The following is a 67,500-nucleotide window of genomic DNA, read 5'->3' as shown; positions in this document are numbered from 1 at the left end:
AATGTTAAATAAGTATGCAGCGCTAATGTAAAAAATATAGAATCAGATAGATGAAAAAATATATAGAATCAGATAGATCAGAAATTGCACAATATCATATTCCAGCGACTTAGTCCATATATAGTGGTACAGCAAAGTGATTATGTGCAAATGTTCATAAATCCGCAATAGAGGGATAACCATGACTCTTGAGAGTGTACAAACATTGCACTAACCAGATAGCACATTAGCTGCACGTGGAGCAATTAAGACGCTCCTGGTGCTCTGGACTTGTAATACCAGGAAGGTGTCATCGGCGTGTAGGCCACTAGGTGTCATCAATCTAGGGGTGCTCTTTAAACTTCCACCATGCCAGTCACCAGGGGGGGAGGGAGAGGTCACACACCAATCCAGGTCATCAGGAACCTTCAAAAGCGGGGGCTCCCATGGAAATGATGAGCCCAGAGAAAGCGTCCAATAGTGCAGGAGGTCTTTAATTCACAAAATTCCTTCATGTACAGATTACAAAACAAACTTACATCCGGATCCGATATGGCCACCGGGTGTCAATCAGGATGGCCTTGCGGTATATGTACAACGGTCAGGGGCACCTCCCTAACGCGTTTCGTGTGCTTACACTTCCTCAGAGGGAGTGTGCCCATGATGAATGAAAGCTATAAATAGCAGATTTGTAATTGGCTTGCACCTCGTCACCTATCGCGGTTTGCGAATGCGCAGCCATCTTCCAGAAGGTTTAGTCTAGACAAAAGAGAAAGGGCAATCGCGCATGCGCAATGAGCGCTCACAGCCATTTTTTAGAGGATTAGTCTATAGAGAAGGGCAATCGCGCATGCGCAATGAGCGCTCACGGCCATTTTTTAGAGGATTAGTCTATAGAGAAGGGCATTCGCACATGCGCAATGAGCGCTCGCGGTTGCCATTTTGTTGGTGCCTCAATGTACATATACCGGCATGTATCCTTATCACAGGTTAAGAGGAACGGTAGGTAAAAGATAAAACAATCCTTTCTTTTCCTCAAAGACAATGTCCTTCTTCATTGGCAGCTCATGATACACTTTGATGGGAATGAGCTCCAATAAATATGAATAAATGATGAATAAATAATAACAGTATGAAGGAAATAGTCCTCTAGGCTTATAGATAGTGCCATCTAGTGGTGAATCCTGGGATTGTTCTGACATTCCAATCCCTCTGTATAGATTCATCTACACTCATTGTATTATTAGTTCGTAAAAATCATATATAGCGTGTGATAGACTTATATCACCAATGGAATGGAATGAACATAACACGGATATAAAATCCATCAGTAATCATCTCCAGGCACTAGAAGTGCATATTGTAAATAAATCATCTTGACCTACTTTATTCAGAATAAAATGGATGGATAGCTCATCCATCAATCATATGAGGTAATGTTTGCCCCTAAAATCGGTCTTCAATAAAACACCCCATGAAATCAGTATTTCATCAATCCCCCATAAACTCCTAAAAATAGGTTCAATAAAAATGAATGTAATTCAGGTTAAAACTGAAAAAACCTTAAAATCAAACAAAAATGAGATAAAAACAGCGCAATTAAAACAATAGGAATAAAAAAATATAAAAATAAAATAGTAAATAAAATACTCCTATCATTCGGAATTCTGATGAAAGTGCCTCACACACTCCATAACCTCACTTCATAAAACAATAGAACCATAAGCCGGGGTGGTGTGTACTTCAGCTGGTATCTATAAAGCAATTGATATCTCGCTCGACATTCAATCCTTGTGGTGGTTGGGTGTGTAACTGGTAGATCCATTTGGTTTCTAACATTGAAACAGCTCTCTTTTTATGCGTACCTCTCCAGTTTTTGTTAATGATGTGGATACCTGTGAACTTCAATGTATGTGGATCCCTGTTATGACGTTGGCGAACGCGCATGGAAAGCGAATGCTCCTTAAAACCTTTTTTAATGTTTGATAGGTGCTCCCGCAACCTACCTCTAAGTCTCCTCGTCGTTCTCCCCACATATTGTTTTCCACATGTACATTCCAAGAGGTATACCACATGGGAGCTGTAACAGGTGATGGCCGATTGAATATCATAGATTTACCAGTCACATTAGAACTAAAGGTCTTCATAGGTTACACACATTATGGGACATCTCTTTCCTAGAGAAATATATGACAGAAGGGATGGTCCCCAGGTCACTCAGATGGGATGTACCACCTGGAACCGAAGATGTAAACAGTGAATCAGAGTGGTACCTCTTTTTCAACAACATGGGTTTAGACTTATTGAAGTTCCTCATTCTTAGAAAAAAGAAAAAATTGGCCCATTTAGATAAGGAGATCAATAAAACGCGGGAATTATTGGTTCCTTATATGGACAATGAGGATTACAAATCAGAGTCTGGAAAACTGAGACTCCTTTTGGAGAAAACAGATAAAGAACAAAAAATGAAGAAAAGGAAAAAGTACGTAAGAGACTATTATGATTACAAAGAAAAATCTGTATTGAAATGGGAAGCAAGTAATGATGAATTTGACACCCTGAGTAAGCCAGACTCTACGCCTACACAGGCTCATAATAATAACGGGACTAAGAATCCTCATCCAGGGAAGGTGTACCAAACCCAGAGACTCCCAGCAATAGACAAATGTCTCGTATAACACACCGAAATATGACTTCAATATAGCTACCGACAACAGATTTGAGGCATTAGAATATGATGAGGACCCCCGTATAGGGACTAGAGATATGAGAACACATCAACAATACTCCAACCAAGGACCCACCAACAGGCCTCAACAATATCAACCTAAAGGGGGTTTCCAACCTAAACCAAAGTTTAGGAATGAAGTATAGAACAATCAGACAAAAGGAGGGGATTTCTATAATACAAGACCCCATGAGGAACCGTGTGACAGACCCTATTTTAGGACTCCTTTAACTAGTTGCCGACCGCAGATAGCCGAATGACAGCTGCACTGCGGCCGGCCAGTTCTGAGTGGACGTCATATGACGGCCTCCCAGAACGCGCTCTCCTGCACGCCCCAGGGGGAGCGCACCCGGCGATCTCCATGATTGCTGTGTCCTATGGACACAGCTGATCACGTGATGTGGTAAAAGGCCGATCACAGCGGCCTTTTACCACGTGATCAGCGGTGTCCAATGACACGCTAATCAGAGGTAAATGCAAGTGCCGCTTCTCGGCTGCACTTTCCTCACACTGTCAGATCGTGAGGAAAGTACTGCCGAGAACCGGCAGTTGTCAGAGCGGGGATCGGCACCGATCATCAGGACACTGATGATCAGTGCCCTGATGATCGGTGCCCAGCAGTGCCACCCACAAGTTCCGCCCAGCAGTGCGACCACTAGCTCCGCCCACATGTGCCAGCAGATCACCCACCTGTGCCCAGCAGTGCACCCACCTGTGCCACTCTGCAGTGTCACACACCTGTGCCCACCCACCAGTGCTGCCCACCAGTGCCACCCACCAGTGCAGCCCAGCAGTGCTGCCAGTCAGTGCCACCAGTCAGTGCCCAGCAGTGATGCCAGTCAGTGCCGTCTATCAGTACCCATCATCAGTGTCACCTATCAGTGCCGCCTATCAGTGCTGCATATCAGTGCCGCCTATCCGTGCCACCTCATTAGTACTGCCTATCAGTGCCCTTTAGTGCTGCCCATCAGTGCCCATCAGTGCCGCCTATCAGTGCCCATCAGTGCTGCCTCATCAACGCACATCAGTGAAGGAGAAAAAATACCTGTTTGAAAAATTTTATAATAGAAACAAAGAAACGTTTTGTTTTTTTTTTCAAATTTTTTGCACTTTTTTAATTTATAGCGCAAAAAGTAAAGTGCCCAGCGGGGAGTAAATACCACCAAAAGAAAGCTCTATTTGTGAGAAAAAAATGATCAAAATTTCATATGGGTACAATGTTGCATGACCGCGCAATTGTCAATCAAAGTGCGGCAGCGCTGAAAGCTGAAAATTGGCCTGGTAAGGAAGGGGGTATAAGTGCCGGGTAGGTGAGGGGTTAAGAAACAGACAAAAAGATTTTGAGTATCAGACTTCTAATGGTACCTATTCAGACTCCGACATAACCAGCCGTCATCTTACTCCTATCATAATCCTGACTATAGAACTCCGAAAGGACAACCATACCACAACCATCAAAGCAGACCCAACCAGTATACTGCCCCCAACATCATCATTTTTAGGGAACGGCTCCGGCAGAAAAAGAAGGCTAAGACAAGAGGAAAGCGAGGAGGAATCAGGATTAATAGACAAAAGGAGAAAAATGTAACAAACTCAATCATTTGTAACCTCAGCGGTCAAACCCTTACTGATAAAGAATTAGAACTTCTTAAATTCGCTCCCCCTGCAAAACTAAGCAAATTTAATACATTTATTGATATCCAGAAATTTACAAGAAAATTATCTCTGAAAAGATACTTTCTGACCAATCCAATAATCAGAGCACCTCCTAAGACAGACGCTACAGTTTTTAAAACTACAAATGTAAGGAATGCGTCACTTTTTAATCCACAGGCCCACTCTCAGCTAAATATTTTTACAAATATGGTCATCAAAGGACCTAGAAAAATTGAAAGTAAAAAAAATGGAACAATAAACCATACGATCGTAAGCAGATTGACCCCATGACTAAAGATCTGTTGGAAAATAAAAATCTGGTTATCCGACCTGCCGATAAGGGGGCGGCGTAGTTGTGATGAATAAAGTGGATTATCTGGCGCAAGTACAGAACATCCTTGATGATAAAGACACATATATAGAACTACAAAGAAACCCCCTTTTATCATACAAAAACATTCTGAAGACTCTAATTAAAAAAGGATCAGATTTGGGTATTCTAAAGAAAAAAGAAAAAGATTACCTATGCCCTACGGCCCCCAGGCTTCCCATACTCTACTGTTTACGTAAGACCCATAAGGACCCCATTAACCCTCCCGGCCGCCCGATAGTAAGTGGAATAGGTTCTCTGTGTTCCCGTATTGGGGAATATCTAGACCTTCGGTTTGTAAAACACCATCTTTCCTCAAAGATTCGAAGCCGGTATTGATGGACAGAGATCCACCTGAGTAAACACACCTTCCTAGTCACAGCGGATGTGTCCGCATTGTACAGTAATATAAAGCATGAGGATGGTTTGAGTGCTGCGGAGTTTTATCTTAACCCCTCACCTACAGGGCACTTCTACCCCCTTCCTGCCTACAGGGCACTTCTACCCCCTTCCTTACCAGGCCAATTTTCAGCTTTCAGCGCTGCCGCACTTTGATTGACAATTGCGCGGTCATGCAACATTGTACCCATATGAAATTTTGATCATTTTTTTCTCACAAATAGAGCTTTCCTTTGGTGGTATTTAATCGCCACGGGGCACTTTACTTTTTGCGCTATAAATTAAAAAAGAGCAAAAAATTTGAAAAAAAAAAAAAAAAAGTTTTTGTTTCTATTATAAAATTTTTCAAACAGGTATTTTTTCTCCTTCACTGATGTGCATTGATGAGGCAGCACTGATGGGCACTGATAGGCAGCACTAAAGGGCACTGATAGGCAGTACTAATGAGGTGTCACGGATAGGCGGCACTAATATGCAGCACTGATAGGCGGCACTGATAGGTGACACTGATTATGGGTACTGATAGATGGCACTGACTGGCATCACTGCTGGGCACTGACTGGTGGCACTGACTGGCAGCACTGCTGGGCTGCACTGGTGGGTGGCACTGGTGGGCAGCACTGGTGGGTGGGCACAGGTGGGTGGCACTGGTGGGCACAGGTGGGTGGGCACAGGTGGGTGGCACTGCTGGGCACAGGTAGGTGGCACTTCTGGGCATAGGTGTGTGACACTGCAGAGTGGCACAGGTGGGTGCACTGCTGGGCACAGGTGGGTGCACTGCTGGGCACAGGTGGGTGCACTGCTGGACACTGGTGGGCACATGTAGGTGGCACTTCTGGGCACAGGTAGGTGGCACTGCAGAGTGGCACAGGTGGGGGCACTGCTGGGCACAGGTGGGTGCACTGCTGGGCACTGGTGGGCGGAGCTAGTGGGCGCACTGCTGGGCACAGGTGGGCGGAACTTGTGGGTGGCACTGCTGGGCACCGATCATCAGGGCACTGATCATCAGTGCCCTGATGATCGGTGCCGATCCCCGCTCTGACAACTGCCGGTTCTCGGCAGTACTTTCCTCACGATCTGACAGCGTGAGGAAAGTGCAGCCGAGAACCGGCACTTGCATTTCCCTCTGATCAGCGTGTCATTGGACACCGCTGATCATGTGGTAAAAGGCCGCTGTGATCGGCCTTTTACCACATCTCGTGATCAGCTGTGTCCGTAGGACAGCGATCACGGAGATCGCCGGGTGCACACCCCCTGGGGCGCGCAGGAGAGTGCGTTCTGGGGGGACGTCATATGACGTCCACCCAGAACTGGCCGGCCGCAGTGAAGCTGTCATTCGGCTATCTGCGGTCGGCAACTAGTTAATGAAGCCATCAACATACCACACTCCCAGAAACTATATTTACTAAAATGATTGGAATTTGCCATGAAGCACAACTACTTCTGGTTTCATGATAGATATTACTTGCAGTTGACCGGAGTTGCCATGGGCGCCAAGTTTAGAACCTCTTTATGTCAAGATGGGGAGAGGATATAATATATTCGAGAGATTGGCCCCATCTACTTTTTTATCGAAGGTTCATAGACGACATCCTACTACTTTGGGAGGGCGATGAATTCACGTTAAATAATTCTTTCACCACCCTGAATTATAATAGCCGGAATATTAAACTTACTCTTCAGCATAGTAACCGGGAGATCAATTTCTTAGATTTGACTTTATGTAATAATGGGACATACATCTCTACCAAAACATTCTATAAATGACCGATAGGAACAGCTACATTCCTAAAGATAGCTGCCACCTACCGAGATGGCTAGAAAACATACCGAGGGGCCGATTTCTCCGCATTCTGAGAAGCTGTACGGAATTAGAGGAGTATAGAACTCAAAGGAAGATTCATTGACAAGGGCTTTGATACAAATGTTCTGGAAAGAGAAATCAATAAAGTGCTAATATACTAAATAACACTGATAGATAAATAAATAAATACTATTGTCCAAAAATTATATTGTCCACAATAAAAAATAAAATCAAATAAAATCAACAGGATAAACAAAAATCCTCCAGAAAGACAGTCCGCAAAAAGGCTTCCAGCCGAATGAAGATCCAGTGATTATGGAGATCGAACCTCAAAAAGAGAGAACTCACATAGTGTGATACCATAAACACGCATCAGGTAATATCAACATCACTGCAAACGCATGTGAATCCCACTAAACCACACGTGGTGACCCATGCAGGTGAGTATAATGTGCGCTGTGCCAACCGCTATAAACACTCTCATGCCGTGTGCAAACCGTGTAAACACGTGTCCACTTCTAAGTGTAGGGATAAAACACGCTTACCAGAACATGGATAGAACACGCATGTAAGTCCCAATCCAAAAACGGCTTTTCAAACTTAGCAAGTGGGAAATTCCTCCTCCATTACCATACAGATTCCCTCCGAAGCTGAGCAGATTATACTGATAAAGTTCATGTAAAGCCTCATCCGGTCACGTCCTCAATGACTCCGGATAATGCCGCCACAAACAGCAATAGGAAGCTCTTCAATACCACATACATTTTATTGCATAAATGTCACATCATATTAAAACTACGAACAGACCCTCCATAGATCCTCAGGAACACTCCTCCTGTGTCTCTGAATGGAATTTCCAGGATCCAAGATGGCCGACCGGCAACTTCCTGTTGTTCAATACGTCTTGGCGTCACTTCCCTTTGACATGTTTCGTCACCTGACTTATTCACTTATATATATTTGGATGATACACTTCTTGGGGTGAAAAGTGTTTAGGTGCAATTGGGGAAATATTTAAAGGGTACACCGTTCATTATTTGTTAAATCAATAAAGTGGCCAATGTAGACAGAACGAACCTCCTGACTTCCAAAAACAAAGTTCAAACAGGGAGGAGCTGTCCCTTCATTACCAACTTCTCGACACAACATAAACAAGTAGCCAAGATTACACTGTACAACAAATTTTTATTTTTTGCCAGTTTTGGAAACAAAAGGATCCATTTCTTAATGAATTTCACATTCTGAGTTCAAATATAACAATGAAATTTGTCAATTGGCTCTAGTTTTTCTGTAAACGGAAAGTTTTCTACTATAGGCGTAATGACTACATAATGCACAATAATTATATAGATAGATGTCTTTCCACAAATATACAGCAAGTGATATGACTACATAACAAAGCCTAAATGACATAATATATTGCATAGGATTACCAAGAACAATGATAGCCATAAGCTAAGTTGAATCATTTTAATACTTAGGATTCTCACTAGTTTTGTCTTCAGTTTGTGTCGGTTTTGCTTCTCTTGGCTTTTCTCTTGTATTCGAGGAAAGGGCTATCTCTTACAACTGTCCAGCAATAGTCAGCAAGCATTGATGGGCTCCATTTACCTTGATATCTTCTTTCCATAGCTGCAATGTCTTGATGGAAGCGCTCTCCGTGTTCATCACTCACTGCTCCACAGTTTGGTGGGAAAAAATCCAGATGCGAATGTAGAAAATGAATTTTTAGAAACATGTTGCAACCCAGATTTCTGTAAGTCTGGATGAGTTTTTCTACCACTTTCTTGTAGTCTGGTGTTTTATTGTTTCCAAGAAAATTTGATGTCACTGATACAAATGCTGTCCAGGCAGCCTTTTCCTTTCCACGCAACAGAGAAAGAAACTCATCATCATGAATACGTTTACGAATCTGTGGCCCTACAAAGACTCCTTTATTTATTTTTGCAGCACTAAGTGCTGGAAATTTGCTAATCAGGTACTTGAAACCTGCTTTATTCTTGTCCATTGCCTTAACAAAGTTCTTCATTAATCCCAACTTGATGTGTAATGGAGGTAATAAGATCTTATTGCTGTCTACAAGTGCTGGATAGTTAACATTTTTTTCTCCAGGCTGCAATGACTGGCGTAATGGCCAGTCTCTTTTGGCATAGTGCATTTCTCTCGCACGACTGTCCCACTCACAGAGGAAGCAGCAGTACTTAGTATATCCACCTTGAAGTCCAAGTAGGATAGCAATCACCTTCAGGTCACCACAAATACACCATTGATGTTCATCATAGTTGATGCACCTTAAAAGCTCTTTCAAGTTTTCATACGTTTCTTTCATTGAAACTGCGTAAGCAACTGGAACTGACGGCAGCTGATTGCCATTATGGAGTAAAACAGCTTTAAGACTCGCCTTTGAAGCATCAATGAACAGCCTCCACTCATCGGGATCATAGCATACGCCGATGGCTGAGATTAAACCATGAACATTGTTACATACAGCAATATCACCTTCCTGGACGAAGAATGGGATCAGATCTTTCCGACGATGACGGTAGAAAGACGTACGAACATCACTTGCTAGGAGATTCCACTGTTGTAGTCTTGACCCCAAAAGCTCTGCCTTGTTCTTGGGAAGATCCAGGTCTCTGATAAGATCGCTCAATTCCACTTGTGTAATGAGGTGTGGTTCAGTGGGTGTGGATGGAAGAAAGTCTGGGTCATGTGAGGTTGACGGTTGATGACTACACGCTTCAGGTTCTTCCTCACTTGACTCAACCACGAAGGATTCTGGTGCTTTAGGAATTGGTAGCCCCTCTCCATGAGGAACTGGACGTATTGCCGATGGAATATTTGGATAGTGCACAGATAACTTTTTCTTCTTATTTAGCCCTTTTGTTGGAGGCACCATACAAAAGTAACAATTACTAACATGATCTGTTGGCTCTCTCCAAATCATTGGCACAGCGAAAGGCATAGATGCCTTTTTTCCCATTCAACCATTGCTCCAGTGCCGTCCCACAAGAATTGCAGCATATATGTGGTGCCCAGCTCTTGTCCTGGTCTCCTATCTTGCAGCCAAAATACAAGTTGTAGGCTTTCTTAATCATTCCTGTTATCCTCCTTTTTTGTGAGATAAAAGTTATTTCACCGCAGATATAGCAGAAATTATCTGCTTTATTCACACAAGTTCGAGGCATTACTGAGTAGCCTATATAAGCAGAAAACGAAATGTAAAGACGAACTCCAATCAGCTACAGATACTGCAGCTTTTATGCAGTGAAGTGATGCAATTAAAGGCTAATATTGCATCATCTCAGTATACATGACATTTTCTATTGGTCACCAGTATCAATTGCACAATATGCAGCTGAAGTTGCATCATAATTTTGAATGGCTTACGTCATTAGATGGGTGAATATATCATGGAAACTAGAGCCAATCAACATTTTTTAGGGTCATTTTCGTTTTCAGCACCCCAAAATTATGTAAGATTAGCTAATTTTATGCCCAAAACTTTTTACCTGTTGAACAGTGTTATTAGAAAGAATTGGAACATTCTAAAAACTGACCCAGTATTGGGTGACACCTTACCGGATTTACCGGAAATGACTTACCGCAGAGCGCTAACACTAAGAAACAGGTTGGCTCCTAATATAGTTACCCCTCCTAAACACCGAACGTTCAGTTTCCTCAACACCAACACCAAAGGTTTCTTTCCATGCAATAGATGTATGTTATGCGTCTTTAACGGCAAACATAAAAACCTATAAAGACCTTTAGTTCTAATGTGACTGGTAAATCTTCTGATATTCAATCGGCCATCACCTGTTACAGCTCCCATGTGGTATACCTCTTGGAATGTACATGTGGAAAACAATATGTGGGGAGAACGACGAGGAGACTTAGAGGTAGGTTGCGGGAGCACCTATCAAACATTAAAAGAGGTGTTAAGGAGCATTTGCTTTCCATGCGCGTTCGCCAACGTCATAACAGGGATCCACATACATTGAAGTTCACAGGTATCCACATCATTAACAAAAACTGGAGAGGTACGCATAAAAAGAGAGCTGTTTCAATGTTAGAAACCAAATGGATCTACCAGTTACACACCCAACCACCACAAGGATTGAATGTCGAGCGAGATATCAATTGCTTTATAGATACCAGCTGAAGTACACACCACCCCGGCTTATGGTTCTATTGTTTTATGAAGTGAGGTCATGGAGTGTGTGAGGCACTTTCATTAGAATTCCGAATGATAGGAGTATTTTATTTACTATTTTATTTTTATATTTTTTTATTCCTATTGTTTTAATTGCGCTGTTTTTATCTCATTTTTGTTTGATTTTAAGTTTTTTCAGTTTTAACCTGAATGACATTCATTTTTATTGAACCTATTTTTAGGAGTTTATGGGGGATTGACGAAATACTGATTTCATGGGGTGTTTTATTGAAGACCGATTTTAGGGGCAAACATTACCTCATATGATTGATGGATGAGCTATCCATCCATTTTATTCTGAATAAAGTAGGTCACGATGATTTATTTACAATATGCACTTCTAGTGCCTGGAGATGATTACTGATGGATTTTATATCCGTGTTCATTCCATTCCATTGTTGATATAAGTCTATCACACGCTATATATGATTTTTACGAACTAATAATACAATGAGTGTAGATGAATCTATACAGAGGGATTGGAATGTCAGAACAATCCCAGGATTCACCACTAGATGGCACTATCTATAAGCCTAGAGGACTATTTCCTTCATACTGTTATTATTTATTCATCATTTATTCATATTTATTGGAGCTCATTCCCATCAAAGTGTATCATGAGCTGCCAATGAAGAAGGACATTGTCTTTGAGGAAAAGAAAGGATTGTTTTATCTTTTACCTACCGTTCCTTTTAACCTGTGATAAGGATACCTGCCGGTATATGTACATTGAGGCACCAACAAAATGGCAACCGCGAGCGCTCAATGGGCATGTGCGATTGCCCTTCTCTATAGACTAATCCTCTAAAAAATGGCCGCAAGCGCTCATTGCGCATGCGCGATTGCCCTTCTCTATAGACTAATCCTCTAAAAAATGGCTGTGAGCGCTCATTGCGCATGCGCGATTGCCCTTTCTCTTTTGTCTAGACTAAACCTTCTGGAAGATGGCCAAGCATTCGTGACTGCGCATGCGCGAACCGCGATCGGTGACGCTGTCACGCACGAATGCGCGCCAATTACATATCTGCTATTTATAGCTTTCATTCATCATGGGCACACTCCCTCTGAGGAAGTGTAAGCACACGAAACGCGTTAGGGAGGTGCCCCTGACCGTTGTACATATACCGCAAGGCCATCCTGATTGACACCCGGTGGCCATATCAGATCCGGATGTAAGTTTGTTTTGTAATCTGTACATGCTGGAATTTTGTGAATTAAAGACCTCCTGCACTATTGGACGCTTTCTCTGGGCTCATCATTTCCATGGGAGCCCCCGCTTTTGAAGGTTCCTGATGACCTGGATTGGTGTGTGACCTCTCCCTCCCCCCCGGTGATTGGCATGGTGGAAGTTTAAAGAGCACCCCTAGATTGATGACACCTAGTGGCCTACACGCCGATGACACCTTCCTGGTATTACAAGTCCAGAGCACCAGGAGCGTCTTAATTGCTCCACGTGCAGCTAATGTGCTATCTGGTCAGTGCAATGTTTGTACACTCTCAAGAGTCATGGTTATCCCTCTATTGCGGATTTATGAACATTTGCACATAATCACTTTGCTGTACCACTATATATGGACTAAGTCGCTGGAATATGATATTGTGCAATTTCTGATCTATCTGATTCTATATTTTACATTAGCGCTGCATACTTATTTTATATTTCTTGTACTGGGTTTTAGAGGTTGCCTTTTATGCTAGCAGCTTTATATTATTGTTCCCAGCGCTCAATTACCGCTTTTATATACTAGGAGCGGAATGTGACCAAAACCCCAATTCTGCCCATTTGCTGGAATTGTCAGACCAATAAGATGGCGGCTAAAATGGACCAAAGCACAAAAATACAAACATTTGGTGAGGCTGGGAGCAGTGATTTCAGTAATATTTATAGAGAAACATTAAAAAGTCAAAACTCCATTACATAACATGTCTGGGGGACGCCCATGACATCATGGACTAAATATTTGTTCAGTGATGTCATACATGAGACCCCGCCCCCTTGTATATATGGTCTTTCACCTGTCAGTCAGTGGGAGAGAATAGATAGGACCAGACGTGGATCGGTAAGCAGAGGTTTCGTCTTTGGCCCAGTTGGCCGGCATTGGACATCATGATTGAAGTGGATCTACATGACGGGACCATGTGATCGATGATGAATGTACATCAATGGGACTTCTGTTGATGAGTAAAGGACTTGGTAATACCTGTGTACATGTTTTCTTTGTGAATGAGTACTATGTACAGCCACCAGGCCCAGGTTGTGGGGAAGAAGCCCTTGTCCTGATCAACATGGGAAATGGTGTGTGATGAACCATCCCTGTGTGATAACATTTTGCCCTTTCTGTTCCGGTTTCCTCCCCTTTGTAAAGCTGTTTATGTTTCACAGACATTCTTCTCTGTTTAGGGAAATGTGACCTTGTAGTCCTTCCCTTCTATAGAGTTCATACTGTATTGTTGGTTGTAGGGTTTGTTGTGGGCGGGGAAAACCCGGTGCCAGGCTGTCTGGTGGGGGTGACGCTGTATATACTGAGCTGTGTTCAATAAAGATTGATTCATTTCACCCTACACGAAGTTCCGACTCGTGGTTTGGGAGAGCAGGGAAGGGAGTGTTTTGAGCTCTAATACCCGCCTTGACAGAGTGCTGGAAGACTTACAGGACAAGGGGACCATTGGCCGAGACACATCGCTCCGCATGAGGAAGCCCAGGTGGAACGGTTCCACCACAACTGGTTGGCAGCGGTGGGATCTTTCCTCATTGCGGAGAAAGTCCAAACCACCAACCGGGACCCCATCTTTTTCACGGAGACGTCCCTGCTCAGCCAGGTGGATATACGGGACCTCCGGAAGCCAGCCCTCCAAAGCCTGCTTGTCGCTCGGGGAGGTATCGCTGGCTCCAAGACCAGAGAGGAACTGTTGGATGAGATTATGGCCCTGGACCAAGCAGATGCGCACCCCACTTCACCTGATGCACACCCCACTTCAACTGATGCGCATCCCGCTACGCTTACAGCGAATACTGCTCCACCAGAAGTGAACTCCGCTTCACAGGAGGAGTTGGAGGAACAGAGCAGCTCATCGGCCCCTGAAACGCCAGGCCCGCTTAGCACCGTACAGAGACCCCGATACCATTCGGATTTATGACAAGAGGTGGAGTGGCGTTTGGCTCTGTTTGGCAGCGCTCCCACCCCCGAAAAGATTTCCAAGGCCCTGGATGATGCCACCCGACTGCGGCTTAGTCACTCCCAGTCATCCACCGAGGACTCGGTCTGGGAGGGGATTACCTCCCGCCTTCTCCAGACTGCAACCGGACCAAAGAAAATTCCCTACGCTGCTTTTAAAACTTTCTCAGAGGAGGATGGGGACATTGACAGCTTTCTTCAGGACTTTGAACGGTTGTGCACCATCCATGGTGTGGCAGCCCAAGACCGGGTCCCCATTTTGAGCAGCAAGCTAACCGGTCGGGCTGCAGACACATTCAGGACTGTACCCGACAGCTACTGCTTGGATTATGATTTTGTTAAGGAACACTTGCTGGCCCGCTACACTCTCACCCCAGAGGCGTACGGCTTAAAGTTCCAGACACTCAAGAATAACCCCAGGACACCTTCACTGAATGGGGACATCAGTTACAACACGCTGCCCGCAGCTGGGTCCAAGGGCGTCAGATCACCAAGCTGGAGGAACTGTTACAACTGTTACTGGAGCAGTTTTACAATGGACTTCCAGGGGATGTTAGACATTGGGTCCGGGACAAACACCCCCTAATCTTAGCCGATGGTAGTCGCTGGGCAGATGAGTACCTGGACAACAGAAGGCTAACAGAGCCCGCCATTCCCCCTGCACCTCGTCCACAACCTGTGGTGCCCACTCCGGTCACCCGAGAATGCCTCAGACCCCCCACACCTTCTGACCCAAAGTGGTCTGGCCCACGCTGTTATGGCTGCAACCAAACAGGACACCTCCGCATTCATTGCCCCCGGAATCCGCCAAGGCTCCAGAGCAGCCAACCCCCTCGGGGCACTTCCATCCGACCCACCACTCCCTATGGCCGAGCCTCTGCCTACTCCCTACAGGACCACCCAAGTGACACCGCCTCTTCATGGAGGAATTTTACCACCGAGGATGAGGACATCGGGGTCTTTCATCAAGCTAACCCTCTCCAGGCTGCCACCCCAGACAATCACCAACAGGCTATCCATGGAAACAGCCATCGGGCCCAAGGATTACGGGACACTGGGGCCACATTCACCCTAGTCCAACCCCAACTGGTACCAGACTGGGCCAAGACCGGGCAGTCTGTGGCCGTACGGGTAGCGGGAGGCCATGTCTATCGGATTCCTCCCGCAAGGGTTCATCTGGACTGGGGGGCCGGGCCAGGGACGTTGAAATTGGAGTAATACAGAACTTGCCAGCTGAGGTTCTCCTTGGAAATGATCTGGGAGTCCTGGTCTCCACTTTTGGCACTGAGACCCCTGCTGAAGCTCATCAAGTCACCACTCACCGCCAAGCTAGACAGCATGCTGCAGCTCCACCTGCCAAGGTTCCGGTAAGAGTCGAATACCCACCCCCTGGTGAGCTTGTCCCTGCCCTGACCTGAGATTCCCCCGCTGAATTCGCTAAAGAAACAGCCAGTGACCGGACCTTAGACCCCTATAGAGACGGAGGGCTGGGAGTGATCCTGGGGGATTGGGAGATGTGAGGTATGAGTGGGACCAGGGCAAGTTGTACAGGGTCCATGGGGGAGCAGGGGTGGGCGCTGCCCAAATACCTCGCCGGCAGATGGTAGTACCGAGGAAGTATCAGCGTGATCTCCTCCAGATTGCGCATGATATTCCCCTTGCTGGGCATTTGGGCAAGCGACGGACCCTGCATCGCTTAACCCAGAGTTTCTTCTGGCCAGGAGTATCGGGGGACATTCGGGACTACTGTCGGTCTTGTGAGGTCTGCCAGAAGGTAGGGAATCAGGGAGACAGACCCAGGGCCACTCTGAGGCCCCTACCCATAGTCGGGGAACCTTTCAGTTATATCGCCGAGGACCTAGTGGGGCCCCTGAAACAGCCTAGTCCCACAGGCAAGAAGTATATCTTGACCATTGTCGACTACGCCACCCGGTACCCGGAGGCCGTAGCGCTGAGATGTGCAGGCAGAAACAGTTGCTCCAGCCCTGCTGCAGATCTTTACTCGGGTAGGATTTCCTCGTGAGATCCAGACCGACCAAGGCACGCAGTTCAGGGCGGAGCTTACCCAACAACTTTGGAAGTTGTGTGGGATCAGACCGCTGTACAGCTCTCCCTACCACCCCCAGACCAATGGGCTCTGCGAACGGTTTAATGGTACGCTGAAACAGCTCCTCTGAACGTTCACCATGTCCCATAAGGACTGGGAGCGGCATCTTCCCCACCTCCTGTTCACCTACCGAGAGGTACCGCAGGAGTCCACTGGGTTCTCTCCCTTCGAGCTGCTGTATGGCCGGAGGGTTCAGGGACCCCTGGATCTCCTACGCGAACACTGGGAGGGAGCAGTGGCCGAGGAGGGGACCTTGATGGTGGCCTATGTGCTGGAGCTCAGGGAGAGACTACAACAGTTGACGACCCTAGTACAGGACAACCTTGAGACCACCCAGAGCCGACAGAAACGATGGTACGACCCGTCTGCCCGAGACAAAATGCTTCACTTAGAACAGAAAGTGTTGGTCTTGAAACCAGTCAGGCTGCCTGGCAGGGCCCGTACCAAGTAGTGGAACAACTCTGTGATACCACATACATTGTAGCTCGCTGTTCAGATGGAAGGATCCGGCGAACCTTCCATGTGAATATGCTGAAACCGTTCAAACGACAGGAGGAGAGTGTAGCTGCTATTTGTGCTCCGGCTACCGATGACTCAGAAACGCTTCTTCTGCCGGGGCTGCCGGGGGACGGACAGTCCCAGCTGAGTGTAGTGGATGTAGATATCAGCACACGGCTGCCTCCCAAGGTGCAAGAACAGGCCCGCCAACTGCTCCAAGAGCGCCGAGGGCTGTTGTCGTCTCTACCCGGTTACACCACAACTGCCCACCGGGTAGACACGCAGGGTCAGGCCCCCCTGAAGCAGGCGGCCTACCGAGTGCCCGAGTCCATCAGAGAAGGGATGAGAAGAAAAATTAAGGAAATGTTAGATTTAGGTGTGATAGAACCCTCTGACAGTTCCTGGGCCTCCCCAGTAGTCCTGGTACCCAAGAAGGACGGAACCGTCCAGTTCTGTGTGGACTACCGGAGGCTCAATGACCGGACCGTTACGGATGCATACCCCATGCCCCGGATAGACGAACTGCTGGACCGGATGGCCAGAGGTAATTTCCGTAAATATATATACAGTATATATATTTATATTGAATGCGGCCAAAATTGTAGTATTCCAAATATATGTCAATATATTTGAGAATATTTTTACAATATATTTTTCTTCCGTGTGGCATGGAACCCCGCTTGGTGTTTGCAAAAATAAAAGAAAGACATGAAGGATTCCCGGACACAAGGTTTTCTGGACCGATGAAACCAAGATTGAACGGTTTGGACTCAATTCTAAATGTTATCCCTGGAAGAATCCGGCTCCGCTCATCACCTTTCCAATGCCATCCCAACAGTGAAGCATGGTGGTGGCAGCATCACACTGTAGCGGTGGGACTGAAAGACTGGCCAGGGTTGAGGGAAAGCTGAATGGAGCAAAGTACAGAGACATCCTCAATGAAAATCTGCTCCACAGAGCTCAGGACCCCAGACTGGGCCGAAGGTTCACCTGACAACCATGACAACCATCCTAAGCACACAGCCAAGACACCACAGGAGGGGCTGAGGGACAACTCTGCGAATGTCCTGGAGGGGCCCAGCCAGAGCCTTGACTTCAACCCTACTGAACATCTCTGGAGAGACCTGAAAATGGACATCCACGGAAGACCCTCATCCAACCTGAGCAAAGAATGGCAGAAAATCCTCCAATCCGGGGCTGCAAAGCCTGTGGTGTCATCCCCAAAAAGACTCCAGGCTGGAATTGGGCCAGAGGGGCTTCAACAAAGTCCAGAGTAAAGGGTCTGAATACTTCTGCTAATGTGAGATCTCAGCTTTTTTTGTCATAAATTTACAGACATTTCTAAAATCCTGTTGTCACTATTAGGTGGTGAATGCAGATAAATATCAGCCTGAAACAGAACTACAGAGAAAAGTCAAGGGGTCTGAATACTTTAGGAATGTTCTGTATTTCTAGAGATGCACGTACAAGGACTTGCAGCAGCCAGTGGACGGGCCTGGCGTGTGTCGTCCTCAGGGGCCGGTTGCCTGAACCCAGAACAAGAAGACGGGCCCCTGGTGACGTCACAGGGAGAGATGAATGGCAGGACAACCCTGGACTAGTTGGTGTACAGGATGCTGAGGATGGTCCCTGGACTGGCGCTGTGTTTTGCCCATATTTAGGTTGAGGTCCCTTTAAGGGGGAGGATTGGTCTGCCGTTGGTGTTCTCACCCAGGTAGGGTTAGGGGTTCCGGGATAGCCCCACCAGAGACTGACAGTCCTCGCTGCATTAGTGCATTAATGTATTTGGGACCTGGAATTTGGGGGTACAGAGAGATATTTGGTTGGGAGAGAACCTTCACCCCGATTACGGGGACTCAGCTGTGGAGCAGTAAGGAGCTTGGAGAGGTGACACCTGTGTGCAGTTCTGCCTGTTCGCTGGAAGCTGCCAAGAAGGCTCAGTCTGGCCTTTACTGTCTTCAGGTAAAACACCCATGTGGCTCTTACACCGGTATGGTTACTTTTTGCTGAAGATGTCGGCTTTTGATTTCTCATTAGCCGGCGTTCAGCTGATTTGCCCGCGTTCAGCCGGTTTGCCGGAGTTCAGCCGACTTGCCCGCGTTCAGCCGGTTTGCCGGAGTTCAGCCGGTTTGCCAGCATTCAGCCGGTTTGCCGGAGTTCAGCCGGTTTGCCGGAGTTCAGCCGGTTTGCCGGCGTTCAGCTGGTTTGTTGGCGTTCAGCTGATTTGCTGGCGTTCAGCTGGTTTGCCGGAGTTCAGCCGGTTTGCCAGCATTCAGCCGGTTTGCCGGAGTTCAGCCGGTTTGCCGGAGTTCAGCCGGTTTGCCAGCATTCAGCCGGTTTGCCGGAGTTCAGCCGGTTTGCCGGAGTTCAGCCGGTTTGCCGGAGTTCAGCCAGTTTGCCGGAGTTCAGCCAGTTTGCCGGCGTTCAGCTGGTTTGTTGGCGTTCAGCTGATTTGCTGGCGTTCAGCTGGTTTGCCGGAGTTCAGCCGGTTTGCCAGCATTCAGCCGGTTTGCCGGAGTTCAGCCGGTTTGCCGGAGTTCAGCCGGTTTGCCAGCATTCAGCCGGTTTGCCGGAGTTCAGCCGGTTTGCCGGCGTTCAGCTGGTTTGTTGGCGTTCAGCTGATTTGCTGGCGTTCAGCTGGTTTGCCTGAGTTCAGCCGGTTTGCCAGCATTCAGCCGGTTTGCCGGAGTTCAGCCGGTTTGCCAGCATTCAGCCGGTTTGCCAGAGTTCAGAGTTCAGCCGGTTTGCCAGCATTCAGCCGGTTTGCCGGAGTTCAGCCGGTTTGCCGGCGTTCAGCTGGTTTGTTGGCGTTCAGCTGATTTGCTGGCGTTCAGCTGGTTTGCCGGAGTTCAGCCGGTTTGCCAGCATTCAGCCGGTTTGCCGGAGTTCAGCCGGTTTGCCGGAGTTCAGCCGGTTTGCCGGCGTTCAGCTGGTTTGTTGGCGTTCAGCTGATTTGCTGGCGTTCAGCCGGTTTGCCAGCATTCAGCCGGTTTGCCAGCATTCAGCCGGTTTGCCGGAGTTCAGCCGGTTTGTCAGCGTTCAGCTGGTTTGTTGGCGTTCAGCTGGTTTGTTGGCGTTCAGCTGGTTTGCAGGAGTTCAGCCGGTTTGTTGGCGTTCAGCTGGTTTTCCGGAGTTCAGCCGGTTTGTTGGCATTCAGCTGGTTTGCCGGAGTTCAGCCGGTTTGCCGGAGTTCAGCCGGTTTGTTGGCGTTCAGCTGGTTTGCCGGAGTTCAGCCGGTTTGCCGCAGAAAGTGTTGCTTTGTGCACCTCATGGAAGAATAAAGACTTTCCTGTTTGTTGGAAACGTCTTTGCAGGTGATTCTGGAGCACCACCACAGTAGCTATGACCCCTGAACTTCACACTGGGCCTGGAGGTATCTGAATGAAAAGTGACTGTGAAGTCCCTGACCCCCCAATGGCCAGAGAGAGCCGATACTACCGAAGACCTCATAGATACAACTCTACACAAAATGTCCTCAGAGATACGGAAAGTGACACCTGGAGGGAGATATGAAGCTCAGACATTGGTGGACAGGATGGAAGACGGTCCTCAAACTGCTCTGATGGCCAAGAACTGGAACTTAACTCTTGAACGGCACAAATGAAGCTACAGAAAGAGTTGAAGGCGACCTGAAGGAAGTGGAGGACCTCATTTATTCTCTGGACAAGTATGAAGAGATAGAAATGGATGCCAGGAACCAAAACCACAAAGTAGCCCTACAGGCCAGCCTGGTGATTTTCTGTGTATTGTGGTTCCTGTGTATGAGGCACCAACCAAACCCAAAAGTCTAAGTCCAGCCCCGCCTCTACCTGAGGAAACTATGACCATGACGAAGAAAGGAGAGAACCTGAGGTTGGGAGAGAACAAATAGCTGGAGCCATCACACCGAGTTCTCTAGGATATAGAATGAAGATTGTATGGTGGAGTCCTTTCATTGGAATACGAACGATCTGTTCAATCTGTGGCTGGCGGGTCTCTGATTCTGGCAGGTCTCTGTGGCCGGCGGGTCTCTGTGGCCGCCGGGTCTCTGTGGCCGGCGGGTCTCTGTGGCCGGCGGGTCTCTGTGGCCGGCGGGTCTCTGTGGCCGGCGGGTCTCTGTGGCCGGCGGGTCTCTGTGGCTGGCCAGCTTATTGTAGACTTCTATATGGAGGATTCCATGAGGATGTTCAGGTCATTTGAGGACCAGCAGATATTCTGGCGCACCAATGTTGGCTCAACCTCCCTCTCGGATATATCGCCTTCCACTGAACAATTATATTTGTACTGCAATAGGAAATCTATACAATGACCACAAAATCCCAGAACACCTCTGACAACCGAGACTCATTTTATTTACACAATATATATAGTGGTGTCATCACCGGGGATGAGATCACACATCCAGGACATCATCTGGATCCTCATCATCCAGGTCATCACCGGGGTCGGGATCAAGCGTCCAGGTCATCACCGGGGTCGGGTCACACATCCAGATCATCATCTGGATCCTCATCATCCAGGTCATCATCAGGGTCGGGATCGTAGAAGATTTTGGCGGAGCTGCTGGAACTTTGCAGAAGAGATGACTTCCTGTAACAGAGAATATAAGAAGATTCCTGGAGGGGGAGGGGGAGGGGGAGGGAGGGAGGGAGGGGGAGGGGAGGGGGAGGGAGGGAGGGAGGGATCGGGTGGTACGGGCAGGAAATTTACATCCCATTGGAAGAAGAGAGGTGGAGGCGGACCATACCTGTGTATTGTAGAAGTTATAGAGATCTAATGACAGAGCGGAGGGATCCATATCAGGACCACTTTATGACCCTAAACTCCTCCGGGATCTAGTGCCGGGTCTTCTCCAACACTTCTGGATTCCACCCAGAGCACAGACACATGGCTGGAAGTCCATCGCTGGGCTTCGGATGATCCCCCTCCTACCACAGTGTTCACCAGTGTCCTCTGTGCCAGACTTCAGCCCCCGAGAAGCCAGCGTCACCCAGTGACCCCAGAGCACCCCGAGAAACAGGTGACCCCAGAGCACCCCGAGAAACAGGTGACCCCAGAGCACCCGAGAAGCCAGTGTTACCCAGTGACCCCAGAGCACCCCGAGAAACAGGTGACCCCAGAGCACCCGAGAAGCCAGTGTTACCCAGTGACCCCAGAGCACCCAAGAAGCCAGTGTCACCCAGTGACTCCAGAGCACCCCAAGAAACAGGTGACCCCAGAGCACCCCGAGAAGCCAGTGTCACCCAGTGACTCCAGAGCACCCCAAGAAACAGGTGACCCAAGAGATCCCTGAGAATCCAGTGTCACCCAGTGACTCAAGACCACCCCAACAGGTCACCCCAGAGTACCCCGAGAAGCCAGTGTCACCTAGTGACTCCAGAGCACCCCGAGAAACAGGTGACTCCAGAGCACCCCGAGAATCCAGTGTCACCCAGTGACTCCAGAGCACTCCAAGAATGCAGTCACCCAGTGACCCCAAAGCACCCGAGAAGCCAGTGTCACCCAGTGACTCCAGAGCACCCCAAGAAACAGGTGACCCAAGAGATCCCTGAGAATCCAGTCACCCAGTGACCCCAGAGCACCCCGAGAATCCAGTGTCACCCAGTGACCCCAGAGCACCCAAGAATCCAGTGTCACCCAGTGACTCCAGAGCACCCCGAGAAACAGGTGACCCCAGAGCACCCCGAGGAGCCAGTGTCACCCAGTGACTCCAGAGCACCCCGAGAAACAGGTGACCCCAGAGCACCCCGAGAAGCCAGTGTCACCCAGTGACTCCAGAGCACCCCGAGAAACAGGTGACCCCAGAGCACCCCAAGAATCCAGTCACCCAGTGACCCCAGAGCACCCCGAGAATCCAGTCACCCAGTGATCCCGGAGCACCCCGAGAATCCAGTCACCCAGTGACCCCGGAGCACCCCGAGAATTCAATCACCCGGTGACCCCAGAGCACCCCGAGAATTCAGTCACCCGGTGACCGCAGAGCACCCCGAAAATCCAGTCACCCAGTGACCCCGGAGCACCCCGAGAATCCAGTCACCCAGTGACCCCGGAGCACCCCGAGAATCCAGTCACCCGGTGACCCCGGAGCACCCCGAGAATCCAGTCACCCGGTGACCCCGGAGCACCCTGCAGATGCCTCCAGGGGTATAGTGGATTACCAGCGTTGATGGTCAGAGTCCTCTTTGAGGAACATTTGCTGAGTCCACGCCACGAGGAATACCAAGACAAGGGGGGATGGGGGGTCTCGTGTCGGATCGGCACATACACTGATATGAGGGAAGACGGGCCCCACAATCCTCCTTACTTGCTCTCACTGAAGGTGTATGGGAGGGTCGCAGATTCCTTCTGCTCTCTATCAGTCTCAGAAAGATGAAGATTAAATGTCAGATTCACCGAAGGATCCACCTAGAAGGGAGAGAAACCAAATGATGAGCAACCAGAGAGATGGCTATCCTGGGGCTGGGGAAGGGCCACAATGAACGAGGAGGAACCAACCAGAGGGAGGAGCTAGTGGGCTATTATAGAGGAAGAAGAGGGACGGGTGGGGTTTTATGGGGGAGGATGGCGGAGGATGAGGAGTCATGGTGGAGGATGGGGGGGTCATGGGGGAAGATGAGGGGTCATGGGGGAGGATGAGGGGTGATGGCGGAGGATGAGGGGTCATGGCGGAGGATGAGGGGTGATGGCGGAGGATGAGGGGTCATGGGGGAGGATGAGGGGTCATGGGGGAGGATGAGGAGTCATGGGGGAGGATGGCGGAGGATGAGGGGTCATGGGGGAGGATGTGGTGTCACGGGGGAGGACGAGGGGTCATGGCGAAGGATGAGAAGTGATGGGGGAGGATGTGGGGTCATGGCGGAGGATGAGAAGTCACGGCGGAGGATGAGGGGTCACGGCGGAGGATGAGGGGTGATGGGGGAGGATGTGGGGTCATAGGGGAGGATGAGGGGTCATGGGGGAGGATGAGGGGTGATGGGGGAGGATGAGAGGTCATGGGGGAGGATGAGGGGTGATGGGGGAGGATGAGCGGTCATGGGGGAGGATGAGGGGTGATGGGGGAGGATGAGCGGTCATGGGGGAGGATGAGGGGTGATGGGGGAGGATGAGCGGTCATGGGGGAGGATGTGGGGTGATGGGGGAGGATGAGCGGTCATGGGGGAGGATGAGGGGTGATGGGGGAGGATGTGGGGTCACGGCGGAGGACGGTGAAGGATGAGGGGTGATGGGGGAAGATGAGGGGTGATGGGGGAGGATGAGGGGTCATGGGGGAGGATGGCGGAGGATGAAGGTTAATGGGGGAGGATGAGGGGCCATGGGGGAGGATGGCGGAGGATGAGGGGTCATGGGGGAGGATGAGGGGTCATGGGGGAGGATGAGGAGTCATGGTGGAGGATGGGGGGGTCATGGGGGAAGATGAGGGGTCATGGGGGAGGATGAGGGGTCATAGAGGAGGATGAGGGGTCATAGAGGAGGATGAGGGGTCATGGCGGAGGATGAGGGGTCATAGGGGAGGATGAGGGGTCATGGGGGAGGATGAGGGGTCATGGGGGAGGATGGCGGAGGATGAAGGTTAATGGGGGAGGATGAGGGGCCATGGGGGAGGATGGCGGAGGATGAGGGGTCATGGGGGAGGATGAGGAGTCATGGTGGAGGATGGGGGGTCATGGTGGAGGATGGGGGGTCATGGCGGAGGATGAGGGGTCATAGAGGAGGATGAGGGGTCATGGATGAGGATGAGGGGTCATTGGGGAGGATGAGGGGTCACGGGGGAGGATGAGGGGTCATGGGGGAGGATGGCGAAGGATGAGGGGTCACGGGGGAGGATGAGGGGTCACGGGGGAGGATGGCGGAGGGTGAGGGGTCATGGGGGAGGATGGCGGAGGATGAGGGGTCATGGGGGAGGATGGCGGAGGATGAGGGGTCATGGGGGAGGATGGCGGAGGATGAGGGGTCACGGCGGAGGACGAGGGGTCACGGCGGAGGACGAGGGGTCATGGGGGAGGACGAGGAGTCATGGGGGAGGATGAGGAGTCATGGGGGAGGACGAGGAGTCATGGGGGAGGACAATGAAGGATGAGGGGTGATGGGGGAGGATGAGGGGTCATGGGGGAGGATGGCGGAGGATGAGGGGTCATGGGGGAGGACGGTGAAGGATGAGGGGTGATGGGGGGAGGATGTGGGGTCATGGCGGAGGATGAGGGGTGATGGGGGAGAATGAGGGGTCACGGGGGAGGATGTGGGGTCACGGGGGAGGATGAGGAGTCACGGGGGAGGACGAGGGGTCATGGCGGAGGATGTGGGGTCATGGGGGAGGATAGCGGAGGATGAGGGGTCATGGGGGAGGATGTGGTGTCACGGGGGAGGACGAGGGGTCATGGCGGAGGATGAGGGGTGATGGGGGAGGATGTGGGGTCATGGCGGAGGATGAGGGGTCACGGCGGAGGATGAGGGGTCACGGCGGAGGATGAGGGGTGATGGGGGAGGATGTGGGGTCATGGGGGAGGATGAGGGGTGATGGGGGAGGATGAGGGGTGATGGGGGAGGATGTGGGGTCATAGGGGAGGATGAGGGGTCATGGGGGAGGATGAGGGGTCATGGGGGAGGATGAGCGGTCATGGGGGAGGATGAGGGGTGATGGGGGAGGATGAGGGGTCATGGGGGAGGATGTGGGGTCACGGCGGAGGACGGTGAAGGATGAGGGGTGATGGGGGAAGATGAGGGGTGATGGGGGAGGATGAGGGGTCATGGGGGAGGATGGCGGAGGATGAAGGTTAATGGGGGAGGATGAGGGGCCATGGGAGAGGATGGCGGAGGATGAGGGGTCATGGCGGAGGATGAGGGGTCATGGGGGAGGATGAGGGGTCATGGGGGAGGATGGCGGAGGATGAAGGTTAATGGGGGAGGATGAGGGGCCATGGGGGAGGATGGCGGAGGATGAGGGGTCATGGGGGAGGATGAGGGGTCATGGGGGAGGATGAGGAGTCATGGTGGAGGATGGGGGGGTCATGGGGGAAGATGAGGAGTCATGGGGGAGGATGAGGGGTCATAGAGGAGGATGAGGGGTCATAGAGGAGGATGAGGGGTCATGGCGGAGGATGAGGGGTCATGGGGGAGGATGGCGGAGGATGAAGGTTAATGGGGGAGGATGAGGGGCCATGGGGGAGGATGGCGGAGGATGAGGGGTCATGGGGGAGGATGAGGGGTCATGGGGGAGGATGAGGGGTCATGGGGGAGGATGAGGAGTCATGGTGGAGGATGGGGGGTCATGGTGGAGGATGGGGGGTCATGGCGGAGGATGAGGGGTCATGGCGGAGGATGAGGGGTCATGGGTGAGGATGAGGGGTCACGGGGGAGGATGAGGGGTCATGGGGGAGGATGGCGGAGGATGAGGGGTCATGGGGGAGGACGAGGAGTCATGGGGGAGGACGAGGAGTCATGGGGGAGGACAATGAAGGATGAGGGGTGATGGGGGAGGATGAGGGGTCATGGGGGAGGATGGCGGAGGATGAGGGGTCATGGGGGAGGACGGTGAAGGATGAGGGGTGATGGGGGGAGGATGTGGGGTCATGGCGGAGGATGAGGGGTGATGGGGGAGAATGAGGGGTCACGGGGGAGGATGTGGGGTCACGGCGGAGGATGAGGAGTCACGGGGGAGGACGAGGGGTCATGGCGGAGGATGTGGGGTCATGGGGGAGGATGGCGGAGGATGAGGGGTCATGGGGGAGGATGTGGTGTCACGGGGGAGGACGAGGGGTCATGGCGGAGGATGAGGGGTGATGGGGGAGGATGTGGGGTCATGGCGGAGGATGAGGGGTCACGGCGGAGGATGAGGGGTGATGGGGGAGGATGTGGGGTGATGGGGGAGGATGAGGGGTGATGGGGGAGGATGAGGGGTGACGGGGGAGGATGAGGGGTCACGGCGGAGGATGAGGGGTCACGGCGGAGGATGAGGGGTGACGGGGGAGGATGTGGGGTGATGGGGGAGGATGAGGGGTGATGGGGGAGGATGAGGGGTGATGGGGGAGGATGAGGGGTCACGGCGGAGGATGAGGGGTGATGGGGGAGGATGTGGGGTCACGGCGGAGGATGAGGGGTCACGGCGGAGGATGAGGGGTCACGGCGGAGGATGAGGGGTCACGGATGGATTGTGGGGTAGATCCTCTCACCTCGGTTCTGCTCTGTGGCTCGGATTCTGTCTCTATGGAGAAGTCCTGGAGGACCCGGAAGACTTCCTTCTGTAACACAGACATCGGGGGACACTGATCAGGACCATCACATGATGTTGCCTTGCCCAGCACAGTCCTGACACAGCCATCTGCATTCAGTGTCATGGTGGTCCCCATATGCAGCCAGTCTCTACACTGAGGGTCCCATCTGCCCCAAAGCCTACACATGGTGGCCTGAAATCACTGGAAGCAGAGAATGTACACCGAGGACACCAGCATATGAGGAACTCCAACTCAGCACCCTTGGGACTCACTACAGGGGCGGTAATACCACACGTGTCCAGCAGGGGGAGGAGCGGTAATACCACACGTCTCCAGCGGGGGGAGGAGCGGTAATACCACACGTGTCCAGCAGGGGGAGGAGCGGTGATACCACACGTGTCCAGCAGGGGGAGGAGCGGTGATACCAAACGCGTCCAGCGGGGGGAGGAGCGGTAATACCACACGCGTCCAGCGGGGGGAGGAGCGGTGATACCACACGCGTCCAGCAGGGGGAGGAGCGGTAATACCACACGTGTCCAGCAGGGGGAGGAGCGGTGATACCAAACGCGTCCAGCGGGGGGAGGAGCGGTAATACCACACGTGTCCAGCAGGGGGAGGAGCGGTAATACCACACGTCTCCAGCAGGGGGAGGAGCGGTAATACCACACGTGTCCAGCAGGGGGAGGAGCGGTAATACCACACGTCTCCAGCAGGGGGAGGAGCGGTAATACCACACGTGTCCAGCAGGGGGAGGAGCAGTAATACCATACGTCTCCAGCAGGGGGAGGAGCGGTAATACCACACGTGTCCAGCGGGGGGAGGAGCGGTAATACCACACGTCTCCAGCGGGGGGAGGAGCGGTAATACCACACGTCTCCAGCAGGGGGAGGAGCGGTAATACCACACGTCTCCAGCAGGGGGAGGAGCGGTAATACCACACGTGTCCAGCAGGGGGAGGAGCGGTAATACCACACGTGTCCAGCGGGGGGAGGAGCGGTAATACCACACGTGTCCAGCGGGGGGAGGAGCGGTAATACCACACGTGTCCAGCGGGGGGAGGAGCTGTAATACCACACGTGTCCAGCGGGGGGAGGAGCGGTAATACCACACGTATCCAGCGGGGGGAGGAGCGGTAATACCATACGTCTCCAGCGGGGGGAGGAGCGGTAATACCACACGTGTCCAGCGGGGGGAGGAGCGGTAATACCACACGTGTCCAGCGGGGGGAGGAGCGGTAATACCATATGTCTTCAGCGGGGGGAGGAGCGGTAATACCACACGTGTCCAGCAGGGGGAGGAGCGGTAATACCACACGTGTCCAGCAGGGGGAGGAGCGGTAATACCACACGTCTCCAGAGGGGGAGGAGCGGTAATACCACACGTGTCCAGCAAGGGGAGGAGCGGTAATACCACACGTGTCCAGCAGGGGGAGGAGCGGTAATACCACACGTGTCCAGCAGGGGGAGGAGCGGTAATACCACACGTCTCCAGCAGGGGGAGGAGCGGTAATACCACACGTGTCCAGCAGGGGGAGGAGCGGTAATACCACACGTGTCCAGCAGGGGGAGGAGCGGTAATACCACACGTGTCCAGCAGGGGGAGGAGCGGTAATACCACACGTGTCCAGCGGGGGGAGGAGCGGTAATACCACACGTCTCCAGAGGGGGAGGAGCGGTAATACCACACGTGTCCAGCAGGGGGAGGAGCGGTAATACCACACGTGTCCAGCAGGGGGAGGAGCAGTAATACCACACGTGTCCAGCAGGGGGAGGAGCGGTAATACCACACGTCTCCAGAGGGGGAGGAGCGGTAATACCACACGTGTCCAGCAGGGGGAGGAGCGGTAATACCACACGTCTCCAGCAGGGGGAGGAGCGGTAATACCACACGTCTCCAGCAGGGGGAGGAGCGGTAATACCACACGTGTCCAGCAGGGGGAGGAGCGGTAATACCACACGTCTCCAGCGGGGGGAGGAGCGGTAATACCACACGTCTCCAGCAGGGGGAGGAGCGGTAATACCACACGTCTCCAGCAGGGGGAGGAGCGGTAATACCACACGTGTCCAGCAGGGGGAGGAGCGGTAATACCACACGTGTCCAGCGGGGGGAGGAGCGGTAATACCACACGTGTCCAGCGGGGGGAGGAGCGGTAATACCACACGTGTCCAGCGGGGGGAGGAGCTGTAATACCACACGTGTCCAGCAGGGGGAGGAGCGGTAATACCACACGTATCCAGCGGGGGGAGGAGCGGTAATACCATACGTCTCCAGCGGGGGGAGGAGCGGTAATACCACACGTGTCCAGCGGGGGGAGGAGCGGTAATACCACACGTGTCCAGCGGGGGGAGGAGCGGTAATACCATATGTCTTCAGCGGGGGGAGGAGCGGTAATACCACACGTGTCCAGCAGGGGGAGGAGCGGTAATACCACACGTGTCCAGCAGGGGGAGGAGCGGTAATACCACACGTGTCCAGCAGGGGGAGGAGCGGTAATACCACACGTCTCCAGAGGGGGAGGAGCGGTAATACCACACGTGTCCAGCAGGGGGAGGAGCGGTAATACCACACGTCTCCAGCAGGGGGGGATGGAGGATACAAGGAATAAGAGGGTAGAGCTGTAATGCCCAGTATGTGGTTTCTGCCCGGTAACCAGAAAGGATGCAGAGAAGAGGGGGGTCAGGGAGAAGAGGGGGGTCAGGGAGAAGGGGGGGGTCAGGGAGCGTCGGGGGGACTCACAGATGCGGTTCCATGGCGGACGGAGCGCTGCTCAGAGTTATCGCACTGATGATGATTACACAATGCGCTCCGTCTGCCATGGAACCGAATCTGTGAGTCCCCCCCCCCCCCCTTCTTCTCTCTGGGGAGATGGAGGACAGTCTGCAATTATGACCCCCCCCCTCCACGACCCCCCCATTCCCCAACAGTGCTCCATACCCCCCAAGGCCCCCCCCTCCATGCCCCCCCCTCATTCCCCCTGCTCCCCCCAGATCCATTTGCCACCTCCATGCTCCCCCTCTGTCCCCCCCATGCCCCCCTGCCCCCCCAATCCCCTCACCCTCCCCTGCCCCCCTCTGTCCCCTCGTTCCCCCTCCATGCCCCCCCCCTCGTTCCCCCTGCTCCCCCCGGGTCCTCTTGCCACCTCCATGCCCCCCCTCTGTCCCCCTGCCCCCCCAATCCCCATCACCCCCCCTTGCCCCCCTCTGTCCCCCTGTTCCCCCCCATGCCCCCCCTCTGTCCCCATCCCCCCCCCCTGTCCCCCCAATCCCCTCACCCCCGTTCCCCCCCCATGCCCCCCCTCTGTCCCCCCCAATCCCCTCACCCCCCCATGCCCCCCTCTATCCCCCTGTTCCCCCTCCATGCCCCCCCCCCTCGTTCCCCCTGCCCTCCGGTCCTCTTGCCCCTCCATGCCCCCCATTTGTCCCCTGTTGCCCCCCCCCGGTCAGACTCACTGTGGTGACAACCTTCCCGGAAGTCTTGCGGTTGGTGATGGTGACCCCGAGCCGCGCTCCTCCCCCGCTCACCTCCAGCACAGAGTCGCAGAGCGCACACACCGACCGCAGAGCCCCGCCCACCTCCACATCCCTGTGCAGCAATGTCAGGAGACGCACATCATGTGACCCTGAGGAGGAAACACCACACCCATCACATGGTGCACAGCAGGACAGGGGGAGCGTATCAGCTACAGGGGGCGTGTCACAGCTAAAGGGGAGTGTATCAGCTACAGGGGGCGTGTCACAGCTAAAGGGGAGTGTATCAGCTACAGGGGGCGTGTCACAGCTAAAGGGGAATGTATCAGCTACAGGGGGCGTGTCACAGCTACAGGGGCGTGTCACAGCTACAGGGGGCGTGTCACAGCTAAAGGGGAGTGTATCAGCTACAGGGGGCGTGTCACAGCTAAAGGGGAGTGTATCAGCTACAGGGGGCATGTCACAGCTAAAGGGGAATGTATCAGCTAAAGGGGCGTGTCACAGTTACAGGGGGTGTGTCACAGCTACAGGGGGCGTGTCACAGCTAAAGGGGAATGTATCAGCTACAGGGGGCGTGTCACAGCTACAGGGGCGTGTCACAGCTACAGGGGGCGTGTCACAGCTAAAGGGGAGTGTATCAGCTACAGGGGGCGTGCCACAGCTAAAGGGGAATGTATCAGCTACAGGGGGCGTGTCACAGCTAAAGGGGAATGTATCAGCTACAGGGGGCGTGTCACAGCTAAAGGGGGAATGTATCAGCTAAAGGGGGCGTGTCACAGTTACAGGGGGTGTGTCACAGCTAAAGGGGAATGTATCAGCTAAAGGGGGCGTGTCACAGTTACAGGGGGTGTGTCACAGCTACAGGGGGCGTGTCACAGCTAAAGGGGAATGTATCAGCTACATGGGGCGTGTCACAGCTACAGGGGGCGTGTCACAGCTAAAGGGGAATGTATCAGCTACAGGGGGCGTGTCACAGCTATAGGGGGAGTGTATCAGCTACAGGGGGCATGTCACAGCTACAGGGGGCGTGTCACAGCTACAGGGGGAGCGTATCAGCTACAGGGGGGAGTGTCACAGCTACAGGGGGTGTGTCACAGCTACAGGGGGAGCGTATCAGCTACAGGGGGCGTGTCACAGCTACGGGGGGGGGTATCAGCTACAGAGGGCGTGTCACAGCTAAAGGGGAGTGTATCATCTACAGGGGGCGTGTCACAGCTAAAGGGGAGTGTATCATCTACAGGGGGCGTGTCACAGCTAAAGGGGAGTGTATCAGCTACAGGGGGCGTGTCAAAGCTACAGGGGGCGTGTCACAGCTAAAGGGGAGTGTATCAGCTACAGGGGGCGTGTCACAGCTAAAGGGGAGTGTATCAGCTACAGGGGGCGTGTCAGAGCTACAGGGGGCGTGTCACAGCTAAAGGGGACTGTATCAGCTACAGGGGGCGTGTCACAGCTAAAGGGGAGTGTATCAGCTACAGGGGGCGTGTCAGAGATACAGGGGGCGTCAAAGCTACAGGGGGCGTGTCACAGCTAAAGGGGAGTGTATCAGCTACAGGGGGCGTGTCACAGCTAAAGGGGAGTGTATCAGCTACAGGGGGCGTGTCACAGCTAAAGGGGAGTGTATCAGCTACAGGGGGCGTGTCACAGCTAAAGGGGACTGTATCAGCTACAGGGGGCGTGTCACAGCTAAAGGGGAGTGTATCAGCTACAGGGGGCGTGTCACAGCTACAGGGGGCGTGTCACAGCTACAGGGGGCGTGTATCAGCTACAGGGAGAGTGTATCAGCTACAAGGGGAGTGTTACAGATACAAGGGGGCGTGTCACAGATACAGGGGGCGTGTCACAGATACAGGGGGCGTGTCACAGATACAGGGGGCGTGTCACAGATACAGGGGAAGTGTTACAGATAAAAGGGGGCGTGTCATAGCTACAGGGGGCGTCACAAAGGGGGCGTGTCACAACTACAAGGGGGCATGTCAAAGACACAGGGGGCGTGTCACAGCTACAAGGGGGCGTGTCACAGATACATGATGAATGGAGGAGGGGACAAGGTCCGGATATTACAGATTATATGATGAATGGAGGGGGGACAAGGTCCGGATATCACAGATTATATGATGAATGGAGGGGGGACAAGGTCCGGATATCACAGATTATATGATGAATGGAGGAGGGGGGACAAGGTCCGGATATCACAGATAATATGATGAATGGAGGAGGGGACAAGGTCCGGATATCACAGATTATATGATGAATGGAGGGGGGACAAGGTCCGGATATCACAGATTATATGATGAATGGAGGAGGGGACAAGGTCCGGATATCACAGATTATATGATGAATGGAGGAGGGGGGACAAGGTCCGGATATCACAGATTATATGATGAATGAAGGAGGGGGGACAAGGTCCGGATATCACAGATTATATGATGAATGGAGGAGGGGGGACAAGGTCCGGATATCACAGATTATATGATGAATGAAGGAGGGGGGACAAGGTCCGGATATCACAGATTATATGATGAATGGAGGAGGGGACAAGGTCCGGATATCACAGATTGTTATATGATGAATGGAGGAGGGGACAAGGTCCGGATATCACAGATTATATGATGAATGGAGGGGGGACAAGGTCCGGATATCACAGATTATATGATGAATGGAGGAGGGAGGACAAGGTCCGGATATCACAGATTATATGATGAATGGAGGAGGGGGGACAAGGTCCGGATATCACAGATTATATGATGAATGGAGGAGGGGACAAGGTCCGGATATCACAGATTGTTATATGATGAATGGAGGAGGGGACAAGGTCCATATATCACAGATTATATGATGAATGGAGGAGGGGACAAGGTCCAGATATCACAGATTATATGATGAATGGAGGAGGGGGGACAAGGTCCGGATATCACAGATTATATGATGAATGGAGGGGGGACAAGGTCCGGATATCACAGATTATATGATGAATGGAGGAGGGGACAAGGTCCGGATATCACAAATTATATGATGAATGGAGGAAGGGACAAGGTCCAGATATCACAAATTATATGATGAATGGAGGAGGGGGGACAAGGTCCGGATATCACAGATTATATGATGCATGGAGGAGGGGGGACAAGGTCCGGATATCACAGATTATATGATGCATGGAGGAGGGAGGACAAGGTCCGGATATCACATATTATATGATGAATGGAGGAGGGGGGACAAGGTCCGGATATCACAGATTGTTATATGATGAATGGAGGAGGGGGGACAAGGTCCGGATATCACAGATTATATGATGAATGGAGGAGGGGACAATGTCCGGATATCACAGATTATATGATGAATGGAGGGGGGGACAAGGTCCGGATATCACAGATTATATGATGAATGGAGGAGGGGGGACAAGGTCCGGATATCACAGATTATATGATGAATGGAGGAGGGGGGACAAGGTCCGGATATCACAGATTGTTATATGATGAATGGAGGAGGGGACAAGGTCCGGATATCACAGATTATATGATGAATGGAGGAGGGGGGACAAGGTCCGGATATCACAGATTGTTATATGATGAATGGAGGGGGGACAAGGTCCGGATATCACAGATAATATGATGAATGGAGGAGGGGGGGACAAGGTCCGGATATCACAGATAATATGATGAATGGAGGAGGGGGGGACAAGGTCCGGATATCACAGATTGTTATATGATGAATGGAGGAGGGGACAAGGTCCGGATATCACAGATTATATGATGAATGGAGGGGGGACAAGGTCCGGATATCACAGATTATATGATGAATGGAGGAGGGGGGATAAGGTCCGGATATCACAGATTATATGATGAATGGAGGAGGGGACAAGGTCCAGATATGACAGATTATATGATGAATGGAGGAGGGGACAAGGTCCGGATATCACAGATTGTTATATGATGAATGGAGGAGGGGACAAGGTCCGGATATCACAGATTGTTATATGATGAATGGAGGAGGGGGGACAAGGTCCGGATATCACAGATTATATGATGAATGGAGGAGGGGACAAGGTCCGGATATCACAGATTGTTATATGATGAATGGAGGAGGGGACAAGGTCCGGATATCACAGATTATATGATGAATGGAGGGGGGACAAGGTTCGGATATCACAGATTATATGATGAATGGAGGAGGGGACAAGGTCCGGATATCACAAATTATATGATGAATGGAGGAGGGGACAAGGTCCGGATATCACAGATTATATGATGAATGGAGGAGGGGACAAGGTCCAGATATCACAAATTATATGATGAATGGAGGAGGGGGGACAAGGTCCGGATATCACAGATAATATGATGAATGGAGGAGGGGGGACAAGGTCCGGATATCACAGATTATATGATGAATGGAGGAAGGGACAAGGTCCAGATATCACAGATTATATGATGAATGGAGGAGGGGGGACAAGGTCTGGATATCACAGATTATATGATGAATGGAGGAGGGGACAAGGTCCGGATATCACAGATTATATGATGAATGGAGGAGGGGACAAGGTCCGGATATCACAGATTGTTATATGATGAATGGAGGAGGGGACAAGGTCCATATATCACAGATTATATGATGAATGGAGGAGGGGACAAGGTCCGGATATCACAGATTATATGATGAATGGAGGGGGGACAAGGTCCAGATATCACAGATTATATGATGAATGGAGGAGGGGGGACAAGGTCCGGATATCACAGATTATATGATGAATGGAGGGGGGACAAGGTCCGGATATCACAGATTATATGATGAATGGAGGAGGGGACAAGGTCCGGATATCACAAATTATATGATGAATGGAGGAAGGGACAAGGTCCAGATATCACAAATTATATGATGAATGGAGGAGGGGGGACAAGGTCCGGATATCACAGATTATATGATGCATGGAGGAGGGAGGACAAGGTCCGGATATCACATATTATATGATGAATGGAGGAGGGGGGACAAGGTCCGGATATCACAGATTGTTATATGATGAATGGAGGAGGGGGGACAAGGTCCGGATATCACAGATTATATGATGAATGGAGGAGGGGACAATGTCCGGATATCACAGATTATATGATGAATGGAGGGGGGGACAAGGTCCGGATATCACAGATTATATGATGAATGGAGGAGGGGGGACAAGGTCCGGATATCACAGATTATATGATGAATGGAGGAGGGGACAAGGTCCGGATATCACAGATTATATGATGAATGGAGGAGGGGGGACAAGGTCCGGATATCACAGATTGTTATATGATGAATGGAGGAGGGGACAAGGTCCGGATATCACAGATTATATGATGAATGGAGGAGGGGGGACAAGGTCCGGATATCACAGATTGTTATATGATGAATGGAGGGGGGACAAGGTCCGGATATCACAGATAATATGATGAATGGAGGAGGGGGGGACAAGGTCCGGATATCACAGATAATATGATGAATGGAGGAGGGGGGGACAAGGTCCGGATATCACAGATTGTTATATGATGAATGGAGGAGGGGACAAGGTCCGGATATCACAGATTATATGATGAATGGAGGGGGGACAAGGTCCGGATATCACAGATTATATGATGAATGGAGGAGGGGGGATAAGGTCCGGATATCACAGATTATATGATGAATGGAGGAGGGGACAAGGTCCAGATATGACAGATTATATGATGAATGGAGGAGGGGACAAGGTCCGGATATCACAGATTGTTATATGATGAATGGAGGAGGGGACAAGGTCCGGATATCACAGATTGTTATATGATGAATGGAGGAAGGGGGACAAGGTCCGGATATCACAGATTATATGATGAATGGAGGAGGGGACAAGGTCCGGATATCACAGATTGTTATATGATGAATGGAGGAGGGGACAAGGTCCGGATATCACAGATTATATGATGAATGGAGGGGGGACAAGGTTCGGATATCACAGATTATATGATGAATGGAGGAGGGGACAAGGTCCGGATATCACAAATTATATGATGAATGGAGGAGGGGACAAGGTCCGGATATCACAGATTATATGATGAATGGAGGAGGGGACAAGGTCCAGATATCACAAATTATATGATGAATGGAGGAGGGGGGACAAGGTCCGGATATCACAGATAATATGATGAATGGAGGAGGGGGGACAAGGTCCGGATATCACAGATTATATGATGAATGGAGGAAGGGACAAGGTCCAGATATCACAGATTATATGATGAATGGAGGAGGGGACAAGGTCCGGATATTACAGATTATATGATGAATGGAGGAGGGGACAAGGTCCGGATATCACAGATAATATGATGAATGGAGGAGGGGGGACAAGGTCCGGATATCACAGATTATATGATGAATGGAGGAAGGGACAAGGTCCAGATATCACAGATTATATGATGAATGGAGGAGGGGGGACAAGGTCTGGATATCACAGATTATATGATGAATGGAGGAGGGGACAAGGTCCGGATATCACAGATTGTTATATGATGAATGGAGGAGGGGACAAGGTCCGGATATCACAGATTATATGATGAATGGAGGAGGGGACAAGGTCCGGATATCACAGATTATATGATGAATGGAGGAGGGGACAAGGTCCGGATATCACAGATTATATGATGAATGGAGGAGGGGGACAAGGTCCGGATATCACAGATTATATGATGAATGGAGGAGGGGGACAAGGTCCGGATATCACAGATTATATGATGAATGGAGGAGGGAGGACAAGGGCGGATATCACAGATAATATGATGAATGGAGGAGGGGGGACAAGGTCTGGATATCACAGATTATATGATGAATGGAGGAGGGAGGACAAGGTCCGGATATCACAGATAATATGATGAATGGAGGAGGGGGGACAAGGTCCGGATATCACAGATTATATGATGAATGGAGGAGGGGACAAGGTCCGGATATCACAAATTATATGATGAATGGAGCAGGGGACAAGGTCCGGATATCACAGATTGTTATATGATGAATGGAGGAGGGACAAGGTCCGGATATCACAGATTGTTATATGATGAATGGAGGAGGGGGGACAAGGTCCGGATATCACAGATTATATGATGAATGGAGGAGGGGACAAGGTCCGGATATCACAGATTGTTATATGATGAATGGAGGAGGGGGGACAAGGTCCGGATATCACAGATTGTTATATGATGAATGGAGGAGGGGGGACAAGGTCCGAATATCACATATTGTTATATGATGAATGGAGGAGGGGACAAGGTCCGGATATCACATTTTATATGATGAATGGAGGAAGGGACAAGGTCCGGATATCACAGATTGTTATATGATGAATGGAGGAGGGGACAAGGTCCGGATATCACAGATTATATGATGAATGGAGGAGGAGGGGACAAGGTCCGGATATCACAGATTATATGATGAATGGAGGAGGGGGGACAAGGTCTGGATATCACAGATTATATGATGAATGGAGGAGGGGACAAGGTCCAGATATCACAGATTATATGATGAATGGAGGAGGGGGGACAAGGTCCGGATATCACAGATTATATGATGAATGGAGGAGGGGACAAGGTCCGGATATCACAGATTATATGATGAATGGAGGAGGGGACAAGGTCCAGATATCACAGATTATATGATGAATGGAGGGGGGACAAGGTCCGGATATCACAGATTATATGATGAATGGAGGAGGGGACAAGGTCCAGATATCACAGATTATATGATGAATGGAGGAGGGGGGACAAGGTCCGGATATCACAGATTATATGATGAATGGAGGAGGGGGGACAAGGTCCGGATATCACAGATTATATGATGAATGGAGGAGGGGACAAGGTCCGGATATCACAGATTATATGATGAATGGAGGAGGGGACAAGGTCCGGATATCACAGATTATATGATGAATGGAGGAGGGGACAAGGTCCGGATATCACAGATTATATGATGAATGGAGGGGGGACAAGGTCCGGATATCACAGATTGTTATATGATGAATGGAGGAGGGGGGACAAGGTCCGGATATCACAGATTATATGATGAATGGAGGAGGGGGGACAAGGTCCGGATATCACAGATTATATGATGAATGGAGGAGGAGGGGACAAGGTCTGGATATCACAGATTATATGATGAATGGAGGAGGGGGGACAAGGTCCGGATATCACAGATTATATGATGAATGGAGGAGGGGACAAGGTCCAGATATCGCAGATTATATAATGAATGGAGGAGGGAACAAGGTCCGGATATCACAGATTATATGATGAATGGAGGAGGGGGCAAGGTCCGGATATCGCAGATTATATGATGAATGGAGGAGGGGACAAGGTCCGGATATCGCAGATTATATGATGAATGGAGGAGGGGGCAAGGTCCGGATATCGCAGATTATATGATGAATGGAGGAGGGGACAAGGTCCGGATATCGCAGATTATATGATGAATGGAGGAGGGGGGAAAAGGTCCGGATATCACAGATTATATGATGAATGGAGGAGGGGACAAGGTCCGGATATCACAGATTATATGATGAATGGAGGAGGGGGGAGAAGGTCCGGATATCACAGATTGTTATATGATGAATGGAGGAGGGGACAAGGTCCGGATATCACAGATTATTTGACGAATGGAGGAGGGGGGACAAGGTCCGGATATCACAGATTGTTATATGATGAATGGAGGAGGGGACAAGGTCCGGATATCACAGATTGTTATATGATGAATGGAGGAGGGGACAAGGTCCGGATATCACAGATTATTTGACGAATGGAGGAGGGGGGACAAGGTCCGGATATCACAGATTGTTATATGATGAATGGAGGAGGGGACAAGGTCCGGATATCACAGATTATATGATGAATGGAGGAGGGGACAAGGTCCGGATATCACAGATTATATGATGAATGGAGGAGGGGACAAGGTCCAGATATCACAGATTATATGATGAATGGAGGAGGGGACAAGGTCCGGATATCACAGATTATATGATGAATGGAGGAGGGGACAAGGTCCGGATATCACAGATTATATGATGAATGGAGGAGGGGACAAGGTCCAGATATCACAGATTATATGATGAATGGAGGAGGGGGGACAAGGTCCGCATATCACAGATTATATGATGAATGGAGGAGGGGGGACAAGGTCCGCATATCACAGATTATATGATGAATGGAGGAGGGGACAAGGTCCGGATATCACAGATTATATGATGAATGGAGGAGGGGACAAGGTCCGGATATTACAGATTATATGATGAATGGAGGAGGGGGGACAAGGTCCGGATATCACAGATGGTTATATGATGAATGGAGGAGGGGACAAGGTCCGGATATCACAGATTATATGATGAATGGAGGAGGGGACAAGGTCCGAATATCACAGATTATATGATGAATGGAGGAGGGGGGGACAAGGTCCGGATATCACAGATTATATGATGAATGGAGGAGGGGGGACAAGGTCCGGATATCACAGATTATATGATGAATGGAGGAGGGGACAAGGTCCGGATATCGCAGATTATATAATGAATGGAGGAGGGGACAAGGTCCGGATATCGCAGATTATATGATGAATGGAGGAGGGGACAAGGTCCGGATATAACAAATTATATGATGAATGGAGGAGGGGACAAGGTTCGGATATCACAGATTATATGATGAATGGAGGGGGGACAAGGTCCGGATATCACAGATTATATGATGAATGGAGGAGGGGGGACAAGGTCCGGATATCACAGATTGTTATTTGATGAATGGAGGAGGGGGGACAAGGTCCGGATATCACAGATTGTTATATGATGAATGGAGGAGGGAGGACAAGGTCCGGATATCACAGATTGTTATATGATGAATGGAGGAGGGAGGACAAGGTCCGGATATCACAGATTGTTATATGATGAATGGAGGAGGGGGGACAAGGTCCGGATATCACAGATTGTTATATGATGAATGGAGGAGGGAGGACAAGGTCCGGATATCACAGATTGTTATATGATGAATGGAGGAGGGGGGACAAGGTCCGGATATCACAGATTATATGATGAATGGAGGAGGGGACAAGGTCCGGATATCACAGATTGTTATATGATGAATGGAGGAGGGGGGACAAGGTCCGGATATCACATTTTATATGATGAATGGAGGAAGGGACAAGGTCCGGATATCACAGATTGTTATATGATGAATGGAGGAGGGGGGACAAGGTCCGGATATCACAGATTATATGATGAATGGAGGAGGGGACAAGGTCCAGATATCACAAATTATATGATGAATGGAGGAGGGGGGACAAGGTCCGGATATCACAAATTATATGATGAATGGAGGAAGGGACAAGGTCCAGATATCACAAATTATATGATGAATGGAGGAGGGGACAAGGTCCGGATATCACAGATTGTTATATGATGAATGGAGGAGGGGGGACAAGGTCCGGATATCACAGATTGTTATATGATGAATGGAGGAGGGGACAAGGTCCGGATATCACAGATTATATGATGAATGGAGGAGGGGACAAGGTCCGGATATCACAGATTATATGATGAATGGAGGAGGGGGGACAAGGTCCGGATATCACAGATTATATGATGAATGGAGGAGGGGACAAGGTCCGGATATCACAGATTATATGATGAATGGAGGAGGGGACAAGGTCCGGATATCACAGATTGTTATATGATGAATGGAGGAGGGGGGACAAGGTCCGGATATCACAGATTATATGATGAATGGAGGAGGGGACAAGGTCCGGATATCACAAATTATCTGATGAATGGAGGAAGGGACAAGGTCCAGATATCACAAATTATATGATGAATGGAGGAGGGGGGACAAGGTCCGGATATCACAAATTATATGATGAATGGAGGAAGGGACAAGGTCCAGATATCACAAATTATATGATGAATGGAGGAGGGGACACAAGGTCCGGATATCACAGATTATATTATGAATGGAGGAGGGGGGACAAGGTCCGGATATCACAGATTATATGATGAATGGAGGAGGGGACAAGGTCCGGATATCACAGATTATATGATGAATGGAGGGGGGACAAGGTCCGGATATCACAGATTATATGATGAATGGAGGAGGGGGGAAAAGGTCCGGATATCACAGATTGTTATATGATGAATGGAGGAGGGGGGACAAGGTCCGGATATCACAGATTATATGATGAATGGAGGGGGGGACAAGGTCCGGATATCACAGATAATATGATGAATGGAGGAGGGGACAAGGTCCGGATATCACAGATTATATGATGAATGGAGGGGGGACAAGGTCCGGATATCACAGATTATATGATGAATGGAGGAGGGGGGACAAGGTCTGGATATCACAGATTATATGATGAATGGAGGAGGGGGGACAAGGTCCGGATATCACAGATTATATGATGAATGGAGGAGGGGACAAGGTCCGGATATCACAAATTATATGATGAATGGAGCAGGGGACAAGGTCCGGATATCACAGATTATATGATGAATGGAGGAGGGGGGACAAGGTCCGGATATCACAGATTATATGATGAATGGAGGAGGGGACAAGGTCCGGATATCACAGATTATATGATGAATGGAGGAGGGGACAAGGTCCGGATATCACAGATTGTTATATGATGAATGGAGGGGGGACAAGGTCCGGATATCACAGATTATATGATGAATGGAGGAGGGGGGACAAGGTCCGGATATCACAGATTATATGATGAATGGAGGAGGAGGGGACAAGGTCTGGATATCACAGATTATATGATGAATGGAGGAGGGGGGACAAGGTCCGGATATCACAGATTATATGATGAATGGAGGGGGGACAAGGTCCGGATATCACAGATTATATAATGAATGGAGGAGGGAACAAGGTCCGCATATCACAGATTATATGATGAATGGAGGAGGGGACAAGGTCCGGATATCACAGATTATATGATGAATGGAGGAGGGAGGACAAGGTCCGGATATCACAGATTATATGATGAATGGAGGAGGGAACAAGGGCCGCATATCACAGATTATATGATGAATGGAGGAGGGGACAAGGTCCGGATATCACAGATTATATGATGAATGGAGGAGGGAGGACAAGGTCCGGATATCACAGATTATATGATGAATGGAGGAGGGGACAAAGTCCAGATATTACAGATTATATGATGAATGGAGGAGGGGGGACAAGGTCCGGATATCACAGATTGTTATATGATGAATGGAGGGGGGACAAGGTCCGGATATCACAGATTATATGATGAATGGAGGAGGGGGGACAAGGTCCGGATATCACAGATTATATGATGAATGGAGGAGGAGGGGACAAGGTCCGGATATCACAGATTATATGATGAATGGAGGAGGGGACAAGGTCCGGATATCGCAGATTATATAATGAATGGAGGAGGGGACAAGGTCCGGATATTACAGATTATATGATGAATGGAGGAAGGGGGACAAGGTCCGGATATCACAAATTATATGATGAATGGAGGAAGGGACAAGGTCCGGATATCACAAATTATATGATGAATGGAGGAAGGGACAAGGTCCAGATATCACAAATTATATGATGAATGGAGGAAGGGACAAGGTCCGGATATCACAAATTATATGATGAATGGAGGAAGGGACAAGGTCCGGATATCACAAATTATATGATGAATGGAGGAAGGGACAAGGTCCAGATATCACAAATTATATGATGAATGGAGGAGGGGGGACAAGGTCCGGATATCACAAATTATATGATGAATGGAGGAAGGGACAAGGTCCAGATATCACAAATTATATGATGAATGGAGGAGGGGACACAAGGTCCGGATATCACAGATTATATTATGAATGGAGGAGGGGGGACAAGGTCCGGATATCACAGATTATATGATGAATGGAGGAGGGAGGACAAGGTCCGGATATCACAGATTATATGATGAATGGAGGAGGGGGGACAAGGTCCGGATATCACAGATTGTTATATGATGAATGGAGGAGGGGGGACAAGGTCCGGATATCACAGATTATATGATGAATGGAGGAGGGGACAAGGTCCGGATATCACCGATTATATGATGAATGGAGGGGGGGACAAAGTCCAGATATTACAGATTATATGATGAATGGAGGAGGGGGGACAAGGTCCGGATATAACCGATTATATGATGAATGGAGGGGGGGACAAAGTCCAGATATTACAGATTATATGATGAATGGAGGAGGGGGGACCAGGTCCGGATATCACAGATTATATGATGAATGGAGGAGGGGACAAGGTCCGGATATCACAGATTATATGATGAATGGAGGAGGGGACAAAGTCCAGATATTACAGATTATATGATGAATGGAGGAGGGGGGACAAGGTCCGGATATCACAGATTGTTATATGATGAATGGAGGGGGGACAAGGTCCGGATATCACAGATTATATGATGAATGGAGGAGGGGGGACAAGGTCCGGATATCACAGATTATATGATGAATGGAGGAGGAGGGGACAAGGTCCGGATATCACAGATTATATGATGAATGGAGGAGGGGGGACAAGGTCCGGATATCACAGATTATATGATGAATGGAGGAGGGGACAAGGTCCGGATATCGCAGATTATATAATGAATGGAGGAGGGGACAAGGTCCGGATATTACAGATTATATGATGAATGGAGGAGGGGGGACAAGGTCCGGATATCACAAATTATATGATGAATGGAGGAAGGGACAAGGTCCGGATATCACAAATTATATGATGAATGGAGGAAGGGACAAGGTCCAGATATCACAAATTATATGATGAATGGAGGAGGGGGGACAAGGTCCGGATATCACAAATTATATGATGAATGGAGGAAGGGACAAGGTCCAGATATCACAAATTATATGATGAATGGAGGAGGGGACACAAGGTCCGGATATCACAGATTATATTATGAATGGAGGAGGGGGGACAAGGTCCGGATATCACAGATTATATGATGAATGGAGGAGGGGGCAAGGTCCGGATATCACAGATTATATGATGAATGGAGGAGGGGACAAGGTCCGGATATCACAGATTATATGATGAATGGAGGAGGAGGGGACAAGGTCCGGATATCACAGATTATATGATGAATGGAGGGGGGACAAGGTCCGGATATCACAGATTGTTATATGATGAATGGAGGAGGGGACAAGGTCCGGATATCACAGATTGTTATATGATGAATGGAGGAGGGGACAAGGTCCGGATATCACAGATTGTTATATGATGAATGGAGGAGGGGACAAGGTCCGGATATCACAGATTGTTATATGATGAATGGAGGAGGGGACAAGGTCCGGATATCACAGATTATATGATGAATGGAGGAGGGGACAAGGTCCGGATATCACAGATTGTTATATGATGAATGGAGGAGGGGACAAGGTCCGGATATCGCAGATTATATGATGAATGGAGGAGGGGACAAGGTCCGGATATCACAAATTATATGATGAATGGAGGAAGGGACAAGGTCCAGATATCACAAATTATATGATGAATGGAGGAGGGGGGACAAGGTCCGGATATCACAGATTATATGATGAATGGAGGAGGGAGGACAAGGTCCGGATATCACAGATTATATGATGAATGGAGCAGGGGACAAGGTCCGGATATCACAGATTGTTATATGATGAATGGAGGAGGGGGGACAAGGTCCGGATATCACAGATTATATGATGAATGGAGGAGGGAGGACAAGGTCCGGATATCACAGATTATATGATGAATGGAAGAGGGGACAAGGTCCGGATATCACAGATTATATGATGAATGGAGGAGGGGGGACAAGGTCCGGATATCACAGATTATATGATGAATGGAGGAGGGGGGACAAGGTCCGGATATCACAGATTATATGATGAATGGAGGAGGGGACAAGGTCCGGATATCACAGATTATATGATGAATGGAGGAGGGGGGACAAGGTCCGGATATCACAGATGGTTATATGATGAATGGAGGAGGGGACAAGGTCCGGATATCACAGATTGTTATATGATGAATGGAGGAGGGGACAAGGTCCGGATATCACAGATTATATGATGAATGGAGGAGGGGACAAGGTCCGGATATCACAGATTGTTATATGATGAATGGAGGAGGGGACAAGGTCCGGATATCACAGATTATATGATGAATGGAGGAGGGGACAAGGTCCGGATATTACAGATTATATGATGAATGGAGCAGGGGGGACAAGGTCCGGATATCACAGATGGTTATATGATGAATGGAGGAGGGGACAAGGTCCGGATATCACAGATTATATGATGAACGGAGGAGGGGGGACAAGGTCCGGATATCACAGATTGTTATATGATGAATGGAGGAGGGGACAAGGTCAGGATATCACAGATTATATGATGAATGGAGGAGGGGGGACAAGGTCCGCATATCACAGATTATATGATGAATGGAGGAGGGGACAAGGTCCGGATATCACAGATTATATGATGAATGGAGGAGGGGGGACAAGGTCCGCATATCACAGATTATATGATGAATGGAGGAGGGGGGACAAGGTCCGCATATCACAGATTATATGATGAATGGAGGAGGGGACAAGGTCCGGATATCACAGATTATATGATGAATGGAGGAGGGGACAAGGTCCGGATATTACAGATTATATGATGAATGGAGGAGGGGACAAGGTCCGGATATCACAGATTATATGATGAATGGAGGAGGGAACAAGGTCCAGATATCACAGATTGTTATATCATGAATGGAGGAGGGGACAAGGTACGGATATCACAGATTATATGATGAATGGAGGAGGGAGGACAAGGTCCGGATATCACAGATTATATGATGAATGGAGGAGGGGGGACAAGGTCCGGATATCACAGATTATATGATGAATGGAGGAGGGGGGACAAGGTCCGGATATCACAGATTATATGATGAATGGAGGAGGGAGGACAAGGTCCGGATATCACAGATTATATGATGAATGGAGGAGGGGGGACAAGGTCCGGATATCACAGATTATATGATGAATGGAGGAGGGGACAAGGTCCGGATATCACAGATTATATGATGAATGGAGGAGGGGGGACAAGGTCCGGATATCACAGATGGTTATATGATGAATGGAGGAGGGGACAAGGTCCGGATATCACAGATTGTTATATGATGAATGGAGGAGGGGACAAGGTCCGGATATCACAGATTATATGATGAATGGAGGAGGGGACAAGGTCCGGATATCACAGATTGTTATATGATGAATGGAGGAGGGGACAAGGTCAGGATATCACAGATTATATGATGAATGGAGGAGGGGGGACAAGGTCCGGATATCACAGATTATATGATGAATGGAGGAGGGGACAAGGTCCGCATATCACAGATTATATGATGAATGGAGGAGGGGACAAGGTCAGGATATCACAGATTATATGATGAATGGAGGAGGGGGGACAAGGTCCGCATATCACAGATTATATGATGAATGGAGGAGGGGGGACAAGGTCCGGATATCACAGATTATATGATGAATGGAGGAGGGGGGACAAGGTCCGGATATCACAGATTATATGATGAATGGAGGAGGGGACAAGGTCCGGATATCACAGATTATATGATGAATGGAGGAGGGGACAAAGTCCGGATATTACAGATTATATGATGAATGGAGGAGGGGACAAGGTCCGGATATCACAGATCATATGATGAATGGAGGAGGGAACAAGGTCCAGATATCACAGATTGTTATATCATGAATGGAGGAGGGGACAAGGTCCGGATATCACAGATTATATGATGAATGGAGGAGGGAGGACAAGGTCCGGATATCACAGATTATATGATGAATGGAGGAGGGAGGACAAGGTCCGGATATCACAGATTATATGATGAATGGAGGAGGGGACAAGGTACGGATATCACAGATTATATGATGAATGGAGGAGGGAGGACAAGGTCCGGATATCACAGATTATATGATGCATGGAGGAGGGGGGACAAGGTCCGGATATCACAGATTATATGATGAATGGAGGAGGGGACAAGGTCCGGATATCACAGATTATATGATGAATGGAGGAGGGGACAAGGTCCGGATATCACAGATTGTTATATGATGAATGGAGGAGGGGGGACAAGGTCCGGATATCACAGATTATATGATGAATGGAGGAGGGGGGACAAGGTCCGGATATCACAGATTATATGATGAATGGAGGAGGGGGGACAAGGTCCGGATATCACAGATTGTTATATGATGAATGGAGGAGGGGACAAGGTCCGGATATCACAGATTATATGATGAATGGAGGAGGGAGGACAAGGTCCGGATATCACAGATTATATGATGAATGGAGGAGGGGACAAGGTCCGGATATCACAGATTATATGATGAATGGAGGAGGGGGGACAAGGTCCGGATATCACAGATTATATGATGAATGGAGGAGGGGGGACAAGGTCCGGATATCACAGATAATATGATGAATGGAGGAGGGGGGACAAGGTCCGGATATCACAGATTATATGATGAATGGAGGAAGGGACAAAGTCCGGATATCACAGATTATTTGATGAATGGAGGAGGGGGGACAAGGTCCGGATATCACAGATTATATGATGAATGGAGGAGGGGACAAAGTCCGGATATCACAGATTATATGATGAATGGAGGAGGGGACAAAGTCCGGATATCACAGATTATATGATGAATGGAGGGGGGGACAAGGTCCGGATATCACAGATTATATGATGAATGGAGGAGGGGGGACAAGGTCCGGATATCACAGATTATATGATGAATGGAGGGGGGGACAAAGTCCGGATATCACAGATTATATGATGAATGGAGGAGGGGACAAGGTCCGGATATCACAGATTGATATATGATGAATGGAGGAGGGGGGACAAGGTCCGGATATCACAGATTATATGATGAATGGAGGAGGGGGGACAAGGTCGGAAGTCACATTCACTCACCTCCAGTCACGGGTGGGCGGGAGAACTCTCGGAGGGTGTGGCAGACGGATGGGAGGGGACTCCGGGACAGGATCCAGCTGAGGGAGTCGATGACGATGGTGACGGGGGCGGAGCTCTGGCTGATTCGCTCTCGGATGGTCTTGGCGTTGAAGTCTCGCGGGGTCAGACACTGGAAGCCCCTCCCCCAGCGCAGGGGGTCCGAGAATCCATCATGGAAGGTGAGTCTGGGGGGAGGGGACAATACACAGAATGGACATCAGGGTGCTGGGACTTGTAGTCCTCCTCCATTCAGAGGATCCCGCCCCCTACAGACAGCTATGACCATAACTCCTCCCCACAGAGCAGTCCTGCATGGAATTATGGGTGAGCTCTGCTATAGGGGCCCCTCCTGTTCCTGGGAGTACCTACCGTCCCGTAATATGACCCACTTTTACTGGGCGGAGCCACCCAATCCGACTCCTCCTCCATCACCAGGAACCCAGGACCTTCTCCGAGGTTCTACTCTCCTCCTCCATCACCAGGACCTTCTCCCAGGTTCTACTCTCCTCCTCCATCACCAGGACCTTCTCCGAGGTTCTACTCTCCTCCTCCATCACCAGGAACCCAGGACCTTCTCCGAGGTTCTACTCTCCTCCTCCATCACCAGGAACCCAGGACCTTCTCCGAGGTTCTACTCTCCTCCTCCATAACCAGGACCTTCTCCCAGGTTCTACTCTCCTCCTCCATCACCAGGACCTTCTCCCAGGTTCTACTCTCCTCCTCCATCACCAGGACCTTCTCCGAGGTTCTACTCTCCTCCTCCATCACCAGGACCTTCTCCCAGGTTCTACTCTCCTCCTCCATCACCAGGACCTTCTCCGAGGTTCTACTCTCCTCCTCCATCACCAGGACCTTCTCCCAGGTTCTACTCTCCTCCTCCATCACCAGGAACCCAGGACCTTCTCCGAGGTTCTACTCTCTTCCTCCATCACCAGGACCTTCTCCGAGGTTCTACTCTCCTCCTCCATCACCAGGACCAAGACCTTCTCCGAGGTTCTACTCTGATCCCTGGTCACAGGGTTCAGAAGGACAGAGGACCTCTCCAATACGGCTCATCCCCCATCACCAGGAACCCAGGACCTTCTCCAAGGTTCTACTCTCATGCCTGGTCACAGGGTTCACAAGGACAGAGGACCTCTCCAATCCGACTCCTTCTCCATCACCAGGAACCCAGGACCTTCTCCGAGGTTCTACTCTCCTCCTCCATCACCAGGACCTTCTCCCAGGTTCTACTCTCCTCCTCCATCACCAGGAACCCAGGACCTTCTCCGAGGTTCTACTCTCCTCCTCCATCACCAGGACCTTCTCCCAGGTTCTACTCTCCTCCTCCATCACCAGGAACCCAGGACCTTCTCCGAGGTTCTACTCTCCTCCATCACCAGGAACCCAGGACCTTCTCCGAGGTTCTACTCTCCTCCTCCATCACCAGGAACCCAGGACCTTCTCCGAGGTTCTACTCTCCTCCTCCATCACCAGGAACCCAGGACCTTCTCCGAGGTTCTACTCTCCTCCTCCATCACCAGGAACCCAGGACCTTCTCCGAGTTTCTACTCTCCTCCTCCATCACCAGGACCAGGACCTTCTCCGAGGTTCTACTCTCCTCCTCCATCACCAGGAATCCAGGACCTTCTCCGAGGTTCTACTCTCATCCCTGGTCACAGGGTTCACAAGGACAGAGGACCTCTCCAATACGGCTCCTCCTCCATCACCAGGAACCCAGGACCTTCTCCAAGGTTCTACTCTCATCCCTGGTCATAGGGTTCACAAGGACAGAGGACCTCTCCAATCCGACTCCTCCTCCATCACCAGGAACCTAGGACCTTCTCCGAGGTTCTACTCTCCTCCTACATCACCAGGAACCCAGGAGCTTCTCCGAGGTTCTACTCTCCTCCATCACCAGGACCTTCTCCGAGGTTTTACTCTCCTCCTCCATCACCAGGAACCCAGGACCTTCTCCGAGGTTCTACTCTCCTCCTCCATCACCAGGACCTTCTCCCAGGTTCTACTCTCCTCCTCCATCACCAGGAACCCAGGAACTTCTCCGAGGTTCTACTCTCATCCCTGGTTAAAGGGTTCACAAGGACAGAGGACCTCTCCAATGCGACTCCTCCTCCATCACCAGGAATCCAGGACCTTCTCCGAGGTTCTACTCTCCTCCTCCATCACCAGAAACCCAGGACCTTCTCCGAGGTTCTACTCTCCTCCTCTATCACCAGGACCTTCTCCGAGGTTCTACTCTCCTCCTCCATCACCAGGACCTTTTCCGAGGTTCTACTCTGATCCCTGGTCACAGGGTTCACAAGGACAGAGGACCTCTCCAATACGACTCCTCCCCCATCACCAGGAACCCAGGACCTTCTCCAAGGTTCTACTCTCATCCCTGGTCACAGGGTTCACATGGACAGAGGACCTCTCCAATCCGACTCCTCCTCCATCACGAAGAACCTAGGACCATCTCCGAGGTTCTACTCTCATCCTCCATCACCAGGAACCCAGGACCTTCTCCAAGGTTCTACTCTCATGCCTGGTCACAGGGTTCACAAGGACAGAGGACCTCTCCAATCCGACTCCTCCTCCATCACCAGGAACCCAGGACATTCTCCGAGGTTCTACTCTCCTTCTCCATCACCAGGAACCCAGGACCTTCTCCGAGGTTCTACTCTCCTCCTCCATCACCAGGATCTTCTCCGAGGTTCTACTCTCCTCCTCCATCACCAGGAACCCAGGACCTTCTCCGAGGTTCTACTCTCCTCCTCCATCACCAGGAATCCAGGACCTTCTCCGAGGTTCTACTCTCATCCCTGGTCACAGGGTTCACAAGGACAGAGGACCTCTCCAATACGGCTCCTCCTCCATCACCAGGAACCCAGGACCTTTTCCAAGGTTCTACTCTCATCCCTGGTCATAGGGTTCACAAGGACAGAGGACCTCTCCAATCCGACTCCTCCTCCATCACCAGGAACCTAGGAGCTTCTCCGAGGTTCTACTCTCCTCCTCCATCACCAGGAACCCAGGACCTTCTCCGAGGTTCTGCTCTCATCCCTGGTCAGAGGGTTCACAAGGACAGAGGACCTCTCCAATCCGACTCCTCCTCCATCACCAGGAACGCAGGACCTTCTCCAAGGTTCTACTCTCCTCCACCATCACCAGGAACCCAGGACCTTCTCCGAGGTTCTACTCTCCTCCTCCATCACCAGGACCAGGACCTTCTCCGAGGTTTTACTCTCCTCCTCCATCACCAGGAATCCAGGACCTTCTCCGAGGTTCTACTCTCCTCCTCCATCACCAGGACCTTCTCCCAGGTTCTACTCTCCTCCTCCATCACCAGGACCTTCTCCGAGGTTCTACTCTCCTCCTCCATCACCAGGAACCCAGGACCTCCTCAGAGGTTCTACTCTCCTCCTCCATCACCAGGACCTTCTCCAAGGTTCTACTCTCCTCCTCCATCACCAGGAACCCAGGACCTTCTCCGAGGTTCTACTCTCCTCCTCCATCACCAGGACCAGGACCTTCTCCAAGGTTCTACTCTTCTCCTCCATCACCAGGAATCCAGGACCTTCTCCGAGGTTCTACTCTCATCCCTGGTCACAGGGTTCACAAGGACAGAGGACCTCTCCAATACGGCTCCTCCTCCATCACCAGGAACCCAGGATCTTCTCCGAGGTTCTACTCTCATCCCTGGTCACAGGGTTCACAAGGACAGAGGACTTCTCCAATCCGACTCCTCCTCCATCACCAGGAACCCAGGACCTTCTCCGAGGTTCTACTCTCCTCCTCCATCACCAGGACCTTCTCCAAGGTTCTACTCTCCTCCTCCATCACCAGGAACCCAGGACCTTCTCCGAGGTTCTACTCTCCTCCTCCATCACGAGGACCAGGACCTTCTCCAAGGTTCTACTCTTCTCCTCCATCACCAGGAACCCAGGACCTTCTCCGAGGTTCTACTCTCATCCCTGGTCACAGGGTTCACAAGGACAGAGGACCTCTCCAATACGGCTCCTCCTCCATCACCAGGAACCCAGGATCTTCTCCGAGGTTCTACTCTCATCCCTGGTCACAGGGTTCACAAGGACAGAGGACCTCTCCAATCCGACTCCTCCTCCATCACCAGGAACCCAGGACCTTCTCCGAGGTTCTACTCTCCTCCTCCATCACCAGGACCTTCTCCGAGGTTCTACTCTCCTCCTCCATCACCAGGAACCCAGGACCTTCTCCGAGGTTCTACTCTCCTCCTCCATCACCAGGACCTTCTCCAAGGTTTTACTCTCATCCCTGGTCACAGGGTTCACCAGGACAGAGGACCTCTCCAATCCGACTCCTCCTCCATCACCAGGAACCAAGGACCTTCTCCGAGGTTCTACTCTCATCCCTGGTCACAGGGTTCACAAGGACAGAGGACCTCTCCAATCCAACTCCTCCTCCATCACCAGGAACCCAGGACCTTCTCTGAGGTTCTACTCTCCTCCTCCATCACCAGGACCTTCTCCGAGGTTCTACTCTCCTCCTCCATCACCAGGACCTTCTCCGAGGTTCTACTCTCATCCCTGGTCACAGGGTTCACAAGGACCTCACAGTGGACCTTCCAGAGGTCATCAGACATTCCCCATCATATAAGGATGTGATCTCCTCTAACCCAAAGAGCCAAGTTGTCAGTCTGGACACCGCCAGGGACTGATCAGATCCTGTGGATTATGGGTCCCTTTACTGCAGGGGCCCAAATATGTGAGTGAGGGAGCAGCAGAGAAGCCTCCAGTCACGTACTTGGGACATCCAGAGACGTCTGCCAATGGCTGAAGCAGCACCATAGGAGGCTCCCACTATCCCCCCGATATGTCTGGTTCCCCCACACCGGCCTCTTATGATTGGTCCATGAAGCCACCAATCATCTTCCAGACCCAATGTGAGGATCTGGAGAAGAAGGTCCAACAGTCTACTACAGAGAAACCCGATAATCCATCATATCGAGCCCTGAGGGAGTCACAGGACATTCCCAACTCTCCCAGATCTACACAACATCCACCATGACACCACTCACCTGGACACCACGTCATCGGGAACTCGGGCCACCCTGGGGGAGTCACAGGACATTCCCAACTCTCCTGGATCTACACAACATCCACCATGACACCACTCACCTGGACACCACGTCATCGGGAACTCGGGCCACCCTGGGGGAGTCACAGGACATTCCCAACTCTCCCAGATCTACACAACATCCACCATGACACCACTCACCTGGACACCACGTCATCGGGAACTCGGGCCACCCTGGGGGAGTCACAGGACATTCCCAACTCTCCCAGATCTACACAACGTCCACCATGACACCACTCACCTGGACACCACGTCATCGGGAACTCTGGCCACCCTGGGGGAGTCACAGGACATTCCCAACTCTCCCAGATCTACACAACATCCACCATGACACCACTCACCTGGACACCACGTCATCGGGAACTCCGGCCACAAACTCCTCCGCGGGAAACTCAAAGCTGAAGATGTGAACGTGCTCCCCTCTGCAAGAGAGACCAACAGACCATGACTGACCCCTCATTCTCCACTATAGCACCCCAATATTCCCTCATCCTCCACTACAGCACCCCAATATTTCCTCATCGTCCACTACAGCACCCTGATAATCCCTCATCCTCCACTACAGCACCCCAATATTCCCTCATCCTCCACTACAGCACCCCAATATTTCCTCATCGTCCACTACAGCACCCTGATAATCCCTCATCCTCCACTACAGCACCCCAATATTCCCTCATCCTCCACTACAGCACCCCAATATTTCCTCATCCTCCACTACAGCACCCTGATAATCCCTCATCCTCCACTACAGTACCCTGATAATCCCTCATCCTCCACTACAGCACCCCAATATTCCCTCATAGTCCACTACAGCACCCTGATAATCCCTCATCCTCCACTACAGCACCCCAATATTCCCTCATCCTCCACTACAGCACCCCAACATTCCCTCATCCTCCACTACAGCACCCCAATATTCCCTCATCCTCCACTACAGCACCCCGATATTCCCTCATCCTCCACTACAGCACCCCGATATTCCCTCATCGTCCACTACAGCACCCTGATAATCCCTCATCCTCCACTACAGCACCCCAATATTCCCTCATCCTCCACTACAGCACCCCAATATTTCCTCATCCTCCACTACAGCACCCTGATAATCCCTCATCCTCCACTACAGCACCCTGATAATGTCTCATCCTCCATTACAGCACCCCGATAATGTCTCATCCTCCACTACAGCACCCTGATAATGTTTCATCCTCCATTACAGCACCCCGATAATGTCTCATCCTCCACTAAAGCACCTCGATAATCTCTCATCCTCCACTACAGCACCCTGATAATCCCTCATCCTCCACTACAGCACCCCAATAATCCCTCATCCTCCACTACAGCACCCCAATATTCCCTCATCGTCTACTACAGCACCCTGATAATCCCTCATCCTCCACTACAGCACCCCAATATTCCCTCATCCTCCACTACAGCACCCCAACATTCCCTCATCCTCCACTACAGCACCCCAACATTCCCTCATCCTCCACTACAGCACCCCAACATTCCCTCATCCTCCACTACAGCACCCCAATATTCCCTCATCCTCCACTACAGCACCCCGATAATGTCTCATCCTCCACTACAGCACCCTGATAATGTCTCATCCTCCATTACAGCACCCCGATAATGTCTCATCCTCCACTACAGCACCCCGATAATCTCTCATCCTCCACTACAGCACCCTGATAATCTCTCATCCTCCACTACAGCACCCCGATAATCTCTCATCCTCCACTACAACACCCTGATAATCCCTCATCCTCCCCATTACACCCCACCCGTCCCTCCTCCTTCCCAATTGGCTGGTCTGGCACACTCACCTCTGTACTGCAGATACAATCAGACTGTGGAGGAGTGGTCGGCCACTAAGGAAGGCGGAGTCTGTGGAGAAAGGGGTGGAGTTTAGTGGGGAAGGTGTGGTTGAAGTTCGGTATTACAGAACATTGTGCTGAGATTGGATCACCAACCTCCCAATCAGATTGTACAATTGTATCTCCGCCCACCGATAACGGGACGGGATGGGGGGGTCTTGGTGTGTATATTGGTTGGACTGTCCAGGCAGATCTATAGATTGTGATTCACAGGAAACACATACATTGTATCCCCCTCGCTGGCCCACGCCCCGCTCGCCTGCCCACGCCCCGCGCCCCCCTCGCCTGCCCACGCCCCGCTCGCCTGCCCACGCCCCGCGCCCCCCTCGCCTGCACACGCCCCGCGCCCCCCTCGCCTGCACACGCCCCGCGCCTGCCCACACCCCGCGCCCCCCTCGCCTGCACACGCCCCGCGCCCCCCTCACTGGCCCACGCCCCCCTCGCTTGCCCACGCCCCGCTCCCATGCCTCGCCTGCCCACGCCCCCTTCACCTGCCCATGCCCCCCTCGCCTGCACACGCCCCGCGCCCCCCTTGCCTGCCCACGCCCCACTCGCCTGCCCACGGCTTGTGCCCCCCTCGCCTGCACACGCCCCGCGCCGGCCCACGCCCCCCTCGCCGGCCCACGCCTCGCACCCCCCTCGCCTGCACACGCCCCGTGCCCCCCTCGCCTGCCCGCGCCCCCTTCACCTGCCCATGCCCCCCTCGCCTGCACCCGCCCCGCGCCCCCCTCGCTGGCCCACGCCCCCCTCGCTTGCCCACGCCCCACTCCCATGCCTCGCCTGCCCACGCCCCCTTCACCTGCCCATGCCCCCCTCGCCTGCACACGCCCCGCGCCCCCCTTGCCTGCCCACACCCCACTCACCTGCCCACGCCCCACTCGCCTGCCCACGCCCCCCTCGCCTGCACACGCCCCGCGCCGGCCCATGCCTCACCTGCCCACGCCCCCCTCGCCGGCCCACGCCTCGCACCCCCCCCTCACCTGCACACGCCCCTCGCCTGCCCACGCCCCTCGCCTGCACACGCCCCGTGCCCCCCTCGCCTGCACACGCCCCGCGCCCCCCTCGCCTGCACACGCCCCCCTCGCCTATCGCCTGCACACGCCACGCGCCCCCCTCGCCTGCCTGCGCCCCCTTGCCTGCCCACGCCCCCCTTGCCTTGCGCCCCCCTCGCCTGCCACGCCTCGTGCCCCCCTCCCACGCCTCGTGTTCCCCTCGCCTGCCCACGTCTTGCGCCCCCCTCAGATTGTCAGATAGAAGCGTGATTGGTCACTCCAGAGAACACGTCTCCTCTGCTCTAGAGTCCAGTGGCGGCGTGCTTTACACCACGTCATCCAACGCTTTGCATTGCACTTGGTGATGGAAGGCTTGGATGCAGCTGCTCGGCCATGGAAACCCATTCCATGAAGCTCTCTACGCACTGTTGTTGGGCTCATCTGAAGGCCACACCAAGTTTGGAGGTCTTTAGCTATTGACTCTGCAGACAGTTGGTGACTTCTGCGCACTGTGCGCTTCAGCATGCGCTGACCCCGCCCTGTCATGTGACGTGGCCTACCACTTGGTGGCTGAGTGGCTGTTGTTCCCAGTGGCTTCCACTTTGTTATAATCCCACTAACAGTTGAGCGTGGAATATTTAGTAGCCAGGAAATGTCACGGATGGACTTATTGCCCAGGTGGCCACCTATCACGGGACCACGCTTGGAGTCACTGAGCTCCCGAGAGCGACCCATTCTTTCACCAATGTGACCCCCCGGATAAGAAGTCTCCGCCCCCTGGATCAAAAGTCTCCGCCCCCCGGATCAGAAGTCTCCACCCCCCGGATCAGAAGTCTCCGCCCCCCGGATCAGAAGTCTCCGCCCCCCGGATCAGAAGTCTCCGCCCCCCGGATCAGAAGTCTCCGCCCCCCGGATCAGAAGTCTCCACCCCCTGGAATGTTCAGCTTTGGTACAGACACACGTGGGAACACACACAGGTTACCATGGCAATTAAAGGGTCACATCGCACACGTGTGTCTTCTTACAATCAGTGTGTGTGTTCGCTCTCACATGGATGCACTGAGCAGGCTACATACTGAGCCATGGGGAGCAGACAAGAACTGTCAGAAGTCCTGCGTAACAAGGGAATGGAACTTTATACAGATGGAAAAGGACATAAAAAGATGTCCAAAGCCTGGAATGTGGCGGTCAGAGCTGTCCAATCACTACCCCCGATCTCCTGACACCAAGCCAAGGTCAGCTAGACCCACAACTGTCCGGGATACAGGTGACCTCAGGAGTGTCAGGGAGAACAATACTGAGCTGCATGGTGGAGTCACCACAAACACAGTGGTGGGCAGAGTCTGATTACTGTTATCACTGAAAGGAAATCCAGAATGTCGGGGTGTCACCAGGACGGGAAGTGGGGGAAATCTCCTCCATGGGGCAGTGGGTGTGGTCAGCTGGGGGAGGGGTTTCAGGAAGTGAGGGAGGAGTCAGGACACCAGTCAGTGGGATGGATATAGGAGGTGTCCGGCTGACCCCCCGAGTACCGAGTCCTTACAGGAGAGGGGGCTGGGCTCGGCCCTGTACGCTGAGGAGGCGTGTCTCCGGCCCCTCCCTGTGGGCGGGGACATTACCTGTGATGATCAGGGTCCCGGGGCTCCCCGCTCTCCTCAGCTCCTCTAACATCTCTCCGAATCCGGTGACGTCACCGCTGTGCGCCCTCCTCCGGGTGGAGGAAGATGGCCGCCGGCCGCCATTTTCTCTCAGCGGTCACAAGATGGCGTCAGGTGAGGGGGCGGGGTCAACCGGAATCCCGCTCTTTTCTCTAACTAGGATTGGGTGGAGGTAGGAGGAGGCGTGTCCCTTGTGCCTCTCCCTGCAGAGTACGGGACCGCCCACACGTACTGACTATATAGACCTCTCAATGATGGAGTGTCCCCATAGACGAGATTCCCCTCACTTCCTGTCCTGTGGGGGGAGTTGCCCTGCCCTGAGGGAAGGCTTCTCTGTGTCATTTTACCTCCCCGACCTCCATTCCCAGTACTGACCCCCCATGCCTGTAATACCTGGGGGGGATGTACTGCAGTGTGTGCTATCACTGATAGGGGGCGCACATGTGGCGGGCCGGTCCAAGATGGCGGACATGGTGTTGGTGCATGGAGCTGCGTGTGGTGAGGTGTACAGAGGATGGCACACGGGGCGCGGAGGAGACCGGATTGGTGGAAACGTTTCCAAGATGGCCGTCCCTCAGTGACCATCCCGGCCCCCAGCCGCCATTCCTGGGAACGTTTCTGGGAGGAGGAAGATGAGGACGGGTCCGGTGTTGGTGTGACGTGAGGACGGGTCTGGCGTTGGTGACTCGTGAGGACGGGTCCGGCGTTGGTGACACGTGAGGACGGGTCCGGCGTTGGTGACACGTGAGGACGGGTCCGGCGTTGGTGACACGTGAGGACGGGTCCGGCGTTGGTGTCACGTGAGGACGGGTCCGGCGTTGGTGTCCCGTGAGGACGGGTCCGGCGTTGGTGACACGTGAGGACGGGTCCGGCGTTGGTGACACGTGAGGACGGGTCCGGCGTTGGTGTCACGTGAGGACGGGTCCGGCGTTGGTGTCCCGTGAGGACGGGTCCGGCGTTGGTGACACGTGAGGACGGGTCCGGCGTTGGTGACACGTGAGGACGGGTCCGGCGTTGGTGACACGTGAGGACGGGTCCGGCGTTGGTGACACGTGAGGACGGGTCCGGCGTTGGTGACACGTGAGGACTGGTCCGGTGTCGGGTCCGGTGTTGGTGACACGTGAGGACGGGTGTAGTGTTGGTGACACGTGAGGACTGGTCCGGTGTCGGGTCCGGTGTTGGTGACACGTGAGGACGGGTGTAGTGTTGGTGACACGTGAGGACTGGTCCGGTGTTGGGTCCGGCGTTGGTGACACGTGAGGACGGGTCCGGCGTTGGTGACACGTGAGGACGGGTGTAGTGTTGGTGACACGTGAGGACGGGTGTAGTGTTGGTGACACGTGAGGACGGGTGTAGTGTTGGTGACACGTGAGGACGGGTGTAGTGTTGGTGACACGTGAGGACGGGTCCGGCGTTGGTGTCCCGTGAGGACGGGTCCGGCGTTGGTGTCCCGTGAGGACGGGTCCGGCGTTGGTGACACGTGAGGACGGGTCTGGCGTTGGTGACACGTGAGGATGGGTGTAGTGTTGGTGACACGTGAGGACTGGTCCGGTGTTGGTGTCACGTGAGGACGGGTCCGGTGTTGGTGTCACGTGAGGACGGGTCCGGTGTTGGTGACACGTGAGGATGGGTGTAGTGTTGGTGTCCCGTGAGGACGGGTCCGGCGTTGGTGACACGTGAGGACGGGTGTAGTGTTGGTGACACGTGAGGACTGGTCCGGTGTCGGGTCCGGCGTTGGTGACACGTGAGGACGGGTCCGGCGTTGGTGACATGTGAGGATGGGTGTAGTGTTGGTGACACGTGAGGACGGGTCCGGTGTTGGTGTCACGTGAGGACGGGTCTGGTGTTGGTGACACGTGAGGACGGGTCCGGCGTTGGTGACACGTGAGGACGGGTCCGGCGTTGGTGACATGTGAGGACGGGTGTAGTGTTGGTGACACGTGAGGACGGGTCCGGTGTTGGTGTCACGTGAGGACGGGTCCGGTGTTGGTGTCACGTGAGGACGGGTCCGGTGTTGGTGACACGTGAGGATGGGTGTAGTGTTGGTGTCACGTGAGGACGGGTCCGGTGTTGGTGACACGTGAGGAAGGGTCCGGCGTTGGTGACACGTGAGGACGGGTGTAGTGTTGGTGACACGTGAGGACGGGTCCGGTGTTGGTGTCACGTGAGGACGGGTCCGGTGTTGGTGTCACGTGAGGACGGGTCCGGTGTTGGTGTCACGTGAGGACGGGTCTGGTGTTGGTGTCACGTGAGGACGGGTCCGGTGTTGGTGACACGTGAGGATGGGTGTAGTGTTGGTGTCCCGTGAGGACGGGTCCGGTGTTGGTGTCACGTGAGGACGGGTCCGGTGTTGGTGTCACGTGAGGACGGGTCCGGCGTTGGTGTCACGTGAGGACGGGTCCGGCGTTGGTGTCACGTGAGGACGGGTCTGGCGTTGGTGACACGTGAGGACGGGTCCGGCGTTGGTGACACGTGAGGACGGGTCCGGTGTTGGTGTCACGTGAGGACGGGTCCGGCGTTGGTGACACGTGAGGATGGGTGTAGTGTTGGTGTCACGTGAGGACGGGTCCAGCGTTGGTGACACGTGAGGACGGTGTACATGTATCAGGGGAGGATGGCAAGAAATCAATGCACTCCTCTACCACACAAACTGCGAGGTCCCGGGGTGACGTTGATGCCCGTTGCGTGCTGCCGGCGGGGGGGGGGGGGCTCCACATGTCCAGGTGGGGGGGGGGGGCTCCACATGTCCAGGTGGGGTGCCCGTGTGCCCCGCCTCATCCATCAGTCACTACAGCACAAGGCCCACTGATTGGCTGAGCCGGGGACAGCACAGAGGTCTGTGTTGTTACATTGCACAGAGCTCTCCTGTGATGGCAGCGACATGTTCTGCCATCACTCAGGGCGGCTCACACGCCATTTATTTCTGCATCCAAAACGCAGAGAAAGTCGGAGACGTGTTGTGGGAGTTCTCACCATCACTGCTAGTGCCAGGAGGAGGACAACCGGCTGCACGTTTCCTGCGCAGAACTGGACTGGAAGGAGGTAACACACCAAAGACGCAATGGGACGCAGCAAAGACGCAATGGGACGCAGCAAAGACGCAATGGGACGCAGCAAAGACGCAATGGGACGCGCCAAAGACGCAATGGGACGCGCCAAAGACGCAATGGGACGCGCCACAGACGCAATGGGACGCGCCAAAGACGCAATGGGACGCAGCAAAGACGCAATGGGACGCAGCAAAGACGCAATGGGACGCAGCAAAGACGCAATGGGACGCAGCAAAGACGCAATGGGACGCGCCAAAGACGCAATGGGACGCGCCAAAGACGCAATGGGACGCGCCACAGACGCAATGGGACGCGCCAAAGACGCAATGGGACGCAGCAAAGACGCAATGGGACGCGCCAAAGACGCAATGGGACGCGCCACAGACGCAATGGGACGCGCCAAAGACGCAATGGGACGCAGCAAAGACGCAATGGGACGCAGCAAAGACGCAATGGGACGCAGCAAAGACGCAATGGGACGCAGCAAAGACGCAATGGGACGCGCCAAAGACGCAATGGGACGCGCCACAGACGCAATGGGACGCGCCAAAGACGCAATGGGACGCAGCAAAGACGCAATGGGACGCAGCAAAGACGCAATGGGACGCGCCAAAGACGCAATGGGACGCGCCACAGACGCAATGGGACGCGCCAAAGACGCAATGGGACGCGCCAAAGACGCAATGGGACGCGCCAAAGACGCAATGGAACGCAGCAAAGAGGCAATGGGACGCGCCACAGACGCAATGGGACGCGCCACAGACGCAATGGGACGCGCCACAGACGCAATGGGACGCACCAGCACGCAGATGTCCCAATTTATATCGAAGAAAAGTTGGAAAAAAATGCCCCAGAACACATTAAAGCCGCACATGCGGAAACATCCGGATTGCGTGTCTGTGGTGTGAACCAGCCCTAAATGCAGCACAGAGCACACAGGTAACCCCTTCCCAGCCGTGTCATTAGTACCGTGTTATCCCTCATCACTGTATTGGTGTCAGTGTGGCGTCACCCCCCCTCCCCCCCCCCCCCGGGGGCAGTTAGCACCAGATCTCCCTCCGCACTATCACCATCCTGCAAGACACTGATCTCCGCCATCACCAGTCTAGTGTGTGGCGTCACCTCCCCCCGGGGCAGTTAGCACCAGATCTCCCTCCACACTATCACCATCCTACAAGACACTGATCTCCGCCATCACCAGTCTAGTGTGTGGCGTCACCTCCCCCCGGGGCAGTTAGCACCAGATCTCCCTCCGCACTATCACCATCCTACAAGACACTGATCTCCGCCATCACCAGTCTAGTGTGTGGTGTCACCTCCCCCCGGGGCAGTTAGCACCAGATCTCCCTCCGCACTATCACCATCCTACAAGACACTGATCTCCGCCATCACCAGTCTAGTGTGTGGCGTCACCTCCCCCCCGGGGCAGTTAGCACTGGATCTCCCTCCACACTATCACCATCCTACAAGACACTGATCTCCGCGATCACCATTCTGTTCTCTCCAGTGTGGAACTTCCTGCTGAGGTCAGTCCTCTCTAGAAGTTCTGAGGATTTCACTTTCATTGAAAAAGGTAAGATCTGCACACAAATGGTCACCTTCACAGGGGTTTCCACCATTACTTCAAAGACAGGAAAATGATAATCTACCTCCTGACTGCCCAGGCCTCAGGTTTGGTCCCTTCAGACCCCAGACATGGTCCCTTCAGACCTTAGATATAGGCCCCAGGCATGGTGCCCCAGGTATGGACCAGTCAGACCCCAGACATGGTCCCCCACAGACCCCAGATATGGTCCATTCAGACCCCAGACATGGTCCCCCTCTGGCCCCAGGTATTGTCTATTCAGGCCCCAGACATGGTCCCCCTCAGGCCCCAGACATGGTCCCTTCAGACCTTAGATATAGGCCCCAGGCATGGTGCCCCAGGTATGGTCTATTCAGGCCCCAGGTATGGACCAGTCAGACCCCAGACATGGTCCCCCTCTGGCCCCAGGTATTGTCTATTCTGGCCCCAGACATGGTCCCCCTCAGGCCCCAGACATGGTCCAGTCAGACCCAAGACATGGTCCCCCTCAGGCCCCAGGTATGGTCCAGTCAGACCCCAGACATGGTCCCTTCAGACCTTAGATATAGGCCCTAGGCATGGTGCCCCAGACATGGTCACCCTCAGGCCCCAGACATGGTCCCCCTCAGGCCCCAGACATGGTCCCTTCAGACCTTCGATATAGGCCCCAGGCATGGTGCCCCAGGTATGGTCTATTCAGGCCCCAGGTATGGACCAGTCAGACCCCAGACATGGTCCCCAGGTATGGTCCAGTCAGACCCAAGACATGGTCCATTCAGACCCCAGACATGGTCCCCCTCAGGCCCCAGGTATGGTCCAGTCAGACCCCAGACATGGTCCCTTCAGACCTTAGATATAGGCCCCAGGCATGGTGCCCCAGGTATGGACCAGTCAGACCCCAGACATGGTCCCCAGGTATGGTCCAGTCAGACCCCAGACATGGTCCCCCTCAGGCCCCAGGTATGGTCCAGTCAGACCCCAGACATGGTCCCTTCAGACCTTAGATATAGGCCCCAGGCATGGTGCCCCAGGTATGGTCTATTCAGGCCCCAGGTATGGTCCAGTCAGACTCAAGACATGGTCCCCCACAGACCCCAGATATGGTCCATTCAGACCCCAGACATGGTCCCCCTCTGGCCCCAAGTATTGTCTATTCAGACCCCAGACATGGTCCCCCTCAGGCCCCAGGTATGGTCCAGTCAGACCCAAAACATGGTCCCCCACAGACCCCAGATATGGTCCAGTCAGACCCCAGACATGGTCCCCCTCAGGCCCCAGGTATGGTCCAGTCAGACCCCAGACATGGTCCCCCTCAGGCCCCAGGTATGGTCCAGTCAGACCCCAGACATGGTCCCCCTCTGGCCCCAGGTATGGTCCAGTCAGACCCAAGACATGGTTCCCCTCAGGCCCCAGGTATGGTCCAGTCAGACCCAAGACATGGTCCCCCTCAGGCCCCAGGTATGGTCCAGTCAGACCCAAGACATGGTTCCCCTCAGGCCCCAGACATGGTCCCCCTCAGGCCCCAGACAGACCCAAGACATGGTTCCCCTCAGGCCCCAGACATGGTCCCCCTCAGGCCCCAGTCAGACCCAAGACACGGCCCCCCTCAGCTCTCCTACAACCTCTGTACCTGTCCCAGCTGTTCCTCAGACTGATCCCTCACGGAGTACACCCGACCAGGGCAGAGACCTGCACACGATTGACTGCTCCTCTGCAACCAGACTCCTCGGGAGGGTGGAGGCCGGAGATGCTGCTATTGCCTTCATTAGCACAGCGTCACCCAGAGCCGTCACGCCATTCCTTAGACCCGAGCACCATCCATAGCTAGACGTGCAGCATGAAGACAGTCATTTCCCACCAAAGTTACCAACTTGGTTTTGTTGCATCCATAAAATTCATTTCATTTGTTTTCAACCGATTCAAGTTTTTCCAAAGGATTTGAAAGTATTGGAACCTATGGACTGGATTCAGATTCGTTGTGGCGGTTCTATTGTAAATGCACATTTCAGGGGAGAGTTCTGCTCAGATTTATTCTTCTTTCCAGTTGACCAATATATTCAATTCTTTCCCCAAATTCAAAGGACAGCTATATTGTAATACAATCTCTGAAGGAAAAGCGGCAATATCCGTACATTTCAAATGTCGGAAAAACATTTTGGATTGGTCTAAATTTGTTACCATTGTACTTGAGACATATCAGACCCTCAACATTCATCCAAATGGATTCAGAACAAAATCGCACCCATCTCTCCATAATACCGATCAGCGGGGCTCGGCTCATCGACTATAAACCGTATAGTGAACACCCGGCCGGAGCCCCCGTAGTCCTGGAGACAGGAGCCCTGATTGGTTGATGAATAACCAGCAGTGGAATGTTCCAGATGAATCCACCTTCAGGAATCCACATCTCAGCACACAATCCCTTCATCCAACTGTTCCTCCACTCGGATCCGACACATCGCTGAGATACAGAGAAGGTCCAGAAATCGGAATATTCTGGAGGAATCTACTGGACTACAGCATGCAGGAGGTCCTATCGGGATGGAAGAATGCGGAACGGCTTGGCTTCATAGAGGATCGGATGTTATATACACATTGTATCCATCTCTATAGAACGGGTCTCCAAACTACAGCCCTCTGGGAACCATTTATGGTGGAACATAATCACTGCTGAGGGGGCGCCACTCCCCCCCCCGCCGACACCAGCCAGGGGGCGCCACTCCCCCCCGCCGACACCAGCCACCCATTCGTTTGATGATCCATGTTTTATGTCTGTCCTGTCAGATCTATGGGGCATCTACCTGACCCCCGGGAACCAAACCACATCCAAGGGGTGGGGCATCTACCTGACCCCCGGGAACCAAACCACATCCAAGGGGAGGGGCCATCTACCTGACCCCCGGGAACCAAACCACATCCAAGGGGTGGGGCATCTACCTGACCCCCGGGAACCAAACCACATCCAAGGGGAGGGGCCATCTACCTGACCCCCGGGAACCAAACCACATCCAAGGGGAGGGGCCATCTACCTGACCCCCGGGAACCAAACCACATCCAAGAGGAGGGGCCATCTACCTGACCCCCGGGAACCAAACCACATCCAAGGGGAGGGGCATCTACCTGACCCCCGGGAACCAAACCACATCCAAGGGGAGGGGGCCATCTACCTGACCCCCGGGAACCAAACCACATCCAAGGGGAGGGGGCCATCTACCTGACCCCCGGGAACCAAACCACATCCAAGGGGAGGGGCCATCTACCTGACCCCCGGGAACCAAACCACATCCAAGGGGAGGGGCCATCTACCTGACCCCCGGGAACCAAACCACATCCAAGGGGAGGGGCCATCTACCTGACCCCCGGGAACCAAACCACATCCAAGGGGAGGGGCCATCTACCTGACCCCCGGGAACCAAACCACATCCAAGGGGAGGGGCCATCTACCTGACCCCCGGGAACCAAACCACATCCAAGGGGAGGGGCCATCTACCTGACCCCCGGGAACCAAACCACATCCAAGGGGAGGGGCCATCTACCTGACCCCCGGGAACCAAACCACATCCAAGGGGAGGGGCCATCTACCTGACCCCCGGGAACCAAGCCACATCCAAGGGGAGGGGCCATCTACCTGACCCCCGGGAACCAAGCCACATCCAAGGGGAGGGGCCATCTACCTGACCCCCGGGAACCAAACCACATCCAAGGGGAGGGGCCATCTACCTGACCCCCGGGAACCAAGCCACATCCAAGGGGAGGGGCCATCTACCTGACCCCCGGGAACCAAACCACATCCAAGGGGAGGGGGCCATCTACCTGACCCCCGGGAACCAAACCACATCCAAGGGGAGGGGGCCCATCTACCTGACCCCCGGGAACCAAACCACATCCAAGGGGAGGGGGCCATCTACCTGACCCCCGGGAACCAAACCACATCCAAGGGGAGGGGGCCATCTACCTGACCCCCGGGAACCAAACCACATCCAAGGGGAGGGGGCCATCTACCTGACCCCCGGGAACCAAACCACATCCAAGGGGAGGGGCCATCTACCTGACCCCCGGGAACCAAACCACATCCAAGGGGAGGGGCCATCTACCCGACCCCCGGGGACCAACCCACATCCAAGGGGAGGGCCATCTACCCGACCCCCGGGGACCAACCCACATCCAAGGGGAGGGCCATCTACCCGACCCCCGGGGACCAACCCACATCCAAGGGGAGGGCCATCTACCCGACCCCCGGGGACCAACCCACATCCAAGGGGAGGGCCATCTACCCGACCCCCGGGGACCAACCCACATCCAAGGGGAGGGCCATCTACCCGACCCCGGGAACCAAACCACATCCAAGGGGAGGGCCATCTACCTGACCACCAGGAACCAACCACATCCAAGGGGAGGGCCATCTACCTGACCCCCAGGAACCAACCACATTGAGGGGAGGGCCATCTACCTGACCCCCGGGAACCAACCACATCCAAGGGGAGGGCCATCTACCTGACCCCCAGGAACCAACCACATTGAGAGGAGGGTGTCTACCTGACTCATACAGCACAACACGTCATAAAATGGTTATGCATGTCCTCAAACAAGTCTTGCTATGCCCTTCCATGATAGGCCCCAGCACAGCCCCTCCTGATTGGGGAAATGCAGCG

At 52.3% G+C, this 67,500-nt stretch overlaps 1 protein-coding gene across 2 annotated transcripts; it reads right to left on the bottom strand.

The window, feature by feature from the left end:
* Positions 1–21,240: 21,240 nt before the first annotated feature.
* Positions 21,241–58,347, bottom strand: LOC149427742 (elongator complex protein 5-like). 2 transcript variants are annotated; one of them, XM_089667715.1, is made up of 8 exons: positions 58,196–58,347; positions 55,534–55,594; positions 54,052–54,132; positions 48,578–48,801; positions 30,567–30,736; positions 27,076–27,144; positions 23,214–23,314; positions 21,241–21,478 (listed from the first exon to the last, which is right to left on the bottom strand). In XM_089667715.1, exons 1-8 carry the CDS (start codon positions 58,245–58,247, stop codon positions 21,391–21,393), a joined length of 846 nt encoding a protein of 281 aa, XP_089523841.1. In that variant the 5' UTR covers positions 58,248–58,347; the 3' UTR covers positions 21,241–21,390. The 2 variants fall into 2 exon arrangements, with proteins under 2 accessions (XP_089523841.1, XP_089523840.1); XM_089667714.1 differs by having other exon boundaries at positions 21,241–21,499; positions 58,196–58,346.
* Between the last annotated feature and the right edge of the window lie 9,153 nt (positions 58,348–67,500).

Source organism: Staurois parvus, unplaced genomic scaffold (assembly GCF_062004578.1).
Source record: "Staurois parvus isolate SC_StPar_1 unplaced genomic scaffold, SC_StPar_1.0 ptg003529l, whole genome shotgun sequence".
Taxonomy (NCBI): Eukaryota; Metazoa; Chordata; class Amphibia; order Anura; family Ranidae; genus Staurois; species Staurois parvus.
This window is presented reverse-complemented; position numbering and strand designations above follow the sequence as displayed.

Excerpts from the sequence above, each read along its gene's own strand:
- LOC149427742 (XM_089667714.1), bottom strand. The coding sequence starts at position 58,247 with ATGTTAGAGGAGCTGAGGAGAGCGGGGAGCCCCGGGACCCTGATCATC. Across the intron at positions 48,802-54,051 it reads CCCGATGACGTGGTGTCCAG|ACTCACCTTCCATGATGGAT; the intron begins GTGAGTGGTGTC and ends CCCTCCCCCCAG. Across the intron at positions 30,737-48,577 it reads CCGCCCACCCGTGACTGGAG|GGTCACATGATGTGCGTCTC; the intron begins GTGAGTGAATGT and ends TTTCCTCCTCAG.